This window comes from Coturnix japonica, chromosome 10 (assembly GCF_054131305.1).
Source record: "Coturnix japonica strain WE chromosome 10, WE-NBRP24, whole genome shotgun sequence".
Lineage (NCBI taxonomy): Eukaryota > Metazoa > Chordata > Aves > Galliformes > Phasianidae > Coturnix > Coturnix japonica.
In genome coordinates this window covers 12009668-12080262 of record NC_140672.1, presented here as the reverse complement: position 1 = coordinate 12080262, position 70595 = coordinate 12009668, and the positions used below count along the sequence as shown (strand labels likewise).

The following is a 70595-nucleotide window of genomic DNA, read 5'->3' as shown; positions in this document are numbered from 1 at the left end:
GCAGTCAGTTCACCTCTCCAAAGAGGTTTTGTCTGACAGTGAGTGTGATCCTTCTGTATCAGGTACTTTGAAGGTGACGACAGCCACATTTGGTCAGTCCTTGTAGAAGCCATGTTTAGATTACACTTTGGTGGGGATGTGGACGTGGGGGAATGGGTGGTTTCATTGACATGAGAGAACAGGCAGTGATGCTGTGAAACCAGATGGATGATGCTCAGCCTGGCCATGTGCCTCAGAGCTTTTTGCTCAAGGAAGCCAAGTGTAGTTGTGGGGTTGCTCTCAAGAGCCCAGTTTGGTAGGGATGAGCTGGCGGTTGGACTAGATGACCTTAGTGGTCTTTTCCAGCCTTAGTGACTCTGTGGTTCTCTGCTTCAGGAAAGAGCTACTCGCTGACTTACACACGTGTCCAAGTCAAGGATGCAGCAGAAATAAAATCTGTAGCAGAAAAGGCAGAATCTCGTGAATCTTGTGCCCATCTTACAGTTAAAGGTAATTATGCTTCTGATGACGATTTTGATTAAATTATCTTATGTTATAAACGAGCTAACATCCTTTGATTTAATGTCAAGGAAGTTAAACACCACCAGGACCTTTCACAGAAATAAAAACTCCTACCTACCTACCTTTCTGCCCACAAAATATCCAGCTTCTCTTTTGGAATTTACTTTTGCTAAGTAAAACAGATTATTTTCTTAGGAGGTTGATTTTCTACGTTTAGACTTCAGCTTTGTGTTTGAACGTTGAGGGATAAAAAACATAGCTTGACTTTTTCTTCATTTTCTCTTGCTGTTTGAAAAGAACACAGGGTTTTGTTTTTTTTTTTAATATATACAATGTTAGGGTATATATATGATGTTAAGTGTGATAAAGAAAAGGGAGACATTTGAGTTAGCACACTACTCAAGAGTTCAGTCCCCAGCTTTGCCACTGTTACAATTATAAGGGCAAGAACTTCCTGGAAAATGAATTTCTCCTAAGTAGAGTCATTACATTTGAGCTACAGAGACCTTTACTAGGTGAAAACTTGTTGTTCAGAGCTAAGTTGCTGTATTTAACCAAAGTAATTATCAATGTCCGTGTTTCATTGAACCTCTTTTCCATTTTGTAATGCGAGGGGTTTGATATTGGGATGGGAAGGTCATGGTTTGATTTGGATGTTGAACTGGGAATCAGAAGATCTGGGCACTTTTCAGATTGTCAGTCTTATTGTCTGACTTCTTAACAACATTCCTTTCTTTCTATTATTTTTTAATGATTTTTTAAGGCATTTTGAGGTGATAGGTGTAGTGTTCATGTGCAGTAATGCTGACGTGAGTAAGTGGGGTGATAATGTAAGGGTTTTTTACATTCCTTCTAAATCTCTGCTTTCTCTTGTTCCATCCTTCTTAAAGAGCAATCCATTAATCTAGTAAAGGAGCTGTGTGATGACTATGTGACTGAGCCTGAAGAAGCCAAATTTGAATGCGAGATATCCATTCCTTCTGTGAAAACTCCAAAGTGGTATTCCTACGTGGGGAAGTCTTACAGGCTGGCAGAAACTTGATTATGCAGCAAGAAGGCACCATCCACCAGCTGACCATACTGAAAACCACCACTGATATGACAGGCACCATTCAGTTCTCAATTGGCAAATCAAAATCCACAGCCAATCTGCTCGTCAGAGGTAACATATCCTGGCTTGGTTTACATCATGAAGATGAAGAATTAATTAACGTACAGTCTTCCTTCACTGGGGTCTTTGAAATATTGTGTGTGTGTCTGGAGGGTCTGCTCCATTTCCATTTAAAAGTCGTTGGACACTAAATGAGACAGCTGCATCTCAGTAAAAGATCTGTTTGAATAGTTTTGATGTGCTTACTATTCAGATCTACAGAGCTGACCTTTTGTCCTTGGCTATAGCAAAGAGGTCAAATCAGGTGAAATTAATTGTATTTCAGAACTAGACAAGTTGAAGTTTGGTAGCACATAAGTTTGATGCCATTTCTCATTGATTTCATCTGAAAGAAACTTCCAGGCTTTTTGTCCGCTGTTGTCCCCAGCGTAAGATTATCCATTCACATCCTAAAGTACTTGTTATATTTTTAACTCACTCTTATTTGAATAAAAGCCTCAACATTTGGGAGCAATTTAATAAGCACAGAACAAGAGCTGGACCTTGCATTTGGTAGATATTATACAGTATTACTTTATAGAAATGTAGTCAATGGCATTCCCTATAGACAATCGTTTTTTTTATCTTTAGAGTGGTTCAAAAAACCATTGTGAACATGACATTAATTGAAATGGAGCAGACGCAAGAGACTTTCCTCTTCTTCCAATTGTCCTCATCCTTTCTTCTCTTCCACCCCTGCTTTGCAGATTACCGTATACAAATCACCAGGAAGCTGGAGGACAAGACAGCTTTGGAACGTCATTCTGTCATCCTGTCCTGTGACTTCAGGCCTTCTCCAAAGCTTGTGAAATGGTTCAAGGGCCACACACCCATCGTGCCCTCTGAGAAGTACAAGATCAAGAGGGATAAGCATTCAGCAGAGCTCAAGATTCTGAAGCTGAAGCCCGATGATGCTGGTGTGTACAAGTGCAAGGCAGGAATTGCAGAGACTGAAACCACGCTGACAGCTGAAGGTAAGAGCAGGGGGAGTGGTCTCTTACATGTCCTATTTCACCTCAGATTTCTCTTCTTGAAGTTGACTTCTGCCGTTCTCTCCTGCTAACTTTATAAATGTATAATCTTCACTGAGAAGATTACACAAAGATTATCTAGTCCAACCATTCTACCACATCCCAGTATGATTTATAGTAACAGTGGTAACAGTTCACCTTGTTTCCCCACAGCCCGCAATGTAGAAGTAACGAAGCACTTGCAGGATGTAGAAATTGAAGAAGAGAGCTCTGCTGTCTTCTCCTGCGAGCTGTCCCATGATGACAAGGACGTGGAATGGTTCCTGAATGGCAACCTCCTTTACACCAACAATTACAATGACATCAAGAACGTTGGCAATTGCTGCAAACTGACAATGAAGCAGGTTAAGCCTGAGGATGCTGGCACAGTGACAGTGAAGTCAGACAAGGTGTCAGAAAGCGCACCTGAAGGTGATAGGTGGGTCTGATCACACCCCTCCTGGATGTAAGAGATGCTAAGGAGCCCCAGTTCATTCTATTGTGCAGCAGTCCTGCTTCTAAAGCTGACCTCTCTGGGGTGACAAGACATCAGGGGCTTTCTTCCAGTGGAAGGTTCCATTGCAGCAGATATCAACGAAGGAGGATGGTTTTGGTGTCCTGCCAAAGCATTCCATTGCTTTTTATCATCATTTTACTTAACACAAGAAGAGTTACAAGAGCAATTTCTTTTACTGCTTCAGTAACATGCAGTGTCAATGCTGTTGTCTCCAAGTATTTATGACTGCAGGGAGAGCTCATTCAGTGTGTGTTTTGCCTCTGGAATGACTAATGACCAGGCTGTGAGTAACCTGATCTAGCTGTGAATGTCCCTGTTTATTGCAGGGGAGCTGGGCTAGATGGCCTTTAAGGGTCTCTTCCAATTCTAAGGATACTGTGATTCTAATCTGATCTCCCCAGCAATTAAGCTCTTTTACTCTATGCACTCCAGAGTTTGAAGGATTTCATTTTTCTCCTTTCTTTTGTATTTGGTGGGTGTTTTTTCCCCATTATAAACATCTGATGTGTGAAATAGAAGATAGATAAAAGGAGTCAATAAAACAGGAAAATCAAAATTGTTCAGCAGCTTATCCTCTTAATCCTGTGGCCTGCTGTATGAGCTCTGCTGTACGTGAGGGCAATGCCAGCTCTCCAGCTTTAGAAGAGCTGCATCCCAATTACTTCATATGATATCAGTCCCACCCACCGGCAATGCAGGCTGTCCCTCCTGTTCCCTGTATTCTCCTCCTGATTAGTTCAGAATACCATAAAGCGCATTCAGTCAACGGACATGAAATCGCTTTAGGTTCTATACTGGTGTCGTCAGTGCTGGTAAAGATTTATTGATCCCTATTTAAAAATCTGAACACAACTGGAAATGTCTCAACTTCTGTATCACATTGTTCTGTTTTGCCTTTTTAATTGCAGAGAACCCTGCTGTCTTCATGAAGTCCTTGGATGATGTTTTTGGTGAGGAGCGGGGTGTGATTAAATTGGAATGCGAAGTCTCTAAAGAGAAGGTCAAACCAGTGTGGAAGAAGGACGGTGTTGTGCTCTCTTCTGGCAACAAGTATGAGCTGGTACAGTCTGGGAAGACCCTATATCCCCTTATCCATGACCTCGAGAAGTCAGATGCAGGTTTCTATACCTGTGATATTGGCACTGATGTTGCCAAGTCAAAGGTCGGCATTCAGGGTAAGTACTGTGGAAAGTAAAGGAGTGCTGAAAGCACATTCAGTGTGGTCACTATGTCTTACACCTATTCCCCCATGAGCCTTAATAGTTTCTACAATAGAAGTGTATTACTGCAATTTAGTGCAGTGATGTCTGGAAAATTCCCATTGCTTTTGATGTAAATGTATCTCATTTTGCCATGAAAATCACCAAACACGTCAAGAATGTCCTGGAAATATTTCCTTTCTAAATTTCCCTAAAACGGAGAAATGGTTTGAACACCAGTAGGGTAGGATGGTAACAAATTAGCTAATAGAAACATTTGATTTCTTGTCATAGGCAAAACCCTTTTTCTCACACAGCATCCTAGAGTTGTCCTCTCTGTTAGGTTGTTCCCTCTGTGGCTCATTGAATCTTCATTCTGCTCCATGGGCTGAGCTGCTCGCCTTGTAGTTCTTCCAGAGCAAAGACAAGAGATTCACGTCTCTTTTTTTTAATAGCTTTCTGGTAATTCTGAGTGGAGAATGTCTTAGAGAATACATCTGTAAGGAATGCAGCCATGTTCTGCAAATCCTGAGTTAAAACACCAGTGCTGCTACTCATGTCAGTCACAAATGCCTTTTCTCCATATAAACCTCATACTAACCTATCTCTTACCTTCCAGAGCTGAATAGTGGCATTACCAAACGGCTGAAAAACACTGAAATCCAGGAGGGAGAAGATTGTACTTTTGAATGCATTCCGTCCCATGAAAGCATTGATGAGTTCAACTGGACACTGAATGGAAGCAGAGTGGAAAGTGGTGGGTGATTTAAAGCTTCTAACGTGAGTCAGAAATAGGCTCTCCTTATCAAAAGTGTGACTCCTACTGACGCTGGGGAAGTCGTTTTTACTGCCCGTGGTCTAACCTCCAAAGCCTCTCTGTCTGTGAAAGGCAATTAGATGGGAGAGATTCTGGGGTCTGATTCCTTCAACTGTCTTCTGATAAGATTGTCGTGAGAGCTAACTCATAATATGGTTAAAGTGAATAGCAACCTTCTACTTGAACCTTGAAGCACTGAGAATTTCTCTTAAAAATAAGTAAAAGGAGGAAACATTTTACACAAATGTGAGAACTACCCAAAGCACTGGGGTAGTGTTGGAAATGGGCATCTCACTACAGCTTGTTCCATTAACAGTAAATCAGGAATGCTCTGTTGAGGGAACTGTGGGAGCAAATATCCTCTAAGTATAAGCTGAAGGGATGGCCTTCACACCATCTAGCTGTACAACAAATTCCTATCTAGAGCATGTGCATCTGAGAGCATCATCCGAGGCTCCCAGTGTGATGAGTGGAGAGAAGAAAGAGGCAGTTTTCAGACATGGTTCATCATCCTCAATGGGGTAGATTTAAGAGAGAATTAATGGTGCCTGGAATTCTATTGTCTGTACTTTGCAGATTACTGCTGGCTGTAGGATGGCGTCTGTTGCAAGTGCCTCTCTAACTTATCTCCAGCATGTAGATGCATGTATTTTGAGAGAGGCATCCTACCCTAAGTGTATGTTACTCAAAAAGCAATGTTTTCTTCCAGGAAAACCTACTGAGGTTTCAAAACAGCTGGAGGATAAGACAGCAGCAGCAGGGCAGGACATCAGCCTGAGCTGTGAGCTGTCAAAACCGGATTTGAACATCAGGTGGTACAAGGATGGCAAAGCAATCAGAAAAAGCCAGCAGTACGACTTGCAGCAGGAGGGAACTGGGGCCATTCTGATCATCCATGACTCTACTGCCAAGGACAGTGGGGAGTACCCCTGTGAGACAGAGGACTCCATAACAAAAGCCAGGGTCACTGTGCAAGGTGAGTTGAAAAGCACACTGGGGATGGCATGTAGAGAAGTCGAGGTAAATATCTGCAGCCTGTGGGTGATGTTTTTCTCTTCTGTTTCCTTGAGCAGGATCAATTCTTAGTTTTCAGAAAATATGATGGATTAAAATCTTTTCCTTAAAATAATCTGGAAACTGAATGATTCTCCAGTGTGATGTGGATCTGGGCAGCCTGGTCTGGTGGTTGGTGACCCCTTGGCAGGGGGTTTGAAACTAGATGATCTTTGAGGTCCTTTTCTACTCAGGCCACTCTATGATTCTGTGATCATTCTATGATTCTATGATCTTGGGTGTTAGTGAGCCACGAAAAGATGGCAATCTGAATTAGTCTATATTGAATATGTGTAATCAAAACTATATGCAGTTTATCAGATGAGATCCTACCAGCGCATGTATAATGGTATTGAACTTTGCAGATATCTACTGGAATTATCAAACCTATGTAAATGGGTGGATTCTGTGGTCTTCTTAGACTCTTTGCATCTCTATGTGATATTCTGAAATGAGGGCAAAGGAGATTCAGGACACCTCTGTATGCTTGGGACTTGTTGGGGTAACAAATCCCTTTGTCCTACACCCTCATCCTTTTTTTTTTCCTTCCAGAAAAACCTAATTACTTTATCAAGGAACTTTCAGATGTGAAAATTAAAGAAAGTGGAAGTGCACTTTTTACATGTCAGAGCGAGAAAGCCGCATCCTTCGTCATATGGAGGAAAGGCATTGCTGAGCTCAGGCCTGGCAGGAAATACAAGAGGGCACAGAAAGGACGAGACCTGCAGCTGTGCATAAAAATTTGGAGAAAAGTGACAGTGACGTGTACACCTGTGACATTGGTGATGCCCAGTCCAGAGCCAAGCTGGTTGTACAAGGTATGTGTGAGAGCCATATGACTGCGCATCCTGTTTCTCCACTACCAAGACATTATCCTGGTAGAATTTGTACATTTATGGCAGGTCTTTGGGGCTGCAGCTGTCTGGCCTGAATAGCAGTTCACAAGCCATGCACAGAGCAAGCTGCTCGGAAAGGGAAAGAACTACCGACTAGAGCAGTGCCATTGAGAACTTTATGTATCATTTAAAAACCAAAAATGCTGATGTACGGTGAGGCTGGTGACCCAGAAATCAGTGTGAACTTTCTATCTCTGACCTTTCTGAGTTAAAAATAGTCCTCCAGAGTTCTAGGCAAAAATTCCCTTATGCTGCATTCTGGGTAGTTGTCACGGTTTAAACAAAAATCTACCTGTGTCCGTGACAGGGGGGCCACAGGCAAGCGAGGTGCTAGAAGGAGCTGAACCTCTGTCCCAACTACTTCAGAAGCAGCCCAAACCCCCTCGTACATGGCTAAGATCTCCTTCTCAGTTGGAGTGTAGCACTCCTCAGACCCTTTATATGCTCGACTCCAAAGTCCCGGGGGTTGGCCTTGGGTTTCTCCTAAAGCTCTTTGCCACAAACTCCAAGTGGGACCTTTCTCTCCAGCAGCAGTGTAGAGGATGTTCTTTACATCCTGTCCCGTCCGTACTGGCCCCAAGGCCACGGCACGGGCTATCTCTTGTTTTCTCTGCTCAAAAGCCTGCTACTGCTCAGGACCCCATGAGAAATTATTCTTCTTCTGTGTTACCTGATAGAGAGGGCTCACTATGTGGCTGTAGTTTGGGACATGCATTCTCCAAAAGCCCACTACTCCCAGAAAAGATTGGGTCTCTGTCTTGTTGGTGGGAGGAGACATAGCAGTGATTTTTTCAATCACATCTGCTGGGATGTGTCGATGCATATCTTGCCATTTTACACCTAAGAACTGGATTTCCTGGGCAGACCCCTTCACCTTGCTGCGCTTAATGGCAAAACCAGCTTGCAAAAGAATTAGGATTATCTGTTTTCTTTTCTTGAAAATCTCTGCTGCTGTATGGCCCCACACGACAATATCATCAATATACTGCAAGTGTTCGGGAGCAGTAAAATTATTCATGCTTTATATGATGTTATGATGTGGAATACTGATAGCAAAATTACAAAATTATTAAACCATGACACCCTGGTATTTTTCTTTTTTTTTTCTTAAATATTTTCCTTTTTTTTTTTCTTAAATATTTTCCTTTTTACTATTTAAATGTTATGGGCTTATTTATCTTATAGAAACACAAGGCTGTTTACAAAGAAGTGCATGCTGTGTTGCTGTATGATGAGCAAGATACATCTATTCTTCATCTAGCAGGAATAGTTGCTGAGCCTGAAGAACAGTTTCAGAAAGCTTTGGGAATTTGGGCATTTTTCTTGTTTCTGCAACACAAAATGAAAATTTATGCTGTATACAAAGAAAAGGGGAGTCCAAACTTGTACGTTAAATTTGAAGGAGATCAATCTGGGGTAATATTTTAAAAAAAAAAAAAAAAAAAAAAAAAGGGAGTGTGGTCATCAAATACTATAAAATATATTAGCTGTTACTAGAATGCCACTTATCTTCCCCCCATATGAATCACTGTCATGTTGTATGTGAATTTGTGAGGTGGGTTTTGAAGCTGAAATTAAAAGCTTCTTGTATGGCTGTCTTCATAGTGGCTATCCAGACTATCTGTAGAAATAACAGCTATTATGTAGTCAGCTATTCACCAGTTTTAACTGATTATAAATTACGTTTCAGGGTGGAGAACATAGCATAGTGCCTGACACCTGTGTTGATCCTGAGGGCATTCTTGATTCTGTGCATTATGATGTCATGGATATTAAAGAGCAAGCTGAGGCAGCACATAGTTCCATTGTATCCCTGGGGGACCCGAAGGAAGATACTGGCTGGTTTGAAAAGCAGCTGGAGAAAACTAACTTTGAACTGATGGAGACCAAAGAAGAGCTAACAGAGAAAAACACCAAACTACTTAAAACTGAAGAAGAGCTGATGCAGAAGAACAAAGGTGAGTTATGCGATGTGAAAGGTAGAAGAAATAGTTCATTAATCTAAAATAGAAATAACCAGTTTGAGTAGGAATTAGAGGAGATGTTCTACCTTTGGAACCATAGCCTGTAGATAAGTGATAGTTTGTTCCTTGTGTATATTCAGGTTCAGCAATTCCACGGGTTTTGGTTATTTCTTTTCTTTTTTTCCCCCTCTCCTTTAAACTGCAACTAGCAGCTTTACGCTTTCGTAAGTATGGGGTTAAATGTCTATATCTTGATTTTTACTTTTATATTGTAATCTCTACTCTTCTTTATGTCTTGTTGATGCAATGTTTTCGTTCCAAGAAATATAGAAAACTTTTGAATCCCTCCCAATAAGTGAAGACCACATGCAAATTAATTAATCTGTTCAAAAGCTACCTAAACATTAGAATATCTGGAAAAATTGATTACTTAATAAACTATCTATTGGCTACTTATGTAATACAACCTTTTCTGTGTGTTACAGACTTTGAAATGCAGGCGATTAAATTGGATGAGTCTGTTGAGCAACTTAAAGAAGCAACTGAGGTAACTTTATCAAGAAGATGTTGTGTAAAATTGTTTTAATACCAACTTGTGGTAGCTTAAAATGCTATGAATGCTCAGGATATCTCCACGTTCTATGCAGTCCATAAAACTTTATCCTGACTAATGTACTGCGAGCTACTGAATATGTGAAGACTAGCTTGATTAAGTATGTGTGCATACCACTTCTGGTGGTTTTTGTTCATTTTTTGATGTTTGGTAGCCTGAAGTAGCTCTGAAAACATTTATAGTTAATTCTGTCACTCAGATCTCTAACCTTGTAAGCTTAGCAACTTGACCCTTCTTAGTCTTTGACTGTCTGCATCACTGCAACTTAGTATTTCCATGGTATTAAAGCTGACTGTGATGAGTAGTCATGTCCTCACCTATTACTTCTTCCAAGAACAAGGCTCCAACTCTATCTGTGAGATTGTGTGGCCTGAACACTTCTGAGGCTTTTCTTTTCATAAGTTACTAAAGATGAATAATCAGTCCTTGGCAGTGCCAGCATGGCTTAACAATCGTCATCTTGTAAGTAAGGAAGCTTCACTTGTGGTCAAGGACACAATCTAAACTATGCGTGACAGAGCTGACTAAGCTTTAAGGTTGGATTATATCTGTCACGATGAAAGTGATTTTAGCAGCTTAGCAGAAGTGTGATGTGATGAACTTGTATGAGAGCTGACCATTTGCTCTTTGACCATGTTTGTAATTTTGTTGACTTCTTGGAAACAGGAAATTCTTTGATAAACTGGTAAACTCTTGATTGTGTGCAAGTCTTTTACTTTGTAACCTGCTAGGCTCTTGCTTTCCCTTGTATACTCTACCGAGTATTGCACTTGTCATTATCTGAAGGTGTACTTGTTCTGTCTGCTATTGAGATTTGTAACTGATGTCTATAGAGTCACCGGGTAAATATTTTAGCTGTATGGTTTTGTGTAAATATTTGCCTACAGAAGATTACTGAGACTTAAGTGCTCCTTTTGTTAAGCTTCAATGTAACTGATCTTATATCAATACAGGAAAAGACTACCTACCATTTAACTACCATTAAAGCAGAACCGGCAGAAGAGAACACTAATAAAGGAACTGAAAGCAGCCAATTTTCAGTGCTTTCAGTTAAAGCACTGAAACAAGAGAAAACTGAGTTGGAAGTGGGAAGAAAGCACAGTACTGACGAGGATAAGCCTACTGTGGAAGAGCCACCTCCAAAGAAAGGTACAGTTTCTTCCATCCTTGAACAGGGTGTCTTCCAAAACAATAAATTGCTTCCTATTCCGGATAGGAAGCAAAAGGCTGTGAAGCGCGTACCTTATGGTATAAGGAGAAAAGCCACTGTGTTAAACTGTAAATAGAAGTAACTGTTATGTAAATATCCCTTTTTCAGAAGGTCCTATGCTGTTCATTTTTGAATGCTTAAGAATAAAAGTTTTTTGCACTATTTTTTTCCTTTTTGCTGCTTTTTCCTCATCTGTTGATGCACTTGCAGATTTGGTAATAGTTTTAAAGCAGTTTCTTTAGGATTGTTTCAACTGCTGTTGCTGATCTTCTGAGTAGCATCAGCTGCTCAAGTGCTTTTTTTTGTTTGTTTGTTTTGTTTTTCCTGAAGCAACTATCAAAATTGTTGACGACCTGCTAATTGCTCGCTCATGGGCAATATTTGAGCAAAATGGTTTGGATAAGCTCTGATGCATTTAACTTCACTTCTGGGCACAGCTGAGCATCAGTGTTCCTAGAATTACGGAAGGCATATACAATGTAGAAGGGAAAATCTAAAACTTAGCTGTATTCCCTTCCTTTCTTGTATTCCTCTTGCAAAATATGTGCAAGGGAGAAAGTCAAGGCCTTCTTTGGATGAGATGCTGTTCTTGGATGATTTGTCCCTGCTGCCTTTATTTGGCATAAATATTGAATCCTAATGTGACCACTGAATGGCATCACATATAAGCATCTTACCAGAGACTGAGGGAGGGATGTGGACTCCTCCATACTCCAAATAGTAGTGGGTTTGTTCTAATCATATGACCAAAGCTCTCATTTAAAAATTAATGACAGCAATGCTCCACATAGGAATTAAAATGGGTAGCTGATAGTCACAGTGTCAGCATGAAGTTTTCTGTTAAGAAGTACTGAGTATTCAATCATGTTAAAATTTTCTTCTATTTGTGAGTATTAATAGCGTCCAATTTCAAAAACCGCTTAATATATATTCTTTAGCTATGTTAAATATACACAGTAGAACAATGAGCACAGGTATGTTGTGCTGGTTCTTTTGTAGAATTAGTTATATAAGTAGCACGAGCAAAAGTGTTTTAGGAGATGCTAGGTTATCTCAGCTTAAAGTTCAGGGTATTTACACCATTCTCTGAGCTTTTAGGTCTTGTTTCCTATGCTCTGTAATAATGCTTTTTCCCTACTTCCTGTGTAAGGAGCTTCTAGACTGAACATTACACATCTTCTCCCTAGTCTTATTTATCTTGCTTTAGTGCTTGCTTGTTGTTTTCAGCATAAAGTGTTTAGATTACTTATAAATCATATTCCCCTCACTAGTGTTGCTGGGAGCAGCAGTCAAAACCCAAAACCTGGTTTGGGGTGGAATATGCCACTGCTGTTTCTTCAGTATGACTTTTAAATCAGTTGAGGGCTGTATATAAAACTCCTTAGATGAGTTAAGAGGCTGTTCCCATGCAGTACATGTGAATCTGTATGTAATGCAGGCTGCACGTGGGCGCTATAAAATTCTGCATTTCTGTAGTTGTAGTAATAAAAGGACTGTACAAGAATCACCATGGAATATATTGTTGTGGTGACACAATCCCTAGTAAGTCTTGACTTATATTTATTTTTCTAATACTTAAAGTATGCATATTATGGAATGGACATAACTGGATTCTAAAGCAATGATGAAATACAGCAGAAGTCGCTTTTGATAGAAAGAAAATGCATGTGATTTTAGCTAATTGCTCACCAGTTAAAGAAAAAACAGCCCCAAGCTAATGGAATATTTATGGAAACTTGAATCTGCAAATTTGTACAACTTTATGAGTGAACTTTATATGCAAAAGAGTAAGTGTGGACAGAAGTAGGAATCCTCATATTTTGTTTAGAGATCAACTGAATAAGAGAGACAGATATCAACACTTAAGTGATCAACTTGTCCAGGGTTTTATCTTTCTTTTGAAAGTAAGAGGACTGTGAGTTGGAATGAAATTTCTTAGAGAACTGTTTATCTACCATTTAGATGTAGATGGAGTGATTCCTGGCTGCCTTATAGGGATTGCTGAAGCACGGAAGATAGAAAGAATATAGCTGTGAATTATCTATCTCGTTCCCATGTTTCTTAAATCTAATTAGATTTTCTACTGGTGTGGAGTGGAAGGTTTGAGTAGTGCCATGGTAAAAGTGTTCTTCCAGACTGAAAACCTTTTGCTGTTAATTCTGTATAGAAATCTGAGGCACCTGATTACGTGTCCAGAGGACTTTAATTCCTTCACTAGTATCAAATACTATGTGATGTGAGGGCATGGCTTGCATATTATGACAGTTTTTCACTTAGAAGTTGCTACTTGGTGTTGTGAACTGCTATGTAATAATGATTTTAATCAATCTGAGCTACATTCCTTTTCCCTTTTTTTTGTTTGTTTGTTTGTTTGTTTTACAGTAGTTGTAAATGAGAGAAAGAAAAAGAACACTGTAGAGCAAAAGAAAATTGAACACATGAAGCAAAAGTGCTCCACGTACCGAAAGGAAGTACTAGCACTGAGGGAAAGAACTGAAATCTTGGAACGTCATTTAACTGTGCTTGAAGAACAATGCAGAAGAGAAAAAAATAAAAAAGAAGATTTCAGTAAGCAGGTAACAAGCCTGCGTATTGAGCTTTCTTTTTCTGAAGAAACAGCTGATGCCCTCCGTGAACAAATTCTGCAGGGTCAAGCTGACTATCGGGAAATTGCTTCTGAACTGGATGAACAGAAATCTATAAATATGACACTTGAAAACAAAAATGCCCAACTAACTAACAACATAGAAGTTGCCAAAGAATATATAATTGATAAAGTGTCACAAGTAAAAGAAATGCGGACCAAATTAGATGAATTATACAAATGTCACTTAGAGTTTCACGCCATCGGTACTGACTTTGTCAGTGTAAAGGATTCCTCAGACTGTGAAAAAGATGAGCCAGGGACATCTCAAATTAGTTCTGGATGCATTCAGTCACAGACTTCTTCCATCTCAGATCTTGTGCAGGACCTCTCCTTTAACTATAGTCTTGAAAGGATTTGGGAGGTATGCAGAAGTATTGTTGATGTTTCCTCACAAAAAAGTCAGCACATCAAAGCACTGCTTCAAGACAATGAAAACCTAAAGGCGGGACTGAATAATGCTGAAAATCATAATCGTCATTCAGAGAGTTAGGACGCTCCTTCCTGCTAAACAGAGAAACAGAGAGAGAGGGAAAGCCAATCTGTTAGCTGTTTACGAGCTTCATACACAAAAGAAACAGCACACTAGCTCATGCAAAATGTTAGTCATTAGAAACTGAACAGCACTCCTTGCCCCAGCTTAGCAGTTGTGTGGATTCCCAAACCCACAGCTCCATGGTGCTGTTTGTTCAGACCCAGAGTGTCTACAGGTAGAGCCAACCATCTGCCTAGAAAGTCAAAGGGGGTCAAGTGACCAGGACAGGCACAACTGACATCAGCACCCCCATGCAGTGTTTGAAGGAAAAGCAAAAGTGCAAAGAAACCGAGCAAATTCAAACCAATGTGTCCTTTGAGAAATGGGTGCACCGTGGGAAAACGCCACAGCAGACAATCCCACAACAAAATGGGCATCATTGAACGAAGAAAGAGGCTGAAGTGAGTCACCTACACGCCACTTCTGCACATTCCACCCCAAACCTGGTTTGCACCAACAGCAGAAATCAGTGGGTTTTGGATCACTTCTAATACTAAGCAAGAGAAGTAATACTTGCATTCTGTGATTCCTCCTCCATATCCAACTACAGTCTTCTCAAAATTCAGAATTTATACAAACTTATAAATAAATGCATCACTCATAAAGCCAGATGTCTGTATTACTTTTTCTTTATCACTCTCCTTTCTGGCAAGTGCAGGTGACCAGCAAGCTGTGGATTTGATTCTCAATATGGAAGCTGGCACAGATTTGGGGACCAAGTTCCAGTGGGAGAAAATGTAGAGCAAGCAGTGGAGGTGGAAACTCAAAAAAGAAAGTAGCTTGTCAGCATGAACACTCCAGAAACAGGGCAGCAGTCAACACCTCCTTGCAAGACACCGATCTGCTTCCCTGCTCCATCAGGCTCCATGCCAGCCCAGTACAGCACTGCTCCTGGACACAGCAATCATTTCACCAAGACTCAGCTCAGCTACCACCATCACACAGTGGGACCGGCAGCCTCCAGCAGTCCCTTCAACCCAACCTGTTCTGTGATCCTGTGATCTGTGACCACGGGTGAAAAACAACTGCAGCTGCATCTGAGGCTGCCCCAGGACTGACTCAAACACACTGACATGGCAGGGGCAGAAAAGAGTTCATTTACAAAGTGAAAGCAAAATGTCTAACGGAAGAGACCAATGCTCAGCCTTTCCATTCTGAGCACTGTCCAGCTGACACGGTGCACTGCACCGCTGTGCCAGCATGGCTCCTGCTTGGAATGGCTGCTTTCTGTGCCCCATCAAGGAAAAACTGCAGGAAAGATAACTTCAGTTTCACAGTCCTGATGTTGGTGTTACCAGTCCCCAGAGTAGTTCAGAATATCCTCAGGGTTTCTATAAATTTTCAGTGCTGACTACAGCCCTTTGGAGTGACTTTCATACACCCACGTCCTTCTGGTCCAGGGGGACTCTGAGCACTTGGTTAGTTCCACCTCATGTTGTGAGGAAAACAGCAAAAGCCTCTATAAGGGCTTGCAGTAGCCAAAACCTGGATCAGAATGCTCCTCCTGTAAGACCTTAAAGCTTAGAAAATGTAACAGAACTACTAGGTTTGCCATCATTGCAAGGTGGCAACAGCCCTCTTTGTAGGCTGAGGGTGCAGAACTCACTGCCTCAGCCAAAGTCAGATGTGCATTCTGACAGTTACTGGTGACACGCATTTCCTGCCCTGCTTAGAAAAGAGGTGTATTTTGTGCTCATGTAGGAAGTGCTCAAGGAACGTGTAGATGCGGTAGGCAGGGCATGGTTTAGAAGGGAAATATTGGTGGTAGGTGGACACTTGGATCATTGGGGATCTTTTCCAACCTTGGTGATTTGATGATTCTAATTTAAAGGAGAAAAGACAACTTTTTAAAGTAATCTGGAAGGTGAAGTGCAAATGTCCAATCACACAGGGATGATCCTGGTTTGGAATCCAGCCTCTGCCCCTTCTGCTTTGGGTGCATGAGCTCCTTCCTGATGTAGCAGCTTGCTGGCTCCCTCTGCACCAGCCAAGGGAAGTGTGCCATGTGAGTGAATCTAATGCAGATGTCAGTACACAAAGAGGGCAAATAGGCCAGCACAGAACCTTTCAGCATCACACCACGACCACCCAACAGCAACCTCCAGAACTATGATTAACAAATAGCAGTAGGATTTACCTTTTCCTCCATGACTGGCGATGACTGCAGCGACAAACGTAACAGCCAAAACAGAGCAGCAATTGCACAAAAAGCAAGACAAAAAAAAAAACAACAAAAAAACACAACAACAACTATTAGAGAATGAAGGTCATGCAAACATGCAGCCCTATCAGAGACAGCGAATGCATGCACTTTTATTCATACTACTTGGAGGTGTGCACTGTACCCATTCCCCTCCTCAGATGGCAGCAGACACACACACCCCTCAGCAGTTCTTGCACCATCTTCTCTCAAGTGACAAGGAAGCACCCTTGGTGCATTTACAGCCTTATGCAAATATGTATTTACACAGTCTACCATATAAAACACACCCAAGCACATCCACAGGTGAAGGTAACCAAATGCACTCACAAACATGTAGGAAGACATTGAGAGATTACACCCATATCCCCCCCAAAACACATCAGTGTACCAACTCACAAGTGCTGGTGTTCACCCACACGCAGCTGTGCAGACACAGGACCACACAACCCTCAAAGGCACAAACATACACAAATACAGCACACATGAACAGCCCAAAGCTTGAAATGAAGGAAAACGACCCACTTCCCAGCTGCTGTTCCTACAGATTCAGATGGAGGCCTGGCAAGGGCTGTGACAGACACAGAGAGCTGCTCTTTCTTCCCATTCTTCCAGGAACTAGCAACACGTTACATGGAATAGCATCCCTCCAACATAGAGGCAATCCTCAGTGCAAGGTTTGTCCTTCATACCAGAGAACGGGGTGTGGGGGGGCAACCAGCCTAACACACTCCAACCATTACAGCTGTGATCAGGATTGGTTTGGGGCAGAGGAAAACAGAAACAACCTATTGAGGGAGCTGTCAGGAACACACACTCTCACAATCCTAACAACCTACTGGTTCTTTTCACCCCATATCTTCTCTTTCCATACCCATCATGCCTGCCTCCATTCACCTACAGAGGCCACCATCCAGCTTCTGCTCTTCTTTCCTTGTATAGATTTCTATATTTTTCCACTGGTCTGCTAGAAAAGCGTTACCTTCAGATGGGAAAGGGTTACACTGTATTCTGTAATCAGTTTTATTTTTCTAAGCCACTCTCTGACATGACACCAATTTACTGCTCTGCAGAAAACACAGCACTGAGAACTTACTATATGGAAAGAACTCAGCCAGATCAGAATGTTCCTATTCCAGTTCCTTTTAGATCCGCTACAGATTTGTGCTGTCCTTCAGAGTTTGTGCAGGAGAAAGCCTAGATAAGTCTCTCTGCCTCTGGAGTTTAGGGTATAACTGCTTCAAACTGCTATATTGCTGCCCCTGAAACACTGCTGGATATTCTCCATGGCAGGAGAGCTGAGCTGCTCTCTGCAGAACAAAAGAAACAGGACCACACACTGACACTTGGCTTCCTGCAATGCTGCACCCTGCCAGCTCAGCAATTCCCAGCTCCCCCTGTTCCCAGCTGAGACATGGAGATGGCAACAAGACAGAAACGCACACATCAGCACAGCTGTTCTTCCTACAAACATTCATACCTTTCAGGTAGGTGGGAGAGGTGAGTTGGACTGAACAAAGACCTAATCCACCCTGTTTCTCCTTCACCATGGGTGTGCCTAAGAGCTTGTACAGAGACATCTGACAGCAGAGGCACACAGCCCAGCAGAAGTCTCAAACATGGATGTTCTGCAGTTACAGAGCCCATTTTCCTTCAGCATCCTCCCTTCCTTCTAACACAATGTTACGTTACCAACAGCTGTGAACAAAACTCCCGTTCCCCCCAGCAGCCCTGTGTGCACACCAGTAAGGCACCAGCACAGAACCAGAGGCTGACCCCCAAACCTTCCCCTCACAGCACGATGCTCGGGCAGGAGGCCAAGCACTGGCTGGGGAAGGAACATCACGTCTGCAAGGAATCGGGGAGCAGTTTGTGTCTCTCTTGCTCTCTCCTCTGCTGTTTTACAATACACAACCAAAACCTTGATGATCTGAATTCCTTCCCAGGCACTCCAACCCAGCAAAAGGAAGCCACAGCTTCCAGAGAGCTTATATTGTTTATTTCAAGACCTGACACTTCCTTCCACTTTCTTTATCCCAAACCTAATGGACACACTAGTATTTAAATGTTACGGATCTAAACAGAAGGTACTAAAATAACCTTATGTTTAGAAAATAGGAAGAATATTTCTTCTTTTCTTCATTTGAAATTATCTTTTTATAAGTGGTTTTAATAGAGTGGTTTTATATACTGCACTTCATTTCCTGCTACTGCCATTCCTTTAAACAGAGGCTGGCTCTGATCACTTTGTTGCTATGAAAACAGAGGGGAAAAAAACAAAGCACTTTCATGGGCATAAGTAGATCTATTGAGTGACTGACTCAGATAAATCTTCCCTTAAGAAACTGGGGAAGAAGTTACATAAAGGCTAATGCGTTTAACTACTCCAGTTTCGCTGGCTATCACACATGCACACAGACACACACAAATGAACACTCTCTTCCATCCCCATCCATTTTATGGATCAGTCTTTTACATGATACCTGAGAACACCAACGTTGCTTTCCAGAAGACGTCCATCTGCAGCAGCACAATGAAGTCTAAGCTTTGTAACAGAACACAAAAAACTCCTCTCTGTCAAACCTTAGAGAACTTATCCACAACTCACCCTCAACCCATTACAAAAAGCTTCAGGTACAATCCATGCCCACAGGGAAAGATCCTTTGGTTTCTTTCTCTTGCAAATATGCACTCATTTGATAAGTTCCTGGATGGCAAACATTATATGGAGAGGTTATGGCCCTACCTTCTCCCAGGTACACTGCCCTCAGTTTGATTATTTCCCACAACCTGCTGCATCTTGGATCGTTCGATGTGTTCCACATAGGTCTGGATCATCTGAGAAGAGGAAAAAATACGTGAGGCAAACAGAATAAAACAAAAGACTCCATTGGACTCCATGATCATTATGGGTCCCTTCCAACTTGGGATATTCTGTGATTTCTGTTTTTTGAATATTGTTTTCCAGCATTTACTTCCAATTCCTTAAAATTTCTTTTAAAAAGTGCTATCTGATGTTCAGACAGAACCTCCCGTGTTCCGGTTTGCACCCTCTGATTCTTGTTCTGGCACTGGGCACCACTGAAAAGAGCATGGCTTCATCCTCCTTGCACCCTCCCTTCAGATAATGTTGATGCTCTCAAGTTTCTGAAGCTCTAGTCACTGTCAGGATGAAAAACCCAATTCTCTGATGTGGTTTTATGGGTAAGCTAAGAGTTTGTTTATTTGGAAGGAATCAGGCAACAGCTTACCTCTGTGTGACGCTGATGTAAAGCATTATACTCTTTCTTCATTTCTGATTCACGCTCCTCCAGCCGTGAAACTGCCAAGAAAAGATTCCACCCATCAGCTAACATACAGATCTAGACATGCTCCATGCAAGAGAAGCAATGAAACCTGCACTACACTAGTGTGGATATGTCGCACCCTGTAGATTGCTCTGATTTTTATACCAAAGAAAGGGACAGCCACAGATTTCAGGCTTTCCACAAACTACATTAAAACAAACAAGAAAAAACAGCACATGAAGAATATCTGCAAGTATATGCTCATGGAAAGCAAACTACATAATCGTATCTGGTGCAAAGCTTTGCTTACTCTGATCTGCATAGTTTTTGGTCTTCAGCTCCAACTGTCGAGTCTGAAATTCAAGGTGTTCCACTTGGATTTGTAGCTCTTTCTTCTGCTGTTCCAGGGCATCTTCAAACTCTATGAACTTCTGTACAGGGAAAAACCAGAGAAGGAAGCAAGGATGAGGAACAGACCTAAACGTATTTGACTTTTCCTCTTCTCTCCTCCTATACTATGTGTGCGTATATATACATATATATATGTACACACACAAAAAAAGCAAGAGATAAGAATTTCTATGTGCTTTAAGTTAAAACAGCATTTACTCAAGCTAGAAATACTTATCTTCTAAAATAAAGTAAAAGATGTACTTTGTGTATCATTAAGATATAATCTGCTGGCCAATGCAAGTTATGTAAACCAACATGGTTCCATCATCTTCAACAACACCTTTATCATGCTAGGCTGAATTTGGATTCCTGTTAGTTTTATGTCAGAAAAGCCAAATTCTGTGTCTACGGTCACGCATTTAGAAGTGCCTACGTCAGAAATCTCCTTCAGACATCAGAAAGTTCCCACTATTAATGATGTTGCATCTAAATTTTGCAGGAAACATACAAGCCTTGTGGAAAACCAACCCACAACCGTCACACCTCACAGTCTCCTTTGCAATCCACTTCCCAGATCTCAGACCAGAGGTTTTTTCAGGCACACATCAGAGAAGGGGTAGAGAGTTACATGGTAAAAACCAGAGCAACTTTGACAGGTGATTCTATAAGGATGGCACATTCAGCTCCAGAGCTGCTAAGAAAAACTTGAGTCTTACTTTTTCAGTTCTGTAAGTTGAGTTATGCCTCAATTGGTGCAGAATGGAAGCAGTGAGTGATGAGACCTCACAGCAAGAAAATCCCGGCCAGTCTTCTCTGGGCATCAGTAAAAAAGAAAAAGTTCTAACCAAGACAGCCACACTGAGCAACAGGCCTAAAGAAGCCATTTCACTTGGTTTGGACTGGTTGAAGCTATGCTAAGAAAAGCAGTATTTCCCTCTGCCCCCTCTCAGGGTTTGCTGGAAGCACTCCATGCTAATGCTCTGTTGACAAACTTCCAATTACAGCCCAGCGCTAAATCCCTCTCCCTTCTCACTTGCTTGGCTTTCACTCTTGTGCAGCTCTCCTGGCACAAGGTGCCCATCTCTTCCCAGCTCCCCACCCAGGCGTGTGCCACCCAGCCAGGCAGGAATTGTGCTTGGAGTAGCAATAAACTTTAACTGACTCTAAGGAAAACATTCACAGAACTCTCAACAGTAAAACAGGAAGCAAAAGAAAGCAGGAGACCAATTTTATTCCCACTATGTAGGTCAACTTTAATAGGATTCCTGGATTTGCTACCGTTGCTTTGGTTTAGTTTAGTGAAACCGATTGGAAGATTAAACATTCCACACTAAGGCTCTTCTTAGTCCAGTCTGTCTTGCAGCCTCACAGTACTCAAGCAAACTGCAAACTAGCAATGAGCCGACCACGTGGAGAAGAAACAGAGACAGCAGCATTAAAAATTAATGCCACTCTAAGTGTTCTCAGGGAAGAAGAGCATCTCAGGTGAGTGCACTGCAGCAATATCCTGCTCCATCTCCTACGGAGATCGAACACCAGCTCTGGGCACAGGGACCCAACAGCTCCTCACTCTGTCTGGCTCCAAAACGCTTCTTGGCTGTTCCTCCATCAGAATCTCCCAGCCAGTGTCTCCCCCTGCATCAGAAAGTCAAGACAAGCAAATAAAGTGGGTGCCGTGGGAGTGGCCACCCAGCAAGCATGGGGACATGGAGGCACTGTTCTCTAAGGAACTGAGAGAGACCTGAAATCCAGCTGCCCTGGTCCTTATGGGTGACTTCACAACATTGCAGATGTTAACTGACAGTAACACACAACTATCTATTTTCCACACATATGTTTACAAACTGCACCAGAACAGAAGGAAGGGATGCCATGGAGCCTGGACAGGCTCAAGAAGTGAGGCCTCAGGAACAGGTAATTCAAATGATGTTGAAGGGAAAATCTTCCTTTCTTTTCTACCCCACTACAATGAAATCAATGGGTGAACTGGAAGAACAAAGAGCCCACTCCCACTTGTCCTGGGAGAGCAAAGCCGAGCACAGCATTACTATTTTTTCCAATCCCTTCATACTTGCTTTCAAAGGATAATTTTCCAGCAGTTATAGGAGCCAGATATATTTTAAACAGTTAGTAATGATGGAACATGACGCTGCTGTACACATACAAATTAGTCTTGCTGGAGCCTCTCCCTGGATTTCAAGCAGGATCGCTGGTCTCTAACATCTCAGGATAAGGTTACAACCAGCACCATGGTTCACACGCTCATCGTTAAATGGAAAACAACGAGCACAAAATCATCTTAAGTGAAAGAACGAGTATTCCTCTGCAAAGCAGCGGTACACTGGAGATGGCTGAGCTTCCTGCATTACCGGCTTTCAGAGGAAGAAAATGACTAAAAATAGTAGCATGTGGTCAGAAACCATCATATCATATTAACAATAAATCAGGCAGAGTGAGCTAGATGTGCATATATGCAGAAATCTTATTATAAGGTCTTAATCTGGGCTGGCTGGCAGCACGTATTACATGCTGACGGGAACAGCAGCAGCTCAGCCGTCACCTTACCCTGCGGCTGGGCAGAGAGCAGAGCTGGGATGCACTGCCCGGGAGAACAGGGAGGATGCACAGCTGGATGCACAGCTGGATACACAGCTAGACGCACAGCTGGATGCACAGCTGGACGCACAGCTGGATGCACAGCTGGACGCACAGCTGCCTGTGAGGAGGGGGCTGTCTGCAGGGCAGGAAGGACTCACACCGCATTCCACTCCCCACCTGCAGGAAGGCTGTCAGCCAGGGAGCCAATGCAGGCTGTGCAGCCTCCAACTCACAATTTGGGGCAGTAATTAACTGGCAATTCGGGAAGTTACGTTGACAGTATTCTGTCTTAGGAGGCCAAGACAAAGAAATAGGGCAGAACCCACTGGTGGCAGGACGCAGTACTGCCTGGTGGGCAGATGCTTTGAGCTACACCCCACGCTCAAATCTTTGCTATCCTCCCCAAAGAGAAACACTCCTCTGAAGGAACACCTCCACCTGCACAGGAGCACACAGCCTCAGTGAAATAACATCCCCTTGACAACTGCAGCCCTTAAGGGCTTTTGCTTCTCTTGCTAATTTCAAGGATTCACAAGCACATCTTTTATGTGTTAGCTACTTTATAGTTGTAGATTGGTCTTCAAATGCTTCTGTGAAATCAAATGCTGTTATTTTGGCATATATCAATAAAACCATCTCCTGGATTCCTATTCCAAGGGATCTGAGCCTTTTTTTGAAGAATGAGATGCTCTGCCCTTTAAATGCTCTCCATGAAGCAGGCCTGGTGCTATGGCAGAGCCAGGGCAGGCAGATGGGCTCTTCCCAGCCCTGACACAGCTCTGCCCCCGCACACCATGGATCACTGTAGAGGAGCACAAAGGGAGCACGGGCAGCTAACAGAGCTCTTCAAGGCAGCCTTGTGGTAAGTGGGGCTGACAGGGCAGGAGGTGCTACTCGAGTGCAGCAGATGAGATCGGACTGGGAGATGCCACTCATGAAGAGAATCAAAACATCACACAGGAGGAACGAAGCGATGCTGATGGTCAGAGAGGAGCTGGGACTGGGCAAGGGCATGCAAACATCGTGACTGCAATGAGAAGACTTGAGAGAAGGGAGCTGAGCACAAAGCAAAGATGAGCCCCAGGTCAGCTGCAACACAGTGTGAGGAGACAGACAGACGTGCTGCCATCTCCAGCCAACAGGATGTCACACAGGTGAACACGCAGGGTGATCACACCAGATAAATCCTACCATTGTCATTTTGAACAGTGCAACACTCCAATTCATGCTAAAGCCTTCCAGGAAAGCCACCTGCTATTGCAGCCCCACACGCCCAGGGATCAAACCAGGCACAGCCAAGTGTCACCCAAACCAGCTGCACACAGATCCCTCCATGGGGCACTCCAACCTGACCCTCCTCCAGCAGGCAGCGAGCAGAGCTCGGCTCGTGCCACCAACACAATGGAGACCAAAGGCAGGACTGGTTTCTATTAATACTTCAAAGGCACAGATATCTCATGGAGGCAGAAGTTACTTGGAGTAAAAGTCAATGCTGGCACAAGAACAAACCAGTAAAAACAGGCTGCAAGTTAAAAAAAAAAAGAAAGTGGAATTCAGGAGGAGGTCACTTTTAGAAGAGCAGACGCAAGAGGTTTAAGTAATGGCTTTAAGACAAAGCCTGATACATTTATGAAGCAGCTTCTGTAATGCAACTGCCTGCAGTGCTGAGGAATGGGCTGCTGAGTCAGCAGGTCCCTCCCAGTTCTGTGCTCCTACAAGTGGGTGCCATCGTAACACCCGCTACAGAGCAGGAAGAAAATTCCTATGCAAGGTCCTATGCATAAGCTGCAGATGTCACTAAATAGTGGGAGCTGCTGGCTCCCTGGAGTGTAGGGAGGCCTTGCAGTGAGAGCTTGACGAGTTAGTGGGATGTGCATTAGGCTCCACATGAGGATTAACAAGGGAAGTGCTATACTCTGCACTGGGACAGGGCAGCCCCAGCTCTGTGCAATGACAGGAGCGGCACAACAGAGGTGCTATAAAGGAAGGGAAGAAGATCGCTCACCTGGAGCAGAAGATCTCGGATTCACATGGGAAAGCTGCACCAAGGGGGGATCTCCAGAAAGAGACCCTTGCCAGCAGCAGTCTGCCCCTAAATGGGCTCTAGGAGAGGTGCAGCCATTACCCTGCGCTCACACAATGCAAAGCAGGTGGAAGAACACGGCAATACTGAAAAGCTGACGCTGTTCCACAGCTTCAGTGTTTTGGAGGTCAAGGAAAAGAAATGTGACATTCTGAGCCCTGCAATCACAGACTGACTGCACTGCTTCATTTCAAGGGACTTCTGACTTCAGTGCTCTTGTCCGGGTGCTTCTGCTGCCCTATTTTAGAGCAAGTGGAAAATATTGAGTCACTCTGCAGTCAAAGTGTCCAGAAAAGCTTCGCTTTTGGCTGAGAGTATTTTGAAAGATACTGAATGCAACCATCCTGGGGAAATGAGTGGCAGAACATGGAGACAGAAACCTCTGCTTCAGAGGAAGGGAAATGAAGGCTGTGCAAGCTGCCCCAATGGAGCAGGACATGGCTGGGTGCACGCTTATGTAAAACAAGATCTGGTGGTTCTGCAGTAGCGGGAACAGGAGGATACGACACAACTTTTATGCCAGAGAATAACATCCACTGCTGGTTTCAGTTCACTTAACATCAATAAACTAACGATGTAATCAGACGCCCATGACATGATATTGCAATACAGGAACAAATTACTTTGTGATCACCGACTCCCAGCTCCCCAGCATTGCTGCAGCTGTTGAAATGATCATTGATACACGCAAAGAACTCAACAGCAAGGGATTGAACATCGCTCCTGGAGGTGGAACCCCCACTGAAGGTGGGGCTGGAAGCTGCAGACCCAGGACAGGCAAAGCACACAGCGCCGAGTGCTGCTCAGGGACGGAGATGGGCTTCCCCTGCTACAGAAGTGCAAGGCGTGCTCTGGTCGGGGGTGCATTTCTCTGCTTACAATGAGCTGATGAACAGCAGAATTCTCTGTAGCATAAGAGATTTTCACTTCCATAACACGTAATCCACTGCACAGGAAGAGGCACACAGGAAACTGCTGCAGGTAATGGTGTGCTTTGGTCACACACAAAGGGAATGACAGCTGTATCTCACACACGTGAGCTGATAGCAGAGGCTACACAGGGGGCAAAACCCATTTGTTCTCATAGAAGCACATTATCTATTCCTTTCTGCTAACAAGGCCCTATGCAGATACTTTTTTGCCCATTCAGCTCAGATGCGCCTGAGGATGACAGAGTGCTTTTACATCTGCCAACAGCACCGTGCTGTGGGTCCGAGCGTCCCTGCAGGACGTAAATGTTGTCACCACATCTGCTTCTAGGAGCAGGCACAGCAGGAAGCAGCACCCCCTGTACCTGGTAAACTGAGAGCAGAAAGATACGAGTCCAAAGATGCAGGATCCATCCATGGGGCTGTTCCACCCCACGCCCCGAGCCCCACTCCTCCCCAGCAGCAGCACATTTCCAAGTATTTAATTCTCAGAGGCTACAAAATACCGGCTTGTGGAATGAAGTCCCACACTTGGAATTGCTTTTCAATCCCTCCCTGCCTTCATATGAATTTGAAAAGATCAGCTGTAAGTTTTATTAACACATACTTAAAACTTAAGGCTACAACCCAAATTGACCAGCATTAGTACAGGGCGATAAATGTCCTGGGCTCACGTCCTCACCATCCAGCACCCAGAGCACCTCCATTGAAATACTGCACGGCGCTTTACTCTGGAGTCATGAAGGGATTTCATTTACCACATCTAAGCAAATCAAAACCCGACTCTGAGCAAGACTCCTGGGATGGAAAAAACCCTCTACTCTCCCAGTGTTAAAACACAGCCAATACAGACGCATACATTCCTTTCCCAGCAGCTTTGCAAAGACATGCTGATGACACGGCAGCATTACACTTCTAGCGGTACCAATGTGTCCGGCACGTCGCAGACCGGCCCTGCTGGAGGCCGGAGCCGCCCGGCTGCGCCTATGGCCAGAAAGATGCGGTGGTGTTGGCGGACTCGAGCACTCAGTGCGGAGCAGCGCGCTCAGCTCGGCTCCTTTGTCCCCGCATGAGGCGCTGTGCCCCGATGCCGCCCGCTCCCAGCACCTGCCGCAGCCCCGGGGATCCGGGACCCGCAGCGCCCGGGGAAAGGCCGCTGAGATCAGACAGGGAACCATCTCCAGGGCAGGGGAAGTACAGGGAAGACATCAACCATCTGAGGGCCGCGTTTAAACCCGAAACCGGCAGGAATCCTCCAGTCATCCCCGTGCAGCCGGTGTTCGAGCTCGGGGCAGCGCAGCAACGCGGAGCCATTCCCAGCTATTCCCAGCCATTCCCAGCCATTCCCCTTCCCCTCCGCACGGGCTGCGCGGAGCGGATGGAGCGGGGCCGGGAGCACGGCCTGCGATGCGGATACCGCCGCAGCACATCACATCACATCGTATCACATCATCACATCGCATCGCATCATATCATCGCATCACATTGCATCACATCCCCGGCCCTTGGCGCCGTGCACAAGATGGATGCCGGGCCCCGTTGGCGCTGGGCCGCTCTCACTCACCTCCTTGGCCTGTTTGCGCAGCACCTTCTCCCACTCGTACTGTGTGAGCAGCTGCTCATTGTCCTCCTGCAGCAGCTCCAGCTCCACCTCGTGCTCCTGGTTATCGGTCAGCACCGAGTCCAGGTTCTCCAGCACCGTCACCACCAGCGGCATCAGCTCCTTCACCACCTCCTCGTTGTAGCAGTGGATGAGCCGCTCGAACTCGCGGTAGATGCTGTTGGCCAGGCCCGACACCCGCTCCGACATCACCGACCCCGAGCAATAGTCGTTGCCCGGGTACCCCCCCACGCCGCCATCATCCAGCTGGATCTCCAGCATCGTGCCAGCCCCACAGCGATGCGCTGCGCCCCGCGTCGATCCGCTCCGTTCCGTTCCGATCCGCTCCATTCCAATCCGCCGCTGCCGAGACCCACCGCGCTCCGCCCGCCAACGGGACCCAATGAGCCGCGCGGCGCCACCCCGACACCGAGACGCGGCGCTGAGCGGACGGAGCTGCGGCCGGGCGGGGTGGGGCGGAGCTGCGGCATCCCCGTGTGCGCCGCGCGGGCCGCGCAGCTGCCGTGTGCGTGTATGGAGCCGCCAAGGGGCGGGGGGGGGGGAGTCACAGAACGATGCGGGGCCGGAACGAGCCGAGCTGGAGAGCGGCAGGGGAACACCGGGAACACACAACATAACACAACACAACAACACAGCACAACAGCACAACACAGCCCGACCCCCAGCCCCGCACGCACCACCCGATCCCGGCGGCGGGGAGCTGAGTCCCGTGAGCTCCGGCAGCGCGGGCCGATATAGGAGCAATATTTCTGGATGGGAGGAGTCAGGAGCTATAAGCTCATTTTGCAGCTCAATTAGTGATGCCCCAAATGCCTCCAGACCTGAACGTCTCTGCCCAGAGCCTGTGAAAACCAGGGCACTCCTGTGCGCCTGCATGTAACAGTAGTTTCAATGTAGGTAATGATCCTTCAAGGTGAAGTGCCTGCGGGTTCTGCAGCAAAAGGGTTTGATGGCCCCATTGAGGCGGGGATGGATCCAGAGAGAAAAACAGGGAAAACTGGCTGCCTGCCGTCCCCTTGGTCACCCCCATAGGACCCCACTGAGCTCCAGGCCCTTCTCAGCTCCATTGCTCCTCTCTGGACACACTCCAGGGTCTCAGAGTCCCTAATGCTCCGAAAAAACAATAAAGGAAGTTGTCCAAGGAGAGGTGAAAAGAACCTCATCGCTTATTCACTGCAGGGAAACATCTTCAGTTTGGGGGGTAAACGGAAGAGAAACGGCTGCATAAAATGACAGCTTACAGACAGGAGGAGGCTGTCAGTTGTCACGGTGTTATTAAAGGCCACAAGAGCACGAAGGGAAGGAGTGCAAGAGTGGGATTAGGGCAGGGGAGCTCCTGAGGGCTGCCAGCAGATCTGCAGCCTGCGTTCGATCTGTGTGAAACCCACATGGCACAGTTTGACTTCAGCACATTGGCACATCCTGAGCACAATGGAGTTATTGGTGCGAGGGCAGTGCCTGGGGGATCCCAGCTATTCCGTGCTGTGTAACAGCAGCAGAAAACAGCTGCAGAGAAACCTCAGAGTGCTCTGTGAGATCTCAGCTGCAGCTTATCTTGGGCTGTGGAGTCTGAGCACAGGGACAGCAGAAATCCATCTCCTGTCCTGCACTGAGCTGGGCCCAGCAGGGCAGGCAAACCAGGGCCTGATCTCTGGGAAGGCTCCTGACGTGGATGTGAGTTAGAGCTCAAAGATGAGTGTGATTCCACAATCATTATTGTCATCCTACAGACTCCACGTTACACAAAGCGGAAGGCACTTAAACCTGCCCTAAAAGCATCATTGCAGTGGGAATATCACATCTCACCCGTGATTCACGGCCTTAAGCCCTGCAAACACTCCATTCTATGTGATGTCATTATACCTAGCTATATTGCTAGCATGCTGTAGATTCGGTGCACGACGACTTTAAAAAGACACATTTAAGGCTTGTCTCACAGAAAGGAAGAAGTGACCATGAAATATTATTATTTCATCTGAGATGTACTTAGTTATGGAATGGAGCACTGATGAATCACGAGGCAGCTCTGCTCCGAGCATCGTGCAGAGGAGCTCATGGGCTTCTCTGGGACTGCAAACCTCCCTCTGAGGAATCTTAACTGCAAGAAACCTGGCCTGAAGGTTTGGTCCCCATTCCCAGTGTTGTGACTAGAGTCACCTCAGTTCTCTGTTACTTTACTTCAGATAACCCCACTGGGTGACCCTTGTGTTGGTCTCTTACAATTGGATCTAGGAGGTGCTGGCTGCCTGTGTTTATGATGAAAGAGCAGCAGTGATGTGGGTCTGTGTGAGGTCACAGTCATTGCTGGGTTGGGAGGGTTTGGCCCCCAGCTGTCGAGCAGAGCTGGTGCTCTGGTGAGCGTGCTGCACACAGACACTGAGCTGTGAGCGTTCCTTGTTGGAGATCATCCTTTGGGAGCCCACTGCAGGCACCGCTGCGGCGTGTGTGTGAGCTGGGCACAGCCCGGACTGACCAGGCCAATAAGGTGAGCTGGGTTTGGTGCTGGGCGGCTGCTGGAAGGAGTCTGAGCAGAACAGCTGGGCTGGGGAGGAGCTCCCAGCTCAATGGAGGCCCTTCCGAGTGGCTGTTTGCAGGGGAAATTGATTCCTTGTGAGATTCTGTCACACGTTTTGGTGAGGATGATGAACTGCCATTACTGCCCTGTGTGATGCTGCAGTGCAATGGAAAGCACAGCAGTGATAATGGGGTATCAAAGTCCTGGGCTGCAGCAGGTGAGGATAAGCCCGAGTGCAGCAGCTGCGGGCACAGAAAGGAAGGAAAAAACTGCTGACCATTGGAAGGGCTCAGGCAGGCAGTGATCTCCAGTCGGACACCCTCACCTGCACTGCCAACCCTTCAGTGATGTCTGGGAGGGGTTTGCATGTGCCTGAGCTGCCCTGGGTTGGCCCTGCCATCCCACCAGGTGCTCAATCTCTGCTTCAAGCCGTGACTGAGCATCGCTGCTACAGCCCTGCAGAACTGCTGCTGGTCCCCAGCCTTTGTTTTAGACATTAGAAGGGAAGGAGAGCACAGACTTCATGGAGTGCAACTTGTGCTTTATTGACCCCCGGATCCAGCACATTTTTAACAGAACCCCCTGAAGTCCTGGTGAGATCCAGGTGCTGAGCTGGGCCGTGGGCTGTGCAGTGACATCACAAGCACAGTGAGCTCACAAGCGCTGCCTGGGGCTGCGGCTGCCACCAGTGAGTGCCAGAGCCGTGAGTGCTGCGCAGAGTGTGGACACGCTGTGTCAGCCCTCGTCCCGGCTGGCAGTGACGGTGGTGGTGGCTGCTGGTGCTACCTGCTCTCACTGACGGTGTTGCCCAGCCATTGCACTGGTGTGTTAGCTGGAAGGGAGGAGAACTGCAGCTGTGCCCAGGTAAGCCAGAACTGGAGGTTTCTCAAACGTGTGAGTGGTAGCACTGCATCCACTGCAGCTGCAGCAAGGGAAGATGATGGAGTCCTTCTCATGGCAGGAACACAAAATGTATGCTGCAAGGTATATAACTGCTGGTGGGATGGAGAACAGCACTTGCTGGGGAAGTCATGGCACTTAGACACACATTGGATCCAGAGCTGGCACAGTTCTTGCAACCAGCTGCTTCCAAGGCATTGCCCTCCTCGAGAGCCCAAACTGCATCAAAAGAAAGCTGGGAAAATGCTTATTCCTCATGATTCTTCCCATGTAGGCACTTCCTGTAGGGTTCCGGTCTGAGAGGACTCTTTGGGGATCCAAGCAGTTCGAGCACAACCGTCTCTTTGCAAGAGCAGGGAATTCCTCTGGAGATAACCCAGACGGGCTCTAAGAATTTCACCATGTCTCAGCAAAGAGGCGACTGCTACTTCTACTTCTACTCCACCTGCACTAAGGTACGGTTGACTTTCTTCTGCCTGGGTTTTCTTCCATTTCCTCATGTTGAAGAGAAAGGGGTGGAGCAGGGGAGACCTGCTGGTGATGTTACCCTCATAGCGCTGCTAACAGCCTGGGCTAATGGCATGGACACGTTTCAGGCTGTGCTCTTATTTTCCTGTGGTTTCCTTGTGCTTGCAGGGAGACAGCTGCCCCTTCCGCCACTGTGAAGCGGCTCTGGGGAGCGAACGAGTCTGCAGACTGTGGATGGAGGGCGGCTGCTCGAGGAGTAACTGCAAGTTCCGTCACATGAGGATTGATGTGAGTGTTTGCCTAAAGATGTGCTTTCCAGCTTAGTCTACAACACCACTTTTCATGGCTGTGGTTGGGCTGAATGCACTTCTGCAGGCTGGATATGTTTGCTGTGAAAATCTTACTGGTTTCTGTTTCTAGAGGGGACTGGGAGGAGGTAAAGAAGGCAGAGAATTCAGTGCCTTAGGTATATCACAGCGGGAGATGTTTGCATTAGGAGCCAAAAGCATTTTCTCCCCAGATGCAAAAAGCTCGCATTGCTCAGCCTCCTAAAGCTGCTGGAGCTGGGTGGTAGGAGAGAGTGGCACTGCCCTCCTGCCAGCAGGGCTCGGTTGTGCCCTATCGGGCCTTCTCCATCCTGGATTTCTCCAGAGCAGTTCATTCTGGCTGCTTGGAGTAGTGATAGGAGGGGCAGGAAATGAGGGTACAGAGCTAAGGCTCCACACAATGGTTTCTGATGGCTGTTGGAGCGCGGCATCTCCCTGCAGACCTGATGTGCCTGTTTCCATGGCCCTTCCTTTCCTTCTCTCTGCAGAAGCAGCGCAGTTTGATTCCCTGCTTCTGGGAGAACCAGCCCGGAGGCTGCCAGAAACCACACTGCGCCTTTCGCCACCTGAAGGAACGCGGTGGGAACAGACCGACTGCGCTGCTGAGCCACAGTGAGTGTCCGATGGCGTGAAGCATGAAAGGCTCAATTCTGAATGTCAGTTCTGAGCGGGTGCAGGATGCATGTCACCATTCACTGGGGAGGCAGGGGAGAGTCGTGATAGTGAAATATCCGTCTGTGCTTTGGCTGTCAGAGCAGCGCTGGGCTTTTTCTGGAGTGAGGAAGATGCACTGCAAGTCTGTGCTGACTGCACAGCATTTGGGCAGCGGAAGGCAAATGTAACAAACAGTGCTTGAAAATGTGAAGCTTGTGGTTGACTGTGCTCAAACCTGCCCCCAAAGAGACGCTCATCAATCATTCCTTGTTTCCTTTCTGCCAGAAGTTGACACCAGTGGCCTTCCTCCAAAGAGCGGCCTTGCAAAAAGTCTGGGGAACCAGACAGAGGTTGACAAGGCACCAGAGAGAGGTACAGATACTCAACAGGCTCCTGGGTTTGATGCACTGTTTTTCTACTGAGATCTGACTGTTCTTTCCCGGGACTCTTTGCAGTTGACATCCCAGTTTCCTCCCATGGCCCAGCTGGACTAAAACGCAAACGGTCGGAGGAGGAGAAGGGAAAAGCAGGGGAATCACCCTGCAAGAAAAGAGTTAAAGGTGAGCACGAGGAGCTCGTTACGGTGCCTCAGAAAAGCAGTGCTGTCATTTTGCATTGCTCTCTGTCAGACTTTTCCTTGCCCTGGATTATTACTGAGTGCAGCTATTGGGTTTCTTTGTTCCTTTGTATGCGTTGTTGGTACACAGAGATGACCGTGTGCAAAACATGGCTGAGAATCCCGGACAGGGCAATGCAATTCCACTGGCCAAATGTATTTAACTTTGTGGAAGGGTGGTGGGACTGATAAGAGAACTTGATCTCTCTTGAGGCGCAGCAAGACAGTTCCAGCTCTCTCTTCCTTTTACTTTAGGTGGGCGCAGGGTCTCTGTGAGGCCCATTGATTGGAAAAACACCTTCCCCCCAACGCGGAGACAGAAACGAAAAGCCGCAGAAATTCATCCATCTGCTGCTGAGGACGCGGATGAGCCCCCAGCTAAAAAACTACCAATGGTAAGAGCAGTGGCAAAAGCAGTAGTGGATATGAAAGGTTTACATTGCCCTTGAAGAAAAGGAAGAAATTCCAAGTGTTCTACAGCTCTTCTGTTTCCCTTGAAGGCAGCAGATGTCTCACAAGGTACTTGTGGAAACTCTGACCCGTGCTTCATACTCTGTCTTGTTTCTTCCTAGGAGACTCTTGCTTCAGTCCCGCCCGAATACACCGTGCTCAGCACCGAAGTCATAAAGCTTCCAAGCAGGTGATGACCACAACTTGTTCTTCCTTAATGCCCTTTTCCCATCAGACAGAAGTTCTTTCACACTGGGGGAAAATGGGGTGTTTGAGATGTGTCATGGCATAATGCAACAAAGGAAGAGGTCATCTGAGATCATTGAAACTGCTTTGTCAAAACCTCTGCTGAGTTCATGGGGAAAAGTACCTCAGCCAACAAGCAGGATTTTGCAGAGGAAGATTTCTTGACATGTTTACAGACAAAGCATTGAGGGTGGCAATGTGTTTCTGCTACAAAGCCCAGCCCCTGATTGCCAGACTCAAACTGCTCTACTTGAACAGATGAAAAAGGCACCTGCTGGTTTCCTTAACTCCAAAGGCAGCCGCAGGTTAATCGAATCACCATCCCTATGTGGGTGTGAGGGGCGGGAGGGTCAACTACAGACCTCAGAGCTGAAAGCACATCTCAGAAATGTCACGTAGATTGTTCTTTTCCTTCCCACAAGTCTGGAGCTGCTCCCAGGAAGCCACGCAGACCCCATGGCACAGCCAGAGGAATCCAACACTACATCATGTTCCTCACAAGGGGCAGAAAATTAGCAGCTGAGCTGCACAGGGGCAGGGGAAGCAGCCATCACTGAAGACAACAACCTTGAGGAGCTTCTGATGGAGCTCACAGAAGAACTGGAAGGAGAAACTGATGTGACGTTGAGGATGTGGATGAGCTCCTTCTGGACCTGTCCGACATGACGGCTTAACACCATCGCCTGATTGGACAGTTTAAAACAACAACAATTAAAACCAGCCCTGTTCCTTTCCAGCCCTGCTCCTTTTTGTTGTTACTCTGTGGGTATTTCTGAGACTCTGCACAGAGTCTTAAAGCCGAGTCAAAGCAGTGACAATCAGCACTGACTGCATCCTGTTCTGATTTCCTTGTGGCTCTGAGTTCAGGTCCTGCACCCGCCACCAGCTCTGGGTGCTGCTTCAGCATCGAGGGCACAAAGCTCCTCTGTGGGCACAGAACGGCGTCCATCCAGGGCTGAAACTTCCTCCTTCCTTCACCCTCAGCAAAACTCTGCCTTGGGCCCAATGGGAGCTCTGCTGTTCTGATTCCTTGGGCAACCCTTTGAGAAGGCAGTTACAGTGGGCTCAATAACTGAGGCTGAAGCACAGCACTCAGGGCAGGGGCTCATGGGGGAACACAACAACGGGGGATTCAGGAGCTGGGGGCAAAGCCACTGTGAAGGGAGCGGCCCCAGCAGCCGCCGTGGCTTCGTGGTACCCCGGTGGTCGGGGCCTGGGTGGCCTCTGGCGGCGGCATTGCTGGCACAGCCCTTATGTTCCTTTCCATTCCCTCCCGTTCCCCATCCCATCCCACCCCATCCCATCCCCATCCCATCTCTATCCCATCCCATCCCCATCCCCATCCCCATCCCATCCCATCCCATCCCATCCCATCCCATCCCATCCCATCCCATCCCCATCCCATCCCCATCCCGTCCCTTTTCGTTCCTCCCCGCCCACCCAGCGGGGAGGATGCGGGATCATCTATGAAGGTGCGGGGCCGGGCAGGGCTGCGGGGTGTCCGTGCTGCAGGTGCCATTGCCATGGCTTTGCCCCATGTTTGGCTTTAGCGTCCTTCTACTCCATCGGATCGGATAGGACCGCGCTCCGCCCGCAGCGCAGCGCACTGAACTCACCACACCAGGTCTCTGAGCCTCAGACTCACGGCCGCCATCTTACCAACACCGCGCAATGCACCACAGGACAGCACAGCACCACGAGGGGCGGGGGCGGCGGAGACGGTGATTGGATAGTAGCGGTCACGTGGGCGGGAGGGCTGTCCTTCTTGCTGCATAATCAAGTTTCTGCCAGCCTGTAAGACTTCCCCACGTAGATACCACTTGGGAGGTTTCACAGAAGGAACAGATATCTCGCATTCAAATTTGGCTTCTTCAGGCTCAGTCACATCCTCATCACACAGCTCCTTTACTAGATTAATGGATTGCTCTTTAAGAAGGATGGAACAAGAGAAAGCAGATATTTAGAAAGAATGTAAAAAACCCTTACATTATCACCCTACTTACTCACGTCAGCATTACTGCACATGAACACTACACCTATCACCTCAAAATGCCTTAAAAAATCATTAAAAAATAATAGAAAGAAAGGAATGTTGTTAAGAAGTCAGACAATAAAACTGACAACCTGAAGAGAGCCCAGATCTTCTGATTCCCAGTTCAACATCCAAATCAAACCATGACCTTCCCATCCCGATATCAAACTCCTCGCATTACAAAATGGAAAAGAGGTTCAATGAAACACGAACACTGATAAATACTTTGGTTAAATACAGCAACTTAGCTCTGAACAACAAGTTTTCACCTAGTAAAGGTCTCTGTAGCTCAAATGTAATGACTCAACTTAGGAGAAATTCCTTTTCCAGGATGTTCTTGCCCTTATCATTCTAACAGTGGCAAAGCTGGGGACTGAACTCTTGAGTAGTGTGCTAACTCAAATGTCTCCATTTTCTTTATCACACTTAACATCATATATATACCCTAACATTGTATATATTAAAAAAAACCCAAAACCTGTGCACTTCTGAAACAGACAGAGAAAATGAAGAAAAAGTCAAGCTATGTTTTTTATCCCTCAACGTTCAAACACAAATCTGAAGACTAAAGGTAGAAAATCAACCTCCTAAGAAAATAATCTGTTTTACTTAGCAAAAGTAAATCCCAAAAGACAAGCTGGAGATTTTGTGGGCACAAAGGTAGGTAGGTAGGAGTTTTTATTTCTGTCAAAGGTCCTGGTGGTGTTTAACTTCCTTGACATTAAAGCAAAGGATGTTAGCTGGTTTATAACATAATTTAAGCGAAATCATCATCAGAAGCATAGTTACCTTCAACTGTAAGATGGGCACGAGATTCTGCCCTTTATGCTACAAATTTGATTTCTGCTGCATCATTGACTTGGACACGTGTGTAAGTCAGCAAGTAGGTCTTTACTGAAGCAGAGAACCACAGAGTCACTAAGGCTGGAAAAGACCACTAAGGTCATCTAGTCTAACCTCCAACTCATCCCTACCAAACTGTGCTCTTGAGAGCAAACCCACAACTATACTTGGCTTCCTTGAGCAAAGAGTTCTGAGGCACATGGCCAGGCTGAGCATCATCCATCTGGTTTCACAGAATCACTGCCTGTTCTCTCATGTCAGTGAAACCACCCATTCCCCCACATCCACATCCCCACCAAAGTGGAATCTAAACATGGCTTCTACAAGGACTGACCGAATGCGGCCACCGTCACCATTAAAGTACCGGAGACAGAAGGATCACACTCACTGTCAGACAAAACCTCTTTGGAGAGGTGAACTGACTGCCCTGGTCACCCCCACTTTGGAAAGAACTGCACTCATTTCCTACCTGCTCCTGGCAGTGTGGGATGGTGGGATAGCATCACACTTCCCACACTAAGCTTCCCACCATGTCACTTGTTCCACCATAACCTCAGTCCCAAAACAAAAGGGGAACTCGCTTCTGAACTTTCTTCACTTCATTTCAGATGTCCTTTCTGCTTGATCTCCAACCCACAACCCACTCAGGAGAAAGATCTCCCTCTTACACCCTACCATCTTGCCGCATTCTCATGTTGTCATCAGCCTTCAGCTTGTAGTCATCTTTGTACCACTGGCTCTGAACCTCATCGTGTGAAATCTCACAGACAAAAGATTCACTCCCATATTCATTCACTTCCACATCTTCCAGTGGTTTAACAATCTTGATATCTCCAGCTGTGAAACACTAGAGATATATTTGTCAGGGTATTTCCAGAACTGAGTGCAGCATCTTTTCCTTACACATATTTGCTTGGAAAATAAGTAGGATTATGTTTTATTCTAAACCATCATCCAGTCCTGATTCATTTCTCTCTTCAACACGGTAAATGCATTATTGCCTTTGAACTTAAAGATAGACTTACTAGCTACAATGGAGCTCTCTGCAAACACTTTTCACGGAAACCAGAATCTCATTTATTCTAAAACTCTTCAAGCAAAATTAAGGTTAGAAAAACAATAGGATGGAATGAATCTTTAAGGTCATTTAGTTCCAATCCCCCTGCTATAGGCAGGGACACCTCCCTCCAGACCAACTCTTCTTAACAGGGTCAAGGCTTCTCTCAAATCATTCTCCTCTAAGCCTGTGCCTGTGCTTGGGATTGCCCTGACCCAGGTGCAGGGCCTTGTACTTGGCCACACTCAAGTTCATGAGGCTGCCAAGGGCCCACCTCTCCAGCCTGTCCAGGTCCCTCTGAGTAGCATCCCTTCCCTCTGGCACATCAACAGCACCGCTCAGCTTGGTGTCATCTGCAAACTTGCTGAGGCTGCATTTGATTCCACTGTCCATGTTGCCTATAAAAATGTTAAATAACACTGGTCCCAACACCACCCTCCACCTGGACACTGAGCTATTGACTGCAACTCTCTGAGTGTGACCATCCAGACAGTTCCCTATCCTGCAACTGGTCCATCCATCAAAACCATTTTTCTCCAGTTTGGTGACCAGGATGTCATGCAGGACGGGATCAAATGCTCTGCACAAGTCCAAGTAGATGATGTCAGTTGCTCTCCCATTATCCACTGATGCTGTTACTCCATCATGAAAGGCCACCAAGTTTGTCAGGCATGGCTTGACCTCGATGAAGCCATATTGGTTACCACCAATCTCCTCATCTTTATTTTCCAAACAACAAACCTGTCTGAACCATTGGCTTCTCTGCATGCTCATCATCAGTCTCTCCTTAGCTTGTGTGCCCACAATGTATGGGGAATGTCAGCCACAAATCTTACCTAGGGGACGTCTTTGCTTCAAAATCCCTTGAACATCACACAATCCATTTTAAATCTCCAGGTCTGCACTTATTTATGTCAGAATCAGACCATATTTCTGTGCTGCTATTTCCCTTTCATTCTGAAGGGCTCGGATACAACTTGGATTAACCTCAGGAGCAGAGTTCCTGCATAAAACAGCCAGTACTGAAACAGCAACCCAACCTGGTTGCAGACTGAGAGAGAAAATGAGAGTTCACCACTTGTGAATAATGAGACTTCTCTTATTTCCCTGGGAAGTAATGCCCCCTTTTTTACTTTGATGGAGCTCTTTCCTATCCTAGAAGGGAAAATATCAAGTCAGATCTCCATGAGTCCTTCCATCTCTGCACTGAGCAAAGGCAGCCTTCAGATCTATGCTTAATTCACCCACTTCCCTAGAATTAATGGAACTGTGCTTACTGGAACATATGCTGAAGCTTAAGCACAGTGCAGTGTTTTCAACATGTAGGAATGGCTATAGAAAATTCAGAAATTCTGGCTGACCTATGACAGCTTAAAGCACTGCAGAGGACTGTTAACAAGCTCGTTTGTACATCATCTTGAATAAATGACGTTATCCCCAAGTAAGGGAAGGAACAACTGAGCACCAGGGAGGTACACAAAGTGCCAGAGCAAATTCTCACACTGTCAGGTGCAAAGAAAACTGAGATTTCACCCTAAAACCCAGTTCACAACAAGGCTACAAAATCCTGGCTGACAATTTCTGTGTTAGAGTTGAAGCTCAAGACTCTACTCCAACCAACAATATTTTGTACAGCAAGACCTCAGGAGTTCACAAGAAACCAAAAACAAACTTCAATTTAAACTTGATAAATGAACTCAGGACATAATAACAAAGAGTGCTGATCTGGGCAAGTAAAAGACCATAGAGAAAAGAGAGCAGTGCAAAAGCTATCAGGCAAAAGCTCAGACTTGCATCCCTTGGAAGTGAAATTAAAGGCTCTCATTCATTTCCAGAGAAGTCAGAAAGGAAAATACCATTACATGCCATACCTTGAACCACTTGATGTCCACCTTGGGCCTGGACAGCTCACACTCAAATGTGACCTTGTCCTTCTGAGTGATGCTAATGTCTGCCAATGGTTTGCTGATTTACAAAGGCAATTCTGAGAAGTAGAAAGAAGGATGTGTATTTAGTTGGGAATGAGGTCTCTAGGAGCATCTGGCATAAAGAATAATGAAAGGCAGTGCCTACTCTCCATGCTTATTAAAGCTTGAAATTAACAACAATAAAACCTGCAGTTTTGAGCCCATTTTCATTACTTGTGCTAGGGACAATCATGTTACAACAATCCTCTTCATATTGGAGGGATATTCTGGTGGCAATGGCCCAGTGCATAACATTCTTTGCAGCTGGAAGGAAAGCTGGTTCTGCTGTTCAAGTAATCTGGGACAGGAGCAGATAATGACACCTTGCACCAACCAATACCGGTCACAGTGAGCCTCCCCGATGAATTCATGCCTTCTGCTTTAAAGGAAATGAGTCCTGCATCTTCAAGGGTCGCAGAAGAAAGTGTCAAGGAATGTTTCTTCCCCTGGACACCCATCGTGATATTTGGTGCAGGCTTCAGCCGCACGCCGTCCTTCTGCCAAGTCCCTTCCACATCCTCATGGGACACCTCCACCGAAAAGGTGACAGTTCCCTTCTCAGGGAATTCCAGGGGCTGCAGACCTTTCACCAGCTTCATCTGCCACACTGAAAGACAACGGGGACAGGTTGGAGATCTCACACCAGCAGCTGAGAAATAGAATCATCAAAGGAATCAGAGAAAGGTGTAGGTTGGAAGGGACCTTTGAGATCATCCAGATCCAACCCCCCCCTGCTATAGGCAGGGATGCTTCCCTCTACACCAGATTGCACAAAGCCCCATCCAGCCCGGCCTTGAATGCTTGAATAGCATCAGGACTTCCAAAACAAGTTACTTCCCTCTTCCTCTCCCAGGTACAGTATCTGCTAATTAAGCAACAGCCTTTGCAAAGAAGAAAACTTGTTCATAACCAGGTCCATGGGTGCTCTTAAATGGATCCTTCCAGATGGAAAAAACATTTCAGGTGGCCTCCTAGATTATACCCCTTTTTGTGTTGCACACAAGACTGAAAAGAAATTACTTTTGCAAAGTTCTTCTTGTCATAAGGAAACAAACATTTGGGGAATGGCAGAATGGGGTAAAATTTACCTTCACGTCAAGAAATTTGAAATATCACTCACATGTTCTTGGTGTGATGTTTCTGCTATAATTATTTGGTCTAATTAAGCTTTTCCCTGATGAAAGCCTAGAAGAATATCACAAGAAGGACCAACTTACCCATGACCTTTTATTTGTCTTACTCAAGCATCTCCTCCTGACCATAACTGACAATAAAATATTCAGCCAGACTACAGGTTTGAGCAGCTGAGTTGTTTCTAGGATCTCCTGCAGTCTTAAGCTTGGAACACACACTTGTCTTTTGACTAAATGTCTTTTATAGTGCAGTAAACAACAGGTTTTCACATGGCTATTCCTCATTTACCTTGCTTTGAAATCATTCACAAGCCATGCGGGATCAGTCCAGGGAGAAGGGGAGGAGAGGGGAAGGGAAATGGGAAGTCCACAGTCCTCTAAAATCAGGCTTCTTAGCCTAAAGCTCAACAGCAAATAGCAGTCCACTTCCCCACATTGCTAGACTCCGAGCATTTAAAGAACATCAGCTGACCTCATGATGAGCTCTAACATAGCCAAAGGAATTCTCATATTCAAATATTCTCTTGAGTGATGAGAAATATGGAGCATAACTTCAGACTTCTGCTGTTAAACTTTCACTTCTATCATCAACCAGGGTAACAGTTCAATGCTGTTTTAGATGGAAGACTCATCTTTTAAATAACTCATCTCATTAAGGCTTGGATTCCCTACTACAATTAGCTAAATTCCAGTTTGGATCATGCTTCACCTTGGATCACTTAGGGATTCAGCCACTTAATGGTACTAACTCAGTTTGTCTACATATAAGCTGTTTTCTATAGCAACAATAAGCTGGGATTGCAACTGGATGTCGGGAGAGCACAAATCCCGCAGTTATCCTGCACCAACATCCTTTCCTTCTATCAGATCAGCAAGTTTTTAAACCAGACTCATGCAAGCTTGCATGACACACCTTGTGTAAAACTGTTGGCAGCCATCAGGACAGCCAGTTGCTTCCTGTATAGACACTGTTCCATCAGTTTTGGTTTTTTGCCTCGCTAGAACAACATCCAGTGGTGAAAACTCACACAACTGAAGCAACCACGCTGATATACCGCAGTCACTGGAGGTGCTCAAGAGCCACGGGTATGTGGCACTGGGGACGTGGTTAGTAAGTCCAGTGAGGGTGGGCTGGGTTGGGCTCAGCTATCTCAGTGGTCTTTTCCAGCCTTGGGTCCAACTTGTAAGAGGGAATGAAGCAGCAAACTGCCCAGCACTGAGCTGCATTCTTCCGACATGTGGTATCAATGAAGTGCTGTATTTCCCTATCTTCTCTGGAACTATTATTCATCTAACCTAACTGAAACAGTAAGCCTGAACCTAGATATAAATCAGGATCATAGTCACCCGTGGTTCCTTATATATTCAGAAAGACACTCTAGAGGGTAATTCAGTGCATCTAGAAATTAAAGTAGTCTCTGAAGGTCTTTGTATTTTCCAATGTCTGTTGGCTGCAGAAGTATGTGAAGTGATGCACATGGCCCAACGATCAGCACTGACAATCAGCTGCAAGTTAATATCTGCGGGTTGTTTGGTTTGTTTGCTTGTCTGTTTTATTTCCTACAACCATTCAGTTTGGAGAAAAGATGAGCAACTGCCAATAGAAGTGATAAGTGCACATTTTGGGACACAGAAGCAGAATTTTGTGACAACTGTCAGCCCAGAATATGTTGATGATGAAGTTGTCCTAACAGTGCATGCCAGTGATTTGACAAACCCTGCTCGGTATGACACAGTTTGTCTTCAATTTTTGGTATCTTTGATTCCCAGTTGGCTCTTAGGCAAAAAAAAAAAAAGCCACCCAAACAACCTTGTCCTCATCTCATCCTTCCCATCCAGCTGCTGCCTCACAGAAGGGGTAAAATAAAAACTCTCTTGGACTAGCAGAGAGATTTACAATGGAGTAACTTAAGTAAGGATGGGAGACTGAAGGTGTTGGGGAAGACATCCAGGCTTTAGCTACAGGGCATGCATGCAGAATCACAAAACAAAGGCCAGTCAGAGAAATCAGAGCTTCGTCAGAATTAATGCAGTTGTTTCTACATGCCCACCCTATCTGCCAGTGTAAACCCTTCCAGTGAAAAAAAAGAAAGCTACAGATGGGTGGGGAGAATTGTTGGTGAAATTATTTGTGATATTTTTGCTAATAATATGCTTAAAGTCCTGGAGCAAGACTTAAAGTTAAGCAACTCAGTCTGTGTAAGCAGACTTACAGAAGGGAACCATAAAGCTTATGGAAGGGAACTGTCAAGCTAATCCACAGCTAAAACAGAGTAGAGACGAATTGCAGGAGCTTGTTTACTTTGCAGAAGTGTGAGCTTTAACCACTGCTGAGCTCCTAGTACAAAAGTCTGAACCAATGCAACAAACCAACCCGTCCATGTAGTACGAAGGAATGTACTGACACCACCAGAACACAAAATTCTATGGCTGAAAATACGCGCAAAAATCATCCAGCCCTTCTCCATTGCTCCAGGACATGCTCAGCTCTTTGTGCCCCAGATATTTCACTAACCTTTTCTGAAACCCACCGTGAAGGCTTCAAAGCCCCTCCAAATGACTTATCCAGTCATCCAACCATTAAAAAGCTTTTCTGTTGTAGAACTTGCATCTTTGTCATTGCAATTGAAGTCCCTTATTTCTGCACAGAGAACAGATTGTTTGCTTCCACTTTCTAAGAGCCTTTTATATACTCAAAGCCTGCTATCATATTATATATGAGCACCTTCAAAGAGCCAACAGAGTCAATGATTTCATTGGAAGCATCAGATTTTATGACTCGCAGGAAGTGATCACCATAACTCACACTCACATCTCCTGCCTGTAGAGGAGATCCTCCTTGCATCTACAAAGATGCAAGAAGAAAAGAGGCAAAGAAGGGGTAAAATAAATCCCATCTTACATTTGGGATGCTTAATTCCAGCCTTGAAGGCTGATTTGCCCACTTAACAGCTGTGCTCTTCAGAAGCAGTTGTTCCACAGTTATTTAGAGAGAAAGACAAGTTTTGTACTTGGTTGTTAACACAAAGAACAGCATAAACACACAAATGAACTCAGCTTTGCAGTGTTGTAATGGCTGATGAGGGAAGCCAAGGATCCTTCCACACTGTCAGCCTTCATTTCCAGAGACATACCTTTGGGGGTGATGGTAATGCTGCTCTTGTCATCTCTGGACTCACACAAGTACTCTCCCTCATCCTCAGCCCGGATCCCTCTTATTGTCAGGGTTCTTCTGACCCCTTCCTCATCAATCTGGAAACGTTTGCTGGGTTTGATCTCAACTGCATTCCTGCGCCACACCACCTTCCCTTTGGCATGGCTCACTTCACAGCTTAAAGTGACACTGCCTCCAATCTCAGCATTAACAGCTTCGAGCTTCTTGGTGAACTTCACTGGGATTTCTAAGATGCAGAGGAAAGAAAAGAACTATGAGAATGCACAAGTTAACAAACCTGTTCTACAAAACCAAATGAAAAACCCCATGAACAGACACACTCGGGGATCATGGCAGGCTGAAAGAAATCCAAAAGATAGAAATCTGGAGATATTATCAGCATGGAATTATATTATCATTCTATTTCTGCAATGTAAGAACAGCGCCTTAAAGAGACTTAAATACTACCTTCCAGTGTCTCTAATCTTCTACCTAATGAGATGTGTGGTGGTTTTTTGCTGCTATTGTCGGTTGGTTGGGACTGTCTCTTGTTGCTGCTTTTATTGTTCTGTTTTTTAGCATCAGAGTCTAATTTGCCTGACTACCATTAAAAATCTGTACAGATGGAAGAACCCCAGCAGCCACCGCTGTATTTCATGTCACTGGAGACACAGCCAATGGAATCAGAGATCTGGGAATGTGACACATTCAACCTGTTGACATGACCTGCTAGCAACCACTCCCATGCAGTAACAGCCAAAGGGAGCTGGTGGGGTTCATGCCAGCTGCAGATTTCTCCAGTGTAGGTGTCTGAAGGGACACAAACCCCATGCTACATCCTCCTCATCAGCTCTGACATGCTTAGCAGAGTCAGGAAGAGCTGAGGCTCTGAACACAACCTACCAACTGCTTTAGGAAGAGATAGAAACTGGGTGATGACAGTGAAGAGCAAACACCAGAAAAGAACCCATCATAGTCCCTGAGCTCTCAAGTGGCCAGCAGAGGACAAACTTGGATCTCTGGAGGCAAGAAGGTCTTTTCTGGTCTATGCTGGGGATGCTACAGCAGCTGCAACAGCAAATCAAGAGTAAAGGTTGGAACAGCTTGTAGAATAGACCAATCTTCTTCACTTCATCCTCCCATAAGAAAAGAGCAGCTGTAAAAAAGGACACAACTTGCAGGCTTCTACCTCCTTACCTTTCACTTCTAGAATTCTAAAACTAACTGAGAAGTATTAATACGCTGAGTATGGCCTAAGTAAGGCATATTTTCTATTCATTCTACTCCCAATCTCTTGGCCTCTTCATCTTGTACAACACTTTGCCACAGAACTGGGCAGTTCTGGGACACACAGCAGCAGAGGGGATTGTCTTAATCACCTTCCTCCCTATCTCTTTCTCTGCTCTTCAGAACATCCCATGCCTGCTTTCAGCTTCTGCTCACTGACACAGATCAGGTGATGAGGTGCGCAAAGATGAACAAAATCTATATAGAAGTTCCTTAGTAAAACTATTCCACAGCCACATTTTCACCTCACTACCACTACATTAAAAAGGAGAATCCAATTAGTGGTGTGGGTCACTGATGTTGTTCCAGGGGGAATTGTGGCTGTTCCATGCCCACAGAGTAGAAGACAGACAGTCTTCCTCTAAGCCACATAAACAGCTGCTTAGTGCTCCCAAAGCGAATATCAGCTCTTCTGTTGAAACAAAGTGTCAAATCTAGGCAAGAAAGAACCTAGGAACTGAAGGAACCAAGAGGGTCCTTGAACACCAGTCCCATGGTTGCAAGTCACTATGCAAACATATTGAACCCAAAAGAACATCTGTCCTGCAGGCAACCAAAACCTGAGTTCCTTTTACTTAAGACCCACTGTGAAACATCAAAACACATAAACATGTGATAGTCAAACCACTGGCTGCCTTTTCATGACACAGAACAGTACTCCTGGCTTCCTGATGGAAGGTTGGGAACATGCAGCCAAAGGGACAGGATCAAAGGCCTCCCTGAAATCTAGAAAGATTACATCCTTTTCCTTCATACACTGAGTCGGTGGCCTTATCATAGAACAAGATTTGATGACCAAAACTGGTTGCACACATGCTCCCTCACCGATGTTTAGGCCACCAGACTGTTTACCCAGGCAGAGCTTCAGCACACAGAGGCATTTTGACCAGAACCTTGTGCTGAACTCTAAAACTTACCCCCAGGCTTCCTGACTGTGTGGTACTGGCACGTCCTGTTTGGGATGGAATTCTCAAGGGAATGTGCTTGCCACGAGCCTTCTTAGACTGAAGCAAGAGATAGGTTGCCACAACTGGTCGTAATTCTGCTAGAAAACAAGAGGATGTAGATCTCTTCAGAAACATTGTCAGTACAAAGAAAATTTCTGCATGTCTGCCATATTTTCCCCTTGATGTGCAACCTTCATGTCTGATCACATTAGGGTAGTTTCAGGCCTCAGCTGATTCACACAATATGTCTGAGATAAAGAAGCAGACTATTCTCGTTTTTGCTTGAAAGTTAGTGTATTGTACAATTGCTGGAAGTGAAATCTAAAGCTGGTGCCAGAATCTCTCTACTGAAGTGAATGGCAAAGCTCCTACTAATTCAGTTTGCACAGCATTTCAGCTGGACTCCCATTTCTGGGGGCAAGTTTCAGCCCAGCTCCAAGGAGCATCGACATTCAGCTGGACTTTCAGCAGCTTTTTGACTACTATGAGAACCGTGGGTACAATGCTTGACAGACTCAGTGTAGTATAATAAGCTTGAATTACTTATCAGGCATTAGAAGTCCTTTGAGTTAAGACTGTGATAATATCACAGACTTGAACTGAAGAACTTTTTCCCCTTGTAGGTCGATTGTTCTCTCTTTATTCCCTGTACCTAAAAAGGAAGTAACAGTGACTCCACAATTGATCTTGCCTAGATAAAACTTACATTTTACATCTAGTCTTACTAAGGTTATATGGAAATCTTAACAATCCTTCAAATTCTACCACTTTCTATTTAACAGAAAGACAACTCAATTTCAAGAGACAACTTTCAGATTCAGGTTAAAGCCAGAGTACCCATCATGTTTTAAATCTCTTCTACAGCTTGGAATGTCATTATTGACATTTATACAGCATCTCTAGAAGCACTCAGTTCAGCTTTTCTCATTTATTTTCTAAAGTTACTGGAATTAATTTATTTCCTGAAGTATCTGTGAACTGTAATTCCAAATTTGCTTGGTTGTCCTACCTGATGTGTTGATATTTTCCACCTATCAGTGAATCATTTCAAAGCAGGGAGTTAAGCCAGCATGTGACATCTGCTGTTCATCCATCAGTTTCTGTTTTGAGTCTGCCTGGACTTCCAGAGATTCATAAGGATTTCAGCATGGTAAAAAAATAACAAAAAGGCTGAGAAAACACAATTAAAGGAGAAAAAAGGAATAAATGTGAACTTCAGAAATATAGTTATTAGGTAGACTATGAAGTTCTGCAGTGGTAACTTACCTCTGAAAGGTGTGAAATATTTCATGTTTGAGAATAAGTGAGTGTTAGAGTCAGTTAATACAGTAAGGTTATTTACTGTAGGAGTGGGCTTAAATACAGAGAATTACTGACATACGTTTATTACCTCTGACGTTAATGCTGATCTACTCTCTCTTGTTGTGAAACACAGAAAGCTGTTACACAGTCTTCATCAAGGTGTCCCAGCTGCAAGAATAAGACCTATACTGAGGAAACAGCTTTCAAGTCATCTCACAGCCCAGTCTCACCGTGGTAGTGTTCTGCTGTGCAGCAGTCAATAATTAGCCATGATTTCAGATTCTTTTTTAAATAGTGTTATGGCTACATATTACAAGGAGTAAACAGAAAGAGTCATCCAACTTCAGCAACTAGTCCCTCTGTGGCAACAGGTCCTGAGTTCTGAATTCAAGTACAAAAGCCTGTCAGCAGATGAGACCTTTTACTAGAGCAGAAGTGACGCTTCTATCTCTTCTTGATTCCTACTTCCATGGCGTGCACAGCATGCTGTGCTGCATGCACAGCACAGCTGTTCTTCAGAGCAACAGTGGCACCCAGTGACCAACAGCAGCCATTGTCTGCAAATACACAGCAACTTCCCAGGATCTGCAGCAACAATCTCCCCACACACTCCACTGCACACAGACACTATGACCCTGATTAGACTCAAGCAGCAGACTTAAAACAAGTCAGAGTTTTAGATTCCAGGATATTTCAGGACCTATCACGTGTGAAATTCAGTTACACAACAGTGATTAGGTGCCTGCGTTTCAAGCAACTTTCAGATCACGGTCATGTAAAATAAAACAAATTCAGTGCAGAAATAGCAAGCTTGTACCTTAATACCTATAGGATTATCCATGTTATAGTGCATTCCGATTGAGTTCTAAAACTTTCTCATCCTAGATCACTTCAACAAGTTCCACCAGTTCAAGCAATGCAGTTCTGAGATCCTGTGTATGTCAGGCAGATAGAATTGAACAGTGCAGGAATAATCTCTGACAGCTTTAAGAGCTCCGTTCTGCTTACAAACTCTCAGTCCAAAACTATTCTCAGTTTTAAGGCAATGAACACCTGAAGCAGTTGGATCATCTGCCATTTGCTGTATTCTGCTTCTTGGCATCATGATTAGCACAAAGGATTTTCTGCTGTCCTGCAGAAATGGACAAAGTCCTGCTTACAAATGGACCAAGTTTCAGTGTACAGCAGAGTTTGTACCAGACTAAAAAGCCACGTCATTCAATTCATGTGCTCAGGTTGTTATGCACTCCGAAAGGAAACAGAACTAACTGTTGGATTCTGAAGGCAATCTGTGGGGTCCTACATTACCTCCTGATTCTGGAAGAGGAAATTCTAATAGCAAATGCAGAACTTTGATCTTTGTAGACATGAGAAGAGCTGGCATTTAGGAACATTCATTTCAGGGAAATCAAATGATGTGTCTATATTTTTACTACAGATAGTATAGGGAGCAGCCAGTTGAAGAACCAGATACAAAAAATCCAGCCCATTGGCAAGAAAATACTTCTCCTTAAATTCTGTATGCTATCATGGTACAGAATTAGGCTACAGTGCCACATAGGCCAACCAAGCGTAGAACCAAATCCACAAAATACTGGTAGACAAAGCAGCAAAAACAGGGACAATATTCAGCAGACAGGCTTTCTACCCACAGCTCAGCATGTTCTGCCATCCGAAAAGCAAGGCCTCTTGTCAAGCTCAGCTATTTCCCTTCTCAGTGTATTCTAGCACAACTGATACCCACTGGTATCCTCCTGTAGAGTGCCATCATATTGTCATCATCCAAAGGAAAAACCCACACAGCAGAGCATACAGCAGTACACCCATGCTCCAAATATCCGCCTGAAAAACAAAAAGACAAGCTTACAAACCTGAAGCACCTCAAATGGCTTCCTGACAGACTGGATTGTCTGCCCTTGCCAAAGCCCACATATAGCCCATGAAAAGCTGGCTCTTTCCCTCAGGAAATAAAACCTTATCGTCCCAGAGAAAGCATATAACCCTCATTCAATTCCCCTTTCACTCAGCTTAGAGCACTACTAAAACCAGCATCTTCACCTTAGCTCATCACACTGCTGCAGTTCCTTTTACAAGGATTTCACTGGCAAAAATGAAATCAAAGCCGTCACAAGGGATTTAGCACAGTTACGTGTTACTGGCTACGAGAGCTGTCAGCACAGTCACCTGTCTGGCTTTGCTGCTGTTCGGTTCTCTTTATGTAGAGGCACAACAAGGTTCAGACACAGTGCAGTTCTCACTTTGACTGTAAAGAAAAAGGAGGCTTGAAAAGCAGTGTGTGGAAAACAAAGAAACAAGAATTAGAACAACAGTGGGGCCATGGCACTTGTAGGAATTGCTCCGCCTTTAACAGCGATTCAAGAAGTACGAGGGCATCCCAAACCAGACCAGTTTGGACAGATTAACAACTGCAAGTAGTGGGTTCCAAAATTCCAGACATGAAATCAAAGCTGGAAAAACTCTTCACATTTTCATCTCTCAATTTTTAGTACATTGTGCATTACAACGGAAACAATTCTTCACATACAACTTGGAAGCTAAAGACAAGTCTGACAAAACAGACTGCACAGAAATGATGGATAATTAACAGAGCAAATTGCTCTTTCAAACACTTAGTAATAGAAAGAGATCTCTGAAGTTGCTGTTCTGTAGAGCACCAAAGCAGTCGCTTGAGGCAGTTCAGGATTAGCCTGAGACGAACCAGCCAGCTGTGAACTGAGACCAATTGCACTTTTCTAGTCTGTGGCCACTGACAGCTTCTGAGAGCTACCAAGCGATGCAACCTAGCAGAATTCAGAAGGGAAACCAAGAGAGCCTACCTGAGCTCCACTGCCTTTAAATGCTCTGTGGAGAGGGAAGGGAAAGAGGGGAAAACAAACACCGCTCTACATCCCTCTGAGCCAATAGACACTTTGCCCTGGATTAGCTCTGGTGCTGCATAAGCTGGGCTTCCACAGCATGTGTTCAGGCGGTAATCAAGGCCTGCCTGGAATAACACAAAAAATAGAGAGAAACGTTTGCTTTAACAGAGTTTATGTCTTCTGGTCATAACACTTGAGAAGCCTCAGAGGCTTCTTCTCCTGTGCATATTTTCATTCATCTTAGAGTTTGCTTTCATTCAATGTGACCTCTCTAGGCAAATATTGTCTAAGACCATGAGCATCACATAAATGTGCAGATCTCAAGCTGCTCACTTATCTAGTACCCTTCGCATGATGCTTTATTTTCCTCAGCTGATCATCTAGATTGTGTCTGTTGATTGTGCAACAACAGCCTGTTGATCTCGATTACCTGTGAGAGGCTCTAACTTTGGCCAGGAAAAATCATTTGAGGATAAGTAATTATCTGGGACTCAGTAAGTCTTCCCATGCTTTCATAACAGCAGAGATACACACACACACAAACTCGTGGAACCCCACTGCTTTGCACAATCCTGTGCACACTCACGTGTGTCATGCACTGATTTCCCAGCCAGTCCTCATAGGGTCTCTTACTTAGGACGGGAGTGTAGGGGAGCAGCCAGAAGCTGTTTGCATTCCCTGCTGTCTGCTGGGCAGCTTTGCTGGAGATGCTTGGGTTGCTTTGTTTTTCCTTGGGAGGTGGGAAGGAGCTTTGGGTTGGAGGCACATCCCGTGCCAGAGCATCCCAATGGCACGTGTGGGGCACTGATCTGCAGCAGATGAAGGGGAGGAGGTCCCAGCACAGCTCTGCACCATGCTCTGCCACACTGGGCAGCTTGTTCCTGGCTCAGCAGCGTCATCAGACAAGAAGCAGGGAAGGAAATCAAGGATGGGGGGTACCATCAAACGCAGTTAGTGCATGCCTGTGCAAGACAAACAGACCCAGAGCTTGCAGGTTGTTCCTGCTTTTGTAGCATTTGTGTGCTGTAGCTGAGCAAAAGGTTCTGCTGCTTGAATCTTCTTCTGCAAGAGCCACCTACCGGTAAATGTCTGCGGGGATGTAGTCGGTGTGCATGTCTGAAGCCATTTGAGAACCTAGTCGTTCTTGCTGCAGGACCCCTGTCTTCTGTTAAAAGCTGAACGGTCCCCAGAGCACCTGTTTCCATCAGCTACCACCATCCAAAGCAGCTAGCCTTCTTACAGTCACCTGGCCCAAACATCCCTTTTGCTCTACACTTGATTCCTGCAAGAGATGGGAGCTCGGCACGCACACCATCCTTCCAACACCCCATCCCTGCAGCAAGGGATCACAGCGCTGGCACAGCTGAAACAAAAAGGGTGTGCGAGTTTCCTGTTAGCACTCAGTGTGAACCAATCTACCACTGAGCAACACCGTGAGTCCCCACTCACCTCAGCACAGGTCAACCTGTAACCCCAACCTTCCCCTATCCATGTGCACACGCACACCCATTCACCACCCTGCCTGCTTTGCACACCCCCATGCACACTCTGCATCGTGTGCCCTCCTTTGCATTCACAGACGTGTGCAAACCATCCCTGGGAACACCTACGTGCCTACACCTTCCACAAACACCCCTTTGTGTGCACCTGTGTGCAACCCAACTCCTCAGCACACGCACGCGTTTGTGCCACCCTGTCCATGCACTCACCACGTGCCCTCCAGCAACCAAGGATTGCAGAGATGCTCCAGACTGTGCCAGAGATGGAATCTCAGAGTGCTGGGACATTATTGATCACTAAGGAAAACACTTGGAAGCATATTCAATCTGCAGAAGCTGTAATTACTGGGCACAGTTAGCTTTCCTATGGCTCAGCTGGAGGAGGCGGGTGCTCTCATACATCTGAGACACTCGCACAATGTTGGGATCATTCTGATGGAAACTATGTCTTCAGATATCATGGTTAAAACCATCCAAGATGATCATGCAGAGCCTTAGCTCTTGAGCAGCACTTCCTCCCCACCCTTCACTACTCCAAGCAGCTCCAACAAACTTCTCAGAAGAAATCCAGGCCAGCACAGACCTGGCAGACCAGAACCAAGTGCAGCTTGTGGGACGGCAGTGCCCACTCCTTGCTTCCACCCTGCTCCAGCAGGTTAAGGAGTCTGAGCCTCACTGGCCTTTGACAACTCAAGACTTTCAGCACCTCATGCCAACATTTCTCACTAAGATACACCTCAGGCATTGAATTCTCTTCTCACTACCTCCTCCCAGTCCTCCCCTAGGAACAGAAACAATTCAGATTCTACAGCAAACTACAGCATCTGCACTGCAAGAGCACACTGAACCACCTGCAACAATGAAACATGGTTTTGGAGAGTGGGTATGAAAACACACCTTTAGACAGCTGTCTCCCTGTAGCCAAAAGGAAACCAAGAAGGAAAAGTCCAGCCTGAAACATGCCCATGCTACTAGCCCAGGTTTTTCACAGTCAATGCAGAATCCATCCTGTTCTTGAGGTAACAAACGACCAGTGAGTCTCCTGTTGCTCCACCCCTTCTCCTTCAAAGCCTGAAAAAGAAAGAATAAACAAGCAGAAGAAACCCAGACGTACCTTTCCACACACAGAGCAGAAAGTGGAACAGCAGTTGTCTCCTTCCTGAGACATGGTGGGGAGCATCCCAGAGGAAGCCCAAGTTCTTTGCTTCTCTCCACAGGGACTTCAAGCACTCTTGGCAAGAGCTGCTTTGGTTCTTTCTTCAATTGCTTCCATCACCAGAATCTCCTTTGGAAAAGGAACCCGAATGAAAGAATCAGCAAATGAAAAAGAATGAGCAATAGCCACTTTACCAGCTTTCTTCTGACACTCAATTTAGACTCTTGACTCGGGCAAGGTCTTAAAATCAACTGGTTACAAGAACTGTCCCAAAATATATCCAGCTTCTGTACAGCTGCCATTCTTTCTGACAGCGAGTGTAATCACAGAATCATAGAATGGCCCGGGTTGGAAGGGACCTCAAGGATCATGAAGATCAATCACCTCCCTGTCCCTGCTGGCCATCCCCTCTTCTGATGGAGCCCAGGGGACCATTTGCTCTCTGAGCTGCAAGAGCACGCTGATGGCTCACGTTCTGTTTTTCATCCACCAGGACCCCCAGGTCCTTCTCTGCGGGGCTTCTCTTAAGGACTGCTCCTCCCAGTCTGTAGAAATGCCTGGGATTCCTCCAGCCCAAGTGCAAAACCTTGCACTTTGCTGTGTTCAACCTCATTAGATTCACGTAGGCCAACCTCTCGGTTGAGCTCCCTCTGAATGGCATCCCTTCCTTCCACTGCGTCAGCCGCACCACTCAGCAAACAGCAGAAGGTGCACTCCATTGCATCATTGGTGTCTCTGATAACCATGTAAAAAAGCACTGGTCCCAAGACAGACTCCTGGATGACACCACTTGTTATCGGCCTCCACCTGGACATAGAACCATGAATCACCACCCTCTGTCTGTGGCCTTTCAACCAATCCCTTATCCACCAGGTGGTCCACCTGTCAAATCCACATCCCTCCAGTTTAGAGATAAGGATGTGGTGGAGGGCAATGTCAAAGATCTTGCTCAAGTCCAGGTCAATGACATCTGTTACCTTCCTTTTGTCCACAAATGTCGTCACTCCATCATAGAAGGCCACCAGACTGGTTAGGCATGGCCTTCCCCTGCTAAAGCCACGCTGCCTGTCTTGGATCACATGCTCATTCCTTATGTGATCAAGCATGTCTTTGAGGCAGATCTGTTCTTCACCATCTACATCAGTTACACATTTGAATCAAATAATTGGTGTTCCTGTCACCAAGAAAACCTCTTTGTCTTCTACTCCTGCTGCACTTCTGTGCTTTCATCAGAAGCAAAGGAAGAGACCACCTCCTAGATCCAAATTTTAAGAAACCAACACCCAATAGGTGTCATCTGAAGTAAAATAGCAGAGAAATTAAGATGACTCTTCTGCATCCAGCTTGGATCACTCCCTCACTCAGGCACACCACCATCAGATCAAGGAGATGCTGCCTTCAGCTTAGAGACTGTATGGGAAATCACAGCTTGAACCTCTGATTAATCAGCTGAGGCAAGTATTGGGTCAGCTGCGGGAGCACAGGTGAGAGTAATCTAGCTGTGCTCCCAGAAGGGGTGGACCTCGACTCAACCTCCTCTGAGACCTCATTTAAAGGCTGACCACCACTGAGACAGCATGTCTTAGAGATTGCTCCCTAGTTGAGGCTGCCTCAGCTTTCTAGTCAAGGTATCGATATTGGTGAGATTCCCTTTGCTAATAACCTTAGGCTATTTACCACCATCTTGGTTAATATCTTTTTATTAACCACCCTTACAGAGACCATAAGGGTTTGGGCTTCCAAACTCTCAGCAAGCATTTGGATCAGCCAGCTTCCTGCCGAGGAGCCCCCTGCATCACTGCTGCCTATTCTGGTACCGGACCCGCAGATGCTTCAGAGCTCATTAGCATGGACTTCCTTCCTCCCCTCAGCAGCTGCTCCTGCACTCACCTTCATTCCTACTCAGATACCGGCCGCTTCCAGCACCAGCTGACCTGCAAGACACAGAAAGGAAAGGTGGGAGTCATGCAAACGCACAAGCCCAAGGCTGTGTCACCACCACACATGGCAGCCTTGGGAAGTCAGCTGAAACTACAGCCTTTGTCAGAATGGAAACAGGCACCGTCAATTAAGTGTGACCTCTGAACTCATTGCCACCATCAGAAATAGGCACTGAAATCGCTCACTTCACTGCAGCTGGTTAACTCCAAATTCTTTTGCTTTTGGGAAAATGCGGACACGGAATTGAAGGACACCAGAAAAACGACATCTACTTCATTGTAGGTGGTTAAGCTTGGAAGCAGGACTTGAGCAAGAAATGCTTCTCAGCTCCTTGAAAGGCACTAATCCCGACCTCTGCCACAGGTGGCTGAGTGACACAAAAGTTGAGCTGCCCATTCAGAAGCACATGGAGCAGGCCATGGAGCGGTTACATACCAACACATGAACAGGCACTTTCCCATTGGAAGGGAAATCCCTTCTCCCTGCCATGCCATGCCCACACTGCTCCTCAGGGCTGCACTGACAGCACAGACAGAATTGAAACATCTTTTGTCATCATTGTGGTTTTTCACAGACCCAGACAATGAGATACTGGGTTGCTGTGTGGGTTCCCAGGCGGCACTGCCATTTCCAAGCCATTGCTTCCTAGGGGCACAGAAAGGAAAACGCCTGAACAAAATTTCACCCAGAGATTGCTATTTTACCATTCTTCCATGCAAAACAGGAGGACAGTACAGCGGATTTGTGCAGCTGCATCAACACCCTGGGTGCTAAAGGAATGCAAAGACAGAAATATCAAAACTACAAGGAGGGAAGCTATGTTTAGTAATATCTTTTCTCATTTACAACAGGCAGTTGGCACTACTAAAGGAAAATCCCAGGCCTCAGGTTCTGACAGTGCGACAATCTGGCACGGACTCAGATGTGAGTGATCCAAATGGTTTATTCCAGGTTCTAATACCACTTCTGTGAATTCACACGTTTTCTCTCTTAACTTTCCCACAGCCTTCACATGTCCACAGAACATCCCACAAACTCTCCTTTACGGCGCACGTAGGCACTCATCCCACCAGAGCCATCAGTCATTCCTAGCCATGTGCTTCTCCTCCAGTCACGGACAGTATCACACGGCCATCATGCATCTTAAATGACTTAGTTTTTCTGTTCTTTCTGGAGGTGTCCTTGGTTCCTAGCCTTACCTTCTCATGCCGTTCATCTTCCTCTGCAGCTCCTGCTCTGAAGAGTCTTCTTATGTTCCCACATGACAGGAAGAAAATGAAGACACAACCCCTGCCACCAAGGTCAGCTCTGCAGCACACGTTACCTGAGGAGCACTTGGCTACTCATGCAAACTGCACAGTGCCAGGAAGATTGTTACATGTTGCACTTCTTCTTCTCCTGGCTCAGAAATTAAATTTTCTACCTAGAAAATGGAAAACAAACAAACAAGCAAACAAAAAACAACAACAACAAAAAACACCTCACCTGACATAAAGGAGACATGATTGTTACTATGGAATTCCGGAGGGCAAGGTATTTGCCCTCTCTATGAAGAAGCTGACTGCAAAGGACTAAGAACAGCCACGATCACGTTGAGAACTTGCGGGTAAAATTCGGGACTGAACCAATAATGGGCTTCTGGAGGTGAGGGTCTGCTCCAGGCCGCCTGGTCAAGGGAGCCTGTTGATGGGCCCTGCTTACTGCAGCTACCAGAAGCACCGCGCTCACTGACTCTCAACTTGATGGGGGATTCCAGTCAGGCTGGGAAATCAGCATGGCTGGCTGCAAGCTGTCTGAGAGACTGCTGGACTGCACTGGGAATAACTTTGTGGGCCAAGCATTAAGCACACCAAGCAGAAGGGAAGGTATTGGACAGACCGACCAGAGGTCAAGCGTTGCTGGACCTGCTGCTCACCAACGCTGAGGAGATCATCAAAGGCGTCAAGGTTGGAGGCTGCCTGGGCTCCAGCGATCATGCCCTGGTTGAGTTTGTGATCTCAAGCGATGTGGGCCTGGCAAAGAGCAGGACCAGGATGCTCAACTTTAGAAGAGCAGACTTCAAGCTACTCAATGGAATGCTGGCCAAGATCCCCTGGCGCGCTGCCCTCAAAGATAAGGACGTTGAGGAGAGCTGGCTACTGTTCAAGGATGCCCTCCTGGCAGCACAAGAGGTCTCCATTCCCCTGATTAAGAAAGTGGGCAGGAGAGGTAGAAAACCGGCATGGCTCAGCAAGGACCTGCTAAGAGAACTGAGGGTGAAGAAAGGGGTGTACAAGCTCTGGAAACAAGGCTGTGTCACCCGGGAAGAATACAGGGATGCCGTCCGAACTTGCAGATGTGGGATCAGGAAAGCCAAGGCTCAGGCAGAACTGAACTTGGCGAGGGATGTGAAAAACAACAAGAAAACCTTCTACAGGTACATTGGCCAGAAGAGACAGGCCAAAATGGGCGTGCCTACTCTGGTAAATTTAAAAGGAGAAATGGCTTCAACAGATGAAGAGAAAGCTGAGGTGCTGAATGAGTTCTTCACCTCGGTCTTCACTGGTGGCCAGGATTCTAGTCTTTTTCACGTCCCTAAGTCTTGCACCCCCATACCTCCATGTGGGGACCAAGGAGGTAAATCCCTCCCCACTGTAAGGGTAGAGCAAGTCCGAGAGTGCCTCCTTAGACTGAATGAGTATAAGTCTATGGGGCCACATGGCGTGCATCCCAGGGTCCTGAAGGAGCTGGCTGAGGTGGTTGCTGAGCCGCTCTCCATCATATTTGAGAAGTCGTGGCTGTCAGGTGAGGTCCCGGATGATTGGAGGAAGGGTCACGTCACTCCCATTTACAAGAAGGGGAGCAGGGACGACCCGGGTAACTACAGGCCGGTGAGTCTCACCTCTGTGCCTGGGAAGATTATGGAACAGATCCTCCTGGACAACATGCTTGATCGCATAAAGAACAAGCATGTGATCCGAGACAGCCAGCATGGCTTCACCAGGGGAAGGTCATGCTTAACTAATCTTGTGGCCTTCTATGATGGAGTGACGGCGTTGGTGGATGAAGGGAAGGCGACCGATGTCATTTACCTGGACCTGAGCAAGGCCTTTGACATGGTCCCCCATCACATCCTCATCTCCAAATTGGAGGGAGGTGGATTTGATGGGTGGACAACTAGATGGATAAGCAATTGGTTGAAAGGCCGCAGACAGAGGGTGGTGGTCAATGGCTCTATGTCCAGGTGGAGGCCGGTAACGAGCGGCGTCCCTCAAGGGTCTGTCTTGGGACCGGTGCTCTTTAACATCTTTATTAATGACATCGATGAGGGAATGGAGTGCACCCTCAGCAAGTTTGCTGATGACACCAAGCTGAGTGGTGCAGTCGATACGGTGGAGGGAACAGATGCCATTCAGAGGGACCTTGACAGGCTGGAAAGCTGGGCTCGGGTGAACCTAATGAGGTTCAACACGGCAAAGTGCAAGGTTTTGCACTTGGGCCGGAAGAACCCCAGGCACCTGTACAGGCTGGGAGGAGTTGTCCTTGAGAGCAGCTCGGCTGAAAAAGACCTAGGGGTCCTGATAGATGAGAAACTTAACATGAGCCAGCAGTGCGCTCTGGCAGCCCGGAAAGCAAATGGGATCCTGGGCTCCATCAGGAGAGGGGTGGTCAGCAGGGATAGGGAGGTGATCGTCCCTCTCTACTCTGCTCTTGTGAGGCCCCATCTGGAGTACTGTGTCCAGGTGTGGAGCCCTCAGTACAAAAAAGATATGGAAATTTTGGAAAGGGTCCAGAGGAGGGCCACAAAGATGATCAGGGGGCTGGAGCACCTCCCCTATGTAGACAGGCTGAGGGAGTTGGGTTTGTGCAGCCTGGAGAAGAGAAGGTTGCGAGGTGACCTCATTGCAGCCTTTCAATACCTGAAGGGAACTTACTGCCAGGAGGGGAGTAAACTCTTCGAAAGGGCTGATAATAGCAGGACTAGGGGAAATGGTTTTAAGTTGAAGGAGGGAAGATTTAGGTTGGATGTTAGGGGAAAGTTCTTTACTAGAAGGGTGGTTAGGTCCTGGAACAGGCTGCCCAGTGAGGTTGTGGATGCCCCGTCCTTGGAGGTGTTCAAGACCAGGTTGGACAGGGCCCTGGGCAACCTGATCTAGTAAATGTGTATGTTTGGTGGCCCTGCTAGGCAGGGGGGTTGGAACTACATGATCCTTGAGGTCCCTTCCAACCCGGGTAATTCTGTGATTCTGTGATTCTGTGAAGGGAAGCATTACTGGACATGCTGCACAGCAGGGGTTAAGACTGGAGGTGGTCAGGGCTGTAGTGACCATGCCCTCCTAGAGTTCCTCATCTCAAGGAATGCGGGCCTGGCAAAAAGCAAAGTCAGGACCCTGAGCTTCAGGAGAGTCAGCTGCAGGCTGTTCAAAGAATTCTTGGACGAGAGACACTGGAAAACTGTTCTTAGGGGCAAAGGGTTCAAACATCCCTTTGTGTGCACCTGTGTGCAGCCCAACTCCTCAGCACAGCCCTGTGCAAGCACACATTTGTGCCACCGCATCCACGCACTATCTATGTGCTCACACACACTCACACAACCACATCCCTTAGTGCAGCCCTGTGCGCACACACTCACACATGTGTAACCCCTTCCTTTCACTCCCAAAGTGCACGCACACACCGGTACCACAATGTCCTTGTGCAGCTCCAACACTCTGCACACCCCTGTGCACGTACATATATGTGCATGCTCGTCCTTGCACACATACCCACAGACCTACACACACCTGAGGAACACCACTGGTTTGTACACTCATGGACACAAATGTGTGTACAACACCATCCATGCACAAATACACACACACACACACATGGATCCCCACTGCTTTGCACAATGCTGTGCACACTCACGTGTGTCATGCACTGATTTCCCATCCAGTCCTCGAGGGGTCACTTACTTAGGACAGGAGTGCAGGGGAGCAGCCAGAAGCTGTTTGCATTCCCTGCTGTCTGCTGGGCAGCTTTGCTGGAGATGCTTGAGTTGCTTTGCTTTTCCTTGGGAGGTGGGAAGGAGCTTTGAATTTGAGGCACATCCCGTGCCAGAGCATCCCGATGGCACAAGGGGGATCAGGGCCCCTCTATTGGTTACCTCGGTGGCTTGCAGCAACTGGAACTTTTTGCCTATTGAGAAAGCTAAAAAGTGTGAGTTCCTCCTGACCCATATCAACAAAAATCTCAACCATAAAAAAGAGACGTCTTCGTATTCAAGCAAATGACAACAGTAAGACCATGCATGTTGTTTTGTTGTATTTCCTCTGTAATCATGGGGAGGATATGAAGAAGTGGTATAATTCATCCACTTCTGCACTTCAGGCACAAGTTCCTTAGAACTGGAAGAGACCCTTAAAGGCCATCTAGCCCAGCTCCCCTGCAATAAAAAGGGACATTCACAGCTAGATCAGGTTGCTCACAGCCTGGTCATTAGTCATCCCAGAGGCAAAACACACACTGAATGATCTCTCCTTCAGTCATAAATCCTTGGAGACAACAGCATTGACACTGCATGTTACTGAAGCAGTAAAAGAAATTGCTCCTGTAACTCTCCTTGTGTTAAGTAAAATGATGATAAAAAGCAATGGAATGCTTTGGCAGGACACCAAAACCATCCTCCTTCCTTGATATCTGCTGCAATGGAACCTTCCACTGGAAGAAAGCCTCTGATGACTTGTCACCCCAGAGAGGTCAGCTTTAGAAGCAGGACTGCTGCACAATAGAATGAACTGGAGCTCCTTAGCATCTCTTACATCCAGGAGGGGTGTGATCAGACCCACCTATCACCTTCAGGCGCGCTTTCTGACACCTTGTCTGACTTCACTGTCACTGGGCCAGCATCCTCAGGCTTAACCTGCTTCATTGTCAGTGTGCAGCAATTGCCAACGTTCTTGATGTCATTGTAATTGTTGGTGTAAAGGAGGTTGCCATTCAGGAACCATTCCACGTCCTCGTCATTATGGGACAGCTCGCAGGAGAAGACAGCAGAGCTCTCTTCTTCAATTTCTACATCCTGCAGGTGCTTCGTTACTTCTACATTGCAGGCTGTGGGGAAACAAGGTGAACTGTTACCACTGTTACTATAAATCATACTGGGATGTGGTAGAATGGTTGGACTAGATGATCTTTGTGTAATCATCTATGTGAAGATAATACATGTATAAAGTTAGCAGGAGAGAACGGCAGAAGTCAACCTCAAGAAGAGAAATCTGAGGTGAAATAGGACATGGAAGAGGCCACCCTCCCTGCTCATACCTTCAGCTGTCAGCGTGGTTTCAGTCTCTGCAATTCCTGCCTTGCACTTGTACACACCAGCATCATCGGGCTTCAGCTTCAGAATTCTGAGCTCTACTGAATGCTTATCCCTCTTGATCTTGTACTTCTCAGAGGGCTCGATGGGTGTGCGGCCCTTGAACCATTTCACAACCTTTGGAGAAGGCCTGAAGTCACAGGACAGGATGACAGAATGACGTTCCAAAGCTGTCTTGTCCTCCAACTTCCTGGTGATTTCTATATGGTAATCTGCAAAGCAGGGGTGGAAGAGAAGAAAGGATGAGGACAATTGGAAGAAGAGGAAAGTCTCTTGCGTGTATTCCATTCCAATTAATGTCAAGTTCACAATGGTTCTTTGAACGACTCTAAAGATAAAACAAACGATTGTCTATAGGGAATGCCATTGACTACATTTCTATGAAGTAATACTGTACAGTATCTACCAAATGCAAGGTCCAGCTCTTGTTCTGTGCTTATTAAATTGCTCCCAATTGTTGAGGCTTTTATTCAAATAAGAGTGAGTTGAAAATATAACAAGTACTTTAGGATGTGAATGGATAATCTTACGCTGGGGACAACAGCAGATAAAAAGCCTGCAAGTTTCTTTCAGATGAAATCAATGACAAACCGCACCAAATTTAGGTGCTACCAAACTTAAACTTGTCTAGTTCAGAAATACAATTAATTTCACCTGATTTGACTTCTTTGCTATAGCCAAGGACAAAACCTCAGCTCTGTAAATCTGAATAGTAAGCACATCACAGCTATTCAAACACATCTTTTACTGAGATGCAGCTGTCTCATTTAGTGTCCAACGACTTTGAACTGGAAATGGAGCAGACCAAAGCAGAATCTAAACATGGCTTCTACAAGGACTGATCAAATGCGGCCACCGTCAAATTCAAAGTATCTGATACAGAAGGATCACACTCACTGTCAGACAAAACCTCTTTGGAGAGGTGAACTGACTGCCCTGTTCACCCCCACTTTGGAAATAACTGCACTCATTTCCTACCTGCTCCCAGCAGTGTGGGATGGTGGGATAGCATCACACTTCCCACACTAAGCATCCCACCATGTCACTTGTTCCACCTAAACCTCAGTCCCAAAACAAAAGGGGAACTCGCTTCTGAACCCTCTTCACTTCATTTCAGATGTCTTATATGCTTGATCTCCAACCCACCCCCCACTCAGGAGAAAGACCCCCCCGCTTACACCCTACCATCTTGTTGCATTCTGATGTTGTCATCAGCCTTCAGCTTGTTGTCCTCTTTGTACCACTGGGTCTGAACCTCATCGTGTGAAATCTCACAGACAAAAGATGCACTCCCATATTCATTCACTTCCACATCTTCCAGTGCTTTAACAATCTTGATATCTCCAGCTGTGAAACAGTAGAGATATATTTGTCAGGGTATTTCCAGAACTGAGTGCAGCATCTTTTCCTTACACATATTTGCATAGAAAATAAGTAGGATTATGTTTTATTCTAAACCATCATCCATTCCTGAGTCATTTCTCTCTTCAACACAGTCAATGCATTATTGCCCTTGAACTTAAAGACAGACCTACTAGCTACAATGGAGCTCCCTGCAAACAGTTTTCATGGAAACCAGAATCTCATTTATTCTAAAACCTTTCAAGCAAAATTAAGGGTAGAAAAACAATAGAACTGACTGAATCTTTAAGGTCATTTAGTTCCAGTCCCCCTGCTATAGGCAGGGACACCTCCCTCCAGACCAACTCTTCTTAACAGGGTCAAGGCTTCTCTCAAATCATTCTCCTCTAAGCCTGTGCCTGTGCTTGGGATTGCCCTGACCCAGGTGCAGGGCCTTGTACTTGGCCACACTCAAGTTCATGAGGCTGCCAAGGGCCCACCTCTCCAGCCTGTCCAGGTCCCTCTGAGTAGCATCCCTTCCCTCTAGCACATCAACAGCACCGCTCAGCTTGGTGTCATCTGCAAACTTGCTGAGGCTGCATTTGATTCCACTCTCCATGTTGCCTACAAAAATGTTAAATAACACTGGTCCCAACACCACCCTCCACCTGGACACTGAGCTATTGACTGCAGCTCTCTGAGTGTGACCATCCAGACAGTTCCCTATCCTGCAACTGGTCCATCCATCAAAACCATTTTTCTCCAGTTTGGTGACCAGGATGTCATGCAGGACGGGATCAAATGCTCTGCACAAGTCCAAGTAGATGATGTCAGTTGCTCTCCCATTATCCACTGATGCTGTTACTCCATCATGAAAGGCCACCAAGTTTGTCAGACATGGCTTGACCTTGATGAAGCCATATTGGTTACCACCAATTACCTCATCTTTATTTTCCAAACTATGCCAAGGAGAACTAGACAGAACTCTACAGTGTTGTGTCACTACAAACCTGTCTGAACCATTGGCTTCTCTGCATGCTCATCACTAGTCTCTCCTTAGCTTGTGTGCCTACAAACAATGTATGGGGAATGTCAGCCACAAATCTTACCTAGGGGACATCTTTGCTTCAAAATCCTTTGAACATCACACAATCCCTTTTAACTCTCCAGGTCTGCATTTAGTTATGTCAGAATCAGGCCATATTTCTGTGCTGCTATATCCCTTTCCTTCTGAAGGGCCTGGATACAACTTGGATTAACCTCAGGAGAAGAGTTCCTGCATAGAATCATAGATTTACCCAGGTTGGAAAAGACATTGAAGATCATCAAGTCCAACCGCAGCCTAACCAGTACCCTAACTCTAAAAACCCTACACTAAATCATATCCCTGAGTACCACATCCAAAAGGCTCTTAAACACAACCAGGGATGGTGATTCAACCACCTTTCTGGGGAGCCTATTCCAGTACCTAAAATCTCTAGTATCTAAATCTCTCTAAAAGAGCACAGGTATTAATCTGACCAGAAAGGTTCCTGTTTGTTCATAAAATGAGCCTTTTCCGCTCCATCTTGCATAGGCCACTGGGCACAGGGTAGCTGGGAGACCACAGAAAAAGTGGTTCTGTGAGCAATAGGGAAACTACTGCCTAATCCAACTCCTCCAATCTCTGCGCTCTGCCAGCATGTCTAAATAGGGTGGCAGATACACACAGGAGATAAATATTTCCACTTCCCTCAGCCAACACTGCTCTGAATTTCTATGGGACACACAGTTGGATGAAAAGGCATTTGACAAAGAAGGAAATGAAAGAGTTTAATCTGCTGTGTCATTCTCTCGGTAGCCAGAATAACTAACCCTCGCCAGTGTTAGTTCAAAGAATAGGCAGATTTTATCTCCTGACATGAGCAGTAATTCAAAGAAGCTGGTATATGATCCAGTATCCTGCATATTCACTGCAGGCAGGAAAAGACATTATGAGATAAGGGAGATCTACACATCACTTGTTATGAACACCTCATAAAGATAAAACCACACACAAGAGGAGAGTTTATGAAGAGGACCACTCTTGGACTACTTTCCAAGAGGCATCAATTAGTAACTCTCTTCGCTCATTTTTCACACTACTCCACAGTGTCCTCCTGAGCCCCCTTACTCCTGTTGCCAACTGCTGATGCAGGGAATCCTGAGGAACCAAGGATTCATAGTTGTTCCATCAGTAGTCCTTGGTCAGCTCTCCCTCCCTGCCCCTTCTGTTTTGATCCCACTAACCAAATTTTAGTTAGTCTGAAAAGAGGATGGAAACCTCCGCAGCAATTAGTTTCTAAATATCTTGCAATGGGCAGCTTGTAGGAGCCCCATCTCAATGCCCACAGCACAGGAGGCAGGACTGCTTAGCCCATGCACTAGTGCATTTACCAGCACAGATGTAAGCCCAGATCTATGCACACCAAATACAGGCTCTCAGTTTGCACAAGGAGGCATCCATGGAGCTGAAGTATTAGGCAGATATTGTGGTGGGGCAGCAGTTATTGAGACGCCAGACAGAAAGGACACAGATAACGTGGCAACTCAGCTTTACCATTATGACTGCTGATGGAACATCTAATTTCACTGCTCAAAAGAGAACTTCCATATAACTGGAAAGAATGAAATTCACAGGGGAAACCACACACAGACACACACAAAAGCAATACAAAGGAGATGAAGGATGGTTCACATACTAGTGATTCACTCTGAGACGCAAGCAAATGAAAGAGTATCCCCAACCATTTGCCTCCTGAAATGCTAAGTATATAAACTCATTGCTGTGATAACTCTGCCAGACGTGAGTCATACACTGTAAAACCTTATGGGGTCAATCAGTTTAACTTCATAAATTCATTACACCAACAAAAACAGACCATCGTGTCCAGGCTGGTTCATTTCAGCTCTTCAAAGCTGTTGGTAAAACTGCCTGAGAGCTGAAATGCTTACCAGCAAAAGCTAAAAACTGTAAATCAAATGTAATAGGCTGGCTTTGTCTACTGTATAGAAATGATGCCTGAAAAAAAGAAAATAAAAAAGAACGTAAACCAGAACAAATGGAATGGCTACATAAAACAGCCAGTACTGAAACAGCAACCCAACCTGGTTGCAGAATGAGAGAGAAAATGAGAGTTCACCAAAGTCATGGGACAGGACACATGTTCATGTTCATGCTAACACTGAACCCAAGTGGCCACATGAGGACAGCATCTAGTAGGAAATCAGAAAAAAGCATCCTTTCATACGTCCCTTGGGAAGGTGGCATCTACCAGGGCACAGCAGACCCATGTGTTCAGTAACAAGTCTGATGCTTCAGAGCCCAATGATGAGCTACAAACTGGGGTTTAACCAATGCAACACATGGAGGGAAAATCTGTCTTGAGCATAAAGAAGAAAGAGAAAGGTATCCAAAAGGACTAACCAAGAAATGCCCAAACTGCCCATGAAGCATTTCTTCCCGTGGTGCAAAATACCACAAGAGGATTTATTTGCTCTTTCAGTTAAACATAAAATGAACCTTTAGGGTAGCTGATGTCTTGTCTTAGGCTGCTCAGCATGTGGATGTTCCCTGATCTTCATATTCACACTTGTGAATAATGAGACTTCTCTTATTTCCCTGGGAAGTAATGCCCACTTTTTTACTTTGACAGAGCTCCTTCCCATCCTAGAAGGGAAAATATCAAGTCAGATCTCCATTAGTCCTTCCATCTCTGCACTCAGCAAAGGGAGCCTTCAGATCTATGCTTAATTCACCCACTCCCCTAGAATTAATGGAACTGTGCTTACTGGAACATATGCTGAAGCTTAAGCACAGTGCAGTGTTTTCAACATGAAGGAATGGCTATAGAACATGCATAAATTCTGGCTGACCTATGACAGCTTAAAGCACTGCGGAGGACTGTTAACAAGCCTGTTTGGACATCACCTTGAATAAATGACGTTATCCCCAAGTAAGGGAAGGAACAGCTGAGCACCGGGGAGGTACACAAAGTGCCAGAGCAAATTCTCACACTGTCAGGTGCAAAGAAAACTGAGATTTCACCCCAAAAACCCAGTTCACAACAAGGCTACAAAATCCCGGCTGAGAATTTCTGTGTTAGACTTGAAGCTCAAGACTGTACTGTAGTTCAACCAACAATATTTTGTGCAGCATGACCTAAAAAGTTCACAATAAAACCAAAACAAACTTCAATTTCAACTTGATAAATGAACTCGGGACATAATAACAAAGAGTGCTGATCTGGGCAAATAAAAGAGCATAAAGAAAAGAGAGCAGTGAAAAAGCTATCAAGGAAAAGCTCAGACTCGCATCCCTTGGAAGTGAAATTAAAGGCTCTCATTCATTTCCAGAGAAGTCAGAAAGGAAAATACCATTACATGCCATACCTTGAACCACTTGACGTCCATGTTGGGCCTGGACAGCTCACACTCAAATGTGACCTTGTCCTTCTCAATGACGCTACTGTCTGCCAATGGTTTGCTGATTTTCACAGGCAATTCTGACAAGGAGAAAGAAGAATGTGGATTTAGTTGGGAACTTAGTTTTGTTCATAACCAGGTCCATGGGTGCTGTTAAATGGATCCTTCCAGATGGAAAAAACATTTCAGGTGGCCTCCTAGATTTTACCCCTTTTTGTGTTGCACGCAAGACTGAAAAAAAAAATTACTTCTGCAAAGTTCTTCTTGTCATAAGGAAACAAATATTTGGGGAATGGCAGAACCAGGTAAAATTTTCCTTCACGTCAAGAAAGTATAAATTTCACTCTCATGCTCTTGGTGTGGTTTCTGCTATGATTATTTGGACTAATTAAGCTTCTCCCTGATGAAAGCCTAGAAGTATATCACAAGAAGGACCAACTTACCCGTGACCTTTTATTTGTCTTACTCAAGCATCTCCTCCTGACCAAAACTGACAATAAAAGATTCAGCCAGACTACAGGTTTGAGCAGCTGAGTTGTTTCTAGGATCTCCTGCAATATCAAGCTTGGAACACACACTTGTCTTTTGACTAAGTGTCTCTTATAGTGCAGTAAAACAACAGGTTTTCACACGGCGATTCCTCATTTACCTTGATCTGAAATCATTCTCAAACCATGTGGGATCAGTCCAGGGAGAAGGGGAGGAGAGGGGAAGGGAAAGGGGAAGTCCACAGTCCTCTAAAATCAGGCTTCTTAGCCTAAAGCTCAACAGCAAATAGCAGTCCACTTCCCCACATTGCTAGACTCCGAGCATTTAAAGAACATCAGCTGACCTCATTATGAGCTCTAACATAGCCAAAGGAATTCATATATTCAAATATTCTCTTGAGTGATGAGAAATATGGAGCATAACTTCAGACTTCTGCTGTTAAACTCTCACTTCTATCATAAACCAGAGTAAGAGTTCAATGCTGTTTTAGATGGAGGACTCATATTTTAAATAACTCATCTCATTAAGGCTTGGATTCCCTACTACAATTAGTTAAATTCCAGTTTGGATCATGCTTCACCTTGGATCACTTAGGGCTTCAGCCACTTATTGGAACTAACTCAATTTGTCTACAGAGAAGCTGTTTTCTATAGCAACAATAAGCTGTGATTGCAACTGGATGTCGGGAGAGCACAAATCCCGCAGTTATCCTGTACCAACATCCTCTCCTTCCATCAGAACAGCAAGTTTTTAAACCAGACTCATGCAAGCTTGCATGACACACCTTGTGTAAAACTGTTGGCAGCCATCAGGACAGCCAGTTGCTTCCTGTATAGACACTGTTCCATCAGTTTTGGTTTTTTGCCTCGCTAGAACAACAGCCAGTGTCTGAAAACTCCCACAACTGAAGCAACCACGCTGATATACCGCAGTCACTGGAGGTGCTCAAGAGCCACGGGTATGTGGCACTGGGGACGTGGTTAGTAAGTCCAGTGAGGGTGGGCTGGGTTGGACTCAGCTATCTCAGTGGTCTTTTCCAGCCTTGGGTGCAACTTGTAAGAGGGAATGAAGCAGCAAACTGCCCAGCACTGAGCTGCATTCTTCTGACACATGGTATCAGTGAACTGCTGTATTTCCCTATCTTCTCTGGAGCTATTCATCTAACCTAACTGAAAAAGTAAGCCTGAACCTAGATATAAATCAGGATCATAGTCACCCATGGTTGCTTATATATTCAGAAAGACACTCCAGAGGGTAATTCAGCGCATCTAGAAATTAAAGTAGAAGTTCCTTAGTCAAAAATATTCCACAGCCAGATTTTCACCTCGCTACCACTACATTAAAAAGGAGAATCCAACTTGTGGTGTGGGTCATTGATGTTGTTCCGGGGGGAATTGTGGCTGTTCCATGCCCACAGGGTAGAAGACAGCCAGTCTTCCTCTAAGCCACATAAAAAGCTGCTTAGTGCTCCCAAAGTGAATGCTCACCAGTTGTTTCCAACTTGAAGGTCATCTTCTGGCCAGCAGCCTCGCAGATGTATTCTCCAGCATCTTTCTTCTCCAGCTGCTCCACAACCAGACGCCGTGTTTTGCCCACAGATTCCATTCTGAACTTTCTGGAGGAGGCAAGCAGTCTTCCATCCTTGTACCATTTTACTTCGGTTGGATCCTGTGCTACTTCACAGCTGAGGGAGGCACTTGCTGCCAGGGCAGCACTCACCTCTTTCTGCACCTGCTCCTGGTTTATAAACACAGGTTTTGGCTCTGAGGGAAGAAAAGAAAAAGTATTGACTGAGGGACCGAAATGAGACCAACTTGCAGGTTTGTATGTACAGGTTGGAACAGGTTTAGGTTACCACTTGTGCCCAAACTAATAGCCTTCACTAGAGAATATCAGCTCTTCTGTTGAAACAAAGTGTCAAATCTAGGCAAGAAAGAACCTAGGAACTGAAGGAACCAAGAGGGTCCTTGAACACCAGTCCCATGGTTGCAAGTCACTATGCAAACATATTGAACCCAAAAGAACATCTGTCCTGCAGGCAACCAAAACCTGAGTTCCTTTTACTTAAGACCCACTGTGAAACATCAAAACACATAAACATGTGATAGTCAAACCACTGGCTGCCTTTTCATGACCCAGAACAGTACTCCTGGCTTCCTGAACAGACTCCTCATGGCCTCTACCATTGCCACAACTGTGACTGTCAAAGGCACAAAGGAAATATGCTCACCAACGCAGTCCTTTGTTCTTTGTGTGTGATTTGCAGATATCTATCTTACTTTGAGCTCTGGCAATAGTCAGCTCTACCAGGTCTCTTACTGTGAGTAGCAGACTCACCTATCCAGATGCAGCCTCCAACATAAAGGCATAGTAAAAAGGCAGTGTACTACTAGGAGAAGTTCCTGCTTCTCCTGCCACGAAAGGCTGCACGTAGAACATGCACTCCAGCCTCACTGCACATACTTATCTTAGTCAAATGTTTAGGTGAACAAGAATTACAGTTTGGGATCTCAGGCACAGGAGAGATTTGAATAATATCTTGAATATTGCTTCCACTGTACATATATTACTAATTATTGCTCTACAGACAGACTGAAACAGGTCTTTGTGTCATACTGAAACCAAATACTTTCTACAAACCCAGGCAATCAAGTCTAGGGAAAAAACCTCAGCACAGACTACAGTGATCCAGGTGCAGTATAATAGAAACTAGATTTTACTTTACTGTTCTCTGCTGTATTTCATACAACACCTGTCTTACCTGTGACATGAATCTTGAAGGTGAGTTTCTGGCCAGCAGCCTCGCAGCTGTACTCCCCTGCATCTTTCTTCTCCACCTGGCTCACCACCAGCCGACGCTGTTTGCCCTCTGACTCTACCTTGAACTTCTTGCTCGAGGTGATCAGTTTCCCCTCCTTTTATCACTTGACCTCTGTGATAAAATGTTTGCTCATTAAGACCGGGATGTGGTAGCATTGTGGTGGAGTGCTTGTTCATTAGGACCGGGATATAATGGTGGAATATGGAGGCCACAAAGGTTGCAGAACACTCTAATTTTATGGGTAGATTGTGTACTCTGCGTAGTTACAGGCAAAGCGCGCCCCGATGGATACAAAGTTCCACGGAAGGACCAACCAAGGAACGACACACCAAGTCGCACGATCACAACCGACCAATTAAAGGACAATACGCTCGGGATGGACAATACAAAAGAAGTTGCAAGGGACGGGACAGCGCGGCAGTTGGAGGAACAATAATCCCCCTGTCGCCCAGCGCTGAATTGCCTTTTAGTTTTACCCGCTACAATTAATAAAAGTTTATAATTGGAACATTATTGGCTCATTGCTTATAAATTGATGACAACCTCCATCTTCTCCTGGGCCACCTTGCAGC

At 45.6% G+C, this 70595-nt stretch overlaps 4 protein-coding genes and 1 long non-coding RNA gene across 5 annotated transcripts; 3 read left to right on the top strand and 2 right to left on the bottom strand.

The window, feature by feature from the left end:
* Nucleotides 1-4085: 4085 nt before the first annotated feature.
* LOC146759362 (obscurin-like protein 1) lies at nt 4086-5264 on the top strand. The gene is made up of 2 exons (XM_085510286.1): nt 4086-4353; nt 4997-5264. Exons 1-2 carry the CDS (start codon nt 4104-4106, stop codon nt 5140-5142), a joined length of 396 nt encoding a protein of 131 aa, XP_085366412.1. The 5' UTR covers nt 4086-4103; the 3' UTR covers nt 5143-5264.
* A 3644-nt stretch (nt 5265-8908) lies between these two features.
* Nucleotides 8909-14714, top strand: LOC146759361 (kinesin-like protein KIF20B). Its single transcript, XM_085510357.1, has 4 exons — nt 8909-9101; nt 9593-9654; nt 10674-10869; nt 13313-14714. Exons 1-4 carry the CDS (start codon nt 8909-8911, stop codon nt 14065-14067), a joined length of 1206 nt encoding a protein of 401 aa, XP_085366483.1. The 3' UTR covers nt 14068-14714.
* A 4304-nt stretch (nt 14715-19018) lies between these two features.
* On the bottom strand, nt 19019-20040 carry LOC146759360 (uncharacterized). Its single transcript, XR_014932264.1, has 3 exons — nt 19907-20040; nt 19561-19631; nt 19019-19147 (listed from the first exon to the last, which is right to left on the bottom strand). It is a non-coding gene; the product is annotated as an uncharacterized LOC146759360 (long non-coding RNA).
* A 10469-nt stretch (nt 20041-30509) lies between these two features.
* On the top strand, nt 30510-34131 carry LOC146759359 (uncharacterized). Its single transcript, XM_085510639.1, has 8 exons — nt 30510-31090; nt 31272-31391; nt 31918-32041; nt 32369-32455; nt 32539-32643; nt 32955-33094; nt 33272-33339; nt 33818-34131. Exons 1-8 carry the CDS (start codon nt 31037-31039, stop codon nt 33909-33911), a joined length of 792 nt encoding a protein of 263 aa, XP_085366765.1. The 5' UTR covers nt 30510-31036; the 3' UTR covers nt 33912-34131.
* Nucleotides 34132-39468: 5337 nt separating this feature from the next.
* On the bottom strand, nt 39469-46659 carry LOC146759358 (obscurin-like protein 1). The gene is made up of 5 exons (XM_085510356.1): nt 46653-46659; nt 46410-46467; nt 45786-45820; nt 43562-43828; nt 39469-39901 (listed from the first exon to the last, which is right to left on the bottom strand). Exons 1-5 carry the CDS (start codon nt 46657-46659, stop codon nt 39504-39506), a joined length of 765 nt encoding a protein of 254 aa, XP_085366482.1. The 3' UTR covers nt 39469-39503.
* Nucleotides 46660-70595: the final 23936 nt, after the last annotated feature.

Excerpts from the sequence above, each read along its gene's own strand:
- LOC146759362 (XM_085510286.1), top strand. The coding sequence starts at position 4,104 with ATGAAGTCCTTGGATGATGTTTTTGGTGAGGAGCGGGGTGTGATTAAA. Across the intron at positions 4,354-4,996 it reads GTCAAAGGTCGGCATTCAGG|AGCTGAATAGTGGCATTACC; the intron begins GTAAGTACTGTG and ends CTTACCTTCCAG.
- LOC146759361 (XM_085510357.1), top strand. The coding sequence starts at position 8,909 with ATGGATATTAAAGAGCAAGCTGAGGCAGCACATAGTTCCATTGTATCC. Across the intron at positions 9,102-9,592 it reads GCTGATGCAGAAGAACAAAG|ACTTTGAAATGCAGGCGATT; the intron begins GTGAGTTATGCG and ends TGTGTGTTACAG. Across the intron at positions 10,870-13,312 it reads AGAGCCACCTCCAAAGAAAG|TAGTTGTAAATGAGAGAAAG; the intron begins GTACAGTTTCTT and ends TTTGTTTTACAG.
- LOC146759359 (XM_085510639.1), top strand. The coding sequence starts at position 31,037 with ATGTCTCAGCAAAGAGGCGACTGCTACTTCTACTTCTACTCCACCTGC. Across the intron at positions 31,091-31,271 it reads TCTACTCCACCTGCACTAAG|GGAGACAGCTGCCCCTTCCG; the intron begins GTACGGTTGACT and ends TTGTGCTTGCAG. Across the intron at positions 32,644-32,954 it reads CTGCAAGAAAAGAGTTAAAG|GTGGGCGCAGGGTCTCTGTG; the intron begins GTGAGCACGAGG and ends CTTTTACTTTAG.
- LOC146759358 (XM_085510356.1), bottom strand. Across the intron at positions 45,821-46,409 it reads GAAAAAGTTCTTCAGTTCAA|GACGTGCCAGTACCACACAG; the intron begins GTCTGTGATATT and ends CATCCCAAACAG. Across the intron at positions 39,902-43,561 it reads CATTACCATCACCCCCAAAG|TGTGGCAGATGAAGCTGGTG; the intron begins GTATGTCTCTGG and ends GTTGTCTTTCAG.